A 72,089-nucleotide genomic window follows, 5' to 3' on the forward strand; every position below is an offset into this window, starting at 1 on the left:
CAAATGCAATATTATAATAAATAATAATTATAACTGACATTATTAATTTGTAGTATGTGCGAATGAGCTGAGAGAGGTGATGGTGTGGCGAAAAAAAATTGGTCACTGAATCCAGAACTCTGGGACACTGCTGCGCGCAATTGGCTGCTGCGCGTCGCCCACAGGTGTACAGTCAATTCACTTTACAGTGTGTTCTGTGAAGCGCTTTGGGACGTCCTCCCGACGTGAAAAGCGCTGTATCAAATGCAAGGATTATCAGTATCAATTATTATTATAAAAGGCGTCAGTAACAGCCGCCTAATAAGGGTCCTCAGCGCTTGGTTGACGTCATCCTGAAAGTGATCCTATCCCCGGTGAGGAGAGGAGTACGGGCGCGCCGCGGGCAGCTCGGTGAAGGAGGGTGGGGTCCTTGCTTCAGCGCACTGGGGCTCACGAGTTGGAGCTCGAGCGGCGGCCGTTATGGAGATGGAGACGACGACGACGGTGGTGGCGGCGGCGGCGGAGGAGGAGGCGGCGGCGGCGGAGGCGGCCTTAAGCCACGAGTTCATCGGCGTCAAGAGGAAGCGGCGCCGGGGTAAAAGGAAAGCGGACGAGACGCACATGGACACCGAGGCCCCGTCGGCCGGGAAGAGGCCGAACCTGCCCCCCATCTCCGGAGAGCTGCTGGCGGTGAGGGAGGGAGGGAGTGAGGGAGGGCGCAGGCCCTGGGCCCTGGGCATGGCAGCCCCCGGGGGGAGAGACACACACACACACACACACACACACAGCCTCTCTCCCTGACTGGGGGGGTTACTGGGGGGGAGGTACGGTTTTGACCCGCTTTTAATTTTCAGATGCGCGAACTTTAATCCCTCCAAAACCAAAAACAATAATTAAATTGGTCATTTTCAATCGACGACTGTTTGTGGGACATTGCTGTGCGCAATTGGCTGCCGCGTTCGCCCACAAATATACAGTCAACTCACTTTACAGTGTGTTCTGTGAAGCGCTTTGGGACGTCCTCCCGACGTGAAAAGCGCTATATCAAATGCAAGGATTATTATTATTATTATTATTATTATTTTCCTGAGTTTAGGATCCGTGCACATTGTTGTTAAAAGAGCGCGGAATTGTTGCGGGTATTTTTTTTTCGGGGAAAAACAAAATCTCAAAGGAGTTTTCCTCTCGGCGTTTTGGTTAATAATCCCTATAACATTCCCTCCCCACCACCACCACACCAAACCCCTCCCTCTCTCTCCCACACACGCACACACACCCTCCGTTGGCTGCTGCATTCACCAACAAACAGTTACTACACTTTACAGTAAATCCCCCCCCCCACCCAGAAAAAAAGTGCTTTGAGATGTTTCGGTGCTGCCCTATATCAAAATCAAGTGGTGTAAATAATAATCCTTGCATTTGATATTGTGCCTTTCATATCATATCAAAAGGCTCTCTCTCCGCGCGATTCACAGGACTCTGCTGTAAACTGCATATTGTCGCCAGATTTTTTTTGATTTCTTGATTTCTTATTTCCAGTCTTTGCCTTTACTTCCACTGACTACTTAGTTCGCCGCTGCTACTCGTGACAGGGTTGCCGGCATTCTGTATGCTGCATATGACGCTTGCGGGACACTGCTGCGTGCAATTGGCCGTCGCAGTTGGCCAAAATATACTGTCATTTAACCTTATAGTATATTCTGTGAAGTGCTTTGAGACACCTCAACGACATGACGAAGTGCTATATAATAATAAATAATCCTTACCTTTGATATAGCGCTTTTCACGTCGGGAGGACGTCCCAAAGCGCTTCACAGAACACACTGTAAAGTGAATTGACCGTATATTTGTGGGTGAACGCGGCAGCCAATTGCGCACAGCAATGTCCCACAAACAGTCGTAGATTGAAAATGACCAATTTATTATTGTTTTTGGTTTGGGAGGGATTATTATTAGGCTCTGTGTGGAGTAAGGAAACTTGCCCAAGGTTTCGCTCTCTGCCTGGAATTGAACTCAGGTCTCTCGCTTGCAAAGCGAGTGCTCTAACCACTGAGCTACAGGACTCCACTAAATTCAAGGAATATTGTTGTTATTCGCGGTGGACAAAATCTCAAGAAGGGGTCAAACACAAAATCTGTTTTGCTCTTTCAGAAAATGGTTGAAACTGTAGATTTTCCACCGTATTATTTCACTGCTGCAGCTGCCTTCCCTTCCACCTATATGCTCTGGAATCCTAGATTATATACTATTAATAATAATAATCCTTGCATTTGATATAGTGCCTTATCATGTCCTCAAGACATCTCAAAGATTGTGGTGTTTAAAATTATTACTCTTGTTCTCTATTTTGTTTAAATTTTACAAGTGGTAGAAGGGCACTATTGTCTCCTCTGGTGGCTTCATGGAGTCCTGTGGCTCAGTGATTAGAGCGCTCGCCTCGCAAGCAAGAGCCCTGGGTTTGATTCCGGGCAGGGCAAAAGTTGGCCAAGTTTTCTTATTCCACACGGCTCTGTTTACCTCACAGTAAGCAGGAACTTGGTTAGTCGTTTGGCGGATCGCTTTTCCGGGGGTAACAATTCCTACAAAAAAATAAATAAATTGGTCACTCAATCCACGACTATTTGTGGGACACTGCTGTGTGCAATTGGCTGCCGCTTTTCACCCACAAAATATACAGTCAATTCACTTTACAGTGATAAGTCGCTATATCAAAATGCAAGGGTTATTATTACTACACCACACAGAATAGTTGAAGGATCAAATCTCATTCTACGTTGAGTTATCTGGTCAGAGGTGCTACAATTGGCCTCAGAGCTACTGGATTAGGGAGGACAATATCAGCCAGAGACTGTTATCCAAAGACAGTGTTGAAGTTGGACAGGCCAGGGTCAGCTCTGATCCCCCGAACAGTTGATTAGCCACTCACTGTCAAGATTTTGTAATTAATAATAGACCCTTTGGACAAAGCACTGGGTGAAAGGTACTTGGTAGCGTAGAATTGTAACACAGTTATATGTCCAGAAGAAGAGGGAATAGGAAAGGTTGACAGTGACGATGGATATTTGACCTTGCAGCCCGGAGGGGGGAGTGGAGAAGTAGAGTTACGTTATAGTAATGTTGTGTTAACGATTCATTGATGTGTATAATTAAGATTGCTAAATGAGATGTTGTTTTCCTAAACTGTTCATAAAATAACAATTCGTATTCTGTTAAAAGTTTGACACAATATGTTAAACAATCAGCAAAATGACATTGTGTGAAAAAATACACAAGGGCATACTTCGAGGTGCAGTTGGTGTTGGAAAAGGCTTGCTATTCTACATCCGTTCTCACAGTCGAGGTAGAGTAACGAATCGGCTTAGGTAAAAATGCTTGAAAATTGTCATGTTTGTGCCTTTTTATTCTCCTGCAATTCAGAATTCTGCTTTCCTTACAAATCTTTCCTCAGAATTAGAATCAGCTTGCAGGGTAGAGCAATTTTGTTTGTCTGGTACTGGACTCTGTGTGAACATATATAGTCTTATAAAAGTGGATGTTACAAAACTAATCAGCAATAAGGCTGAAGGCAACAATATTTATTTACCAAATACCAAGATGTTTCTGAATAGAAGACAACTTTGCTCCCATCCATGTATTGTTTTTGCTTCTGCCTGTACTGCTTTGCTTGAAGGCCATTCTGGTAGCCTCTTGCATGCATGGGATATGTTACCTCTCTCCGATCTCCTAACCCCTTACCATCCTGTTCGCTCACTCCGCTCAGCGGGCTCCAGCCTGCTTCACATCCTCCGCCTTGCTCGCCCCACTATTGGCGGGCGGACCTTCCACCACTCTGGCCCCACCCTCTAGAATTGCGTCTTGCCCCATCCCTCGCCACCTTCAAGATCCACCTCAAGACCCTCCTCTTTGATCGTACTTTCGATCTCTCTGCTTTCCCCCCCACCCGCTTTCCATCGTCCCCCAGCTCGGGTCCGTAACTCTGTCTGTCGAGCAACTTGGGATGTCCTCCCGACGTGAAGGCGCTATACAAATGTAATTTTGTTGTTGTTGTTAAGCCATCATGAGCAGTGTTCTACATCAGAGTTGCTATCCAGTGGTCACAGTGATCTATTGATGCAGGTCACTCATGAGGAATGTTTAACTGTCAGCTGAACTGGAGCCTAAACCCTCCATTTAAACCCCCCCACACACACACAGAATCATGCTTCCAGTGATGTTGTGCTTTTAATTCTTTAGTTAGACTTATTTATTGCTTAAATGAGTTAAACAACAAAAAAAGACTTGTGTCTTACATTTGCCACCCAGTAAAGCCAAAAAACATAAATGCAATTATTGTGATATATTTAAAAATTTTAGAAATAAAGAGTCCATCATTACCAATTGGTAAAGTTGAAAATAAATTTGAGATGTCAAATTTCAACTAACAATAGCAAATCTTGGAGCGTCCAATACAGTTTACTTTGGCTCAGTTTGAATCCCACGGGCAGAAGACATCTTATTCATTATAATAATGGTACTGCCAGTTACCAGCATTTTTAAGCACTGGGAGAAAAAAAATCAAAGGAGTTGATTTTACTTCTCGATCTTACACCCCCCCGCCCCAACCCATCCTCATCTTTTTTTAAAAAATAAATATTTTAGTTTCCTTTCATTTATAATGTGGTCCTTTTTTCTTTTTTAGGATGACAAACATGAAATCCGCAAAATTCCTGTACCAGCACACAGATACACACCTCTAAAAGAAAACTGGTTGAAAATCTTTACTCCTATCGTTGAACACTTGCATTTGCAAGTGAGGTTCAACTTGAAAACGAGAAATGTTGAAGTCAAGGTACTTCTATTTTTAACTTCTGCGATATTGAAGAAAAAAAAGCACAAAGCGTGTTGAGGTATTATATTGAGGTATTGGTGTAAATGCTTGTGGCAAGTATTAATTCATTTCTTGTCAAGATAAGGTGTTTAGTTTAGTCACTTGCACCTGCTTTCAAGTGATACTTGACCGGTATATAAACTGTTTGGTGAAGACAAGCCATTTAATCCTAAAATAAATCTTCGCATTTGATATAGTGTCTATGTTTGAAATATAGTGGCTCATCCATAGAAGGACAGTTGTAATACAAATTCAAGGTTTCGTTGCAAAAACTCCCTAAGAAAACTAATTTGTTGCTGGTTTCAATTGTTGCAGTTGATGAGCTATTATTGTCAAAGGTGTGATATGATGTATATTTTCAGGCCAGCACTGATTTCAAGTGATCATTCGATACAAGTGCAAGTCTTATTCTGTAATTAATGTTTGATATGATCTGTAGGCTGGTAATACTAGTTTCAAGTTGTTCTTATATGCAGTCATGAGGGCTATTTGTTCTGCATTTGTCCTTCACCCCCCCCCCCCTTCCCATTCAGAGATTTTCTATACTTGTAAAAGGTGTGATTTGTGAAGATTTATGAAATTTTACTGCCATCTTCTAGACTTGTAAAGAAACGCAGGAGATCGCTTCACTGACAAAAGCTGCAGACTTTGTAAAGGCATTTATTCTTGGATTCCAGGTGGAGGTAAGTTAATGTAGCATAGTGTGTTGTTATAAACAAGGTCCGAATGATACAAAACTCTGCTGCTCGTGTCCTCGCTTACACCAGGCTCCACACCCCGACAGTCAAGTTCTTGCCCGGTTCCGCTAGCCCTCTGTTGCAGAACAGATCGTTTTCAAAATCCTCACTTTCAAATCGCTTCACGCCTGGCACCTCACTACCTCTCCAATCTGCGCACACTCGCCCAGCTGGCTCGGGTCTTCTGCATGCCCATCTCTGTTCCATTATTGGCACCAGTGCTTTCAACAACAACAAATATTACTTAGATATTGCCTTTCACATTAGGGGGCATCCAAGGCGCTGGACAATCGAGGGTTATTTGCACTTGAGCTGGGAGTTGGACTCAGGAGGGATGGGAGGCAAGTTGGGCTGAGGATGAGACGATGACTGAACGTGTAGTGAAGCCACTTTTAGACACTTAAGCCCTAAATCTCTGGAACTCCCTAACTCAATCCCTCCGTTTTATCTCCTCTTTGGCCATCTTCAAATCACACCTAAAGATTTGTAGATCAGGAAGAGGAGGGGGGGCCAAGGATGGCCAACATTCTTGAAGAGATAAAAGTGAAGGTGGTTTATGAAGTAGGACTCGAATCAGGCGAGTGCGATCCCACTAAGGTGGATGAGGGAGGAGAGCGGTGGATGAAGATGGCGTGGTCGACTGTGTCAAATCTTTGCAACTATGACTGCCACAACATATTATGGATTATGATTTGCCTTTAATTACATGGTGCAAGCTCTGCTGCTTTTAGCTCCTCAAAAGTCCAAGCAATCTGTATTTCTAAATTTTGAGCTTTGCACATTTGGCCAATACACATGCAAATTTATTGTTGCTTTTTAGTGTAAATTTACTTAATAGTGGATTTGCATTTCTTTGTAAATTCTTTTCGACTGATGAGAAGAAATAGTTTCCCTTATCTGTTCGTATAGTAATATTTCTGTAATCGTGATTGGAATGGGGTTTTTCCCACGCATGTTTAGAATAAAATTTATTGCTTTGTAATCCTCATTGAACTTGTTTTTTTGATATCCAGGATGCCTTAGCACTGATTCGATTGGACGACCTGTTCCTGGAAACATTTGATATTACAGATGGTGAGCCATTTATGCTTCAGTAATTCCTTCAGTTTTAAAGCCATGCTTGGCCTAGATAATGTTGTTGACGGTCATGTTTGTGCTGTATAAGAAATTACAGGAATTTGGTGCTGCTAATCCAAGTGCTCGACATTTTTTTATACAGATATATATATATATGTGTGTGTGTAACGATCTGAAAGGTAAACCAGTGTTTATGATCAGAACTGTTTCTAATCAGAATGTTTCCTTTCTCTAGTGAAACCATTAAAAGGTGATCATCTTTCTAGAGCAATAGGACGAATCGCTGGCAAAGGAGGAAAAACCAAATTTACAATAGAGAACGTAACCAGGACAAGAATAGTGCTTGCTGATTCGTAAGTAAAGGGAGTTTATCTGGATTCATTTTATCTTGTTTTTTTCTTCAAGCTGAGCTCAATCAGCACACTTTGAATATAGAATCGACATTAATATTATAGGATATTACAACATCCATTCCAGGATATATCTGTCTTTGGGACTCAATATAAATGATTGGTTACAATGTAAGACGTATTTATATTTATTAGACATATGATCTGCGTATACCATTTGTGGAAATTGCATAACTGACTAGTAATTTCACATAGTGCAGTGCACCTATAATGTGCTTTGTATTTGCTGGTGGATGATGTTATTTCCACGAATAGTGTGTTTTCAATAAAGGTAATAATCCTTGCATTTGGTACACTATCTTTTCAATCAGGAGGATGTCTCAAGCGCTTCAAGTGTAGCAATTGTAATTTTAGGCAAAAATAAATTGGAGTTAACATAAAATCATAGCGGGACTTCACTTCTAGCAGCTCTATTTTATATTCCCCTCTCTGCCAATGTTTTCTTTATGCTGCATGCACATAAACAGGGTGATGTTCTGTGGTGATTCAGAAGTCTTAAGAACTTCCTAAGGTTATATGTTAACTTCCTAACGCACAGAGACTGTTGAGCATGCGAGAAAAGCTGAGTGGTATCCGTAAATTGGCTGACATTTGTGACATCACACTTCTTTTAATGTGAATATTTCTTCCAGTGTTGCTTTTCTACATACTCAATACTGCTCAATACTCAATACCAATGCTGCAAATATAACTTGAATTTGAAATCAATCTCCTAGTAATTGAATGAAGGATTTCTGAAGCTAAATATGAACTGGGGTACTCAAGGGGTCATGAACTTGCACAATAACCTGAACTCTTTGTGGAGTCCTGTAGCTCAGTGGTTAAAACACTCGCCAAGCAAGCGAGAAACCTGGGTTCGATTCCCGGCAGTGCGAAATGTTGGGCAAGTTTTCTTGGGCCACACGCCTCTGTTTATCTAGCAGTAAGTAGGAACCCGGTTGTTAGTCGATTGACACTTTTGCGGGGTTAATAATTCCTTTTTTAAAAAGAATTTAAAAAATAGTCACTAAATCCACGACTGTTTGTCCACACTGCTGTGCGCAAGTGGCTGCCGAGATTCCCCCACGAAAAATATAGTCAATTCACTTTATATTCTGTGAAGTTCTTTGAGACATCTCAAGGACATGGTGAGGCGCTCTATCAAATACAGGATTATTATTTTTTCATGATTCAGAAGTTCTGCAGTAGTGACCTGACATCTTCGAAGTCACACCTCACAAAGAACATGGGGTCTATGGTATTTGGTGTGTTTGACCTGCTATAAGATATCTTTTACTGTAGTTAAGAATGTGAGAATGTGACCTATTATGTAGATGAGTTAGCGTATCGTACAGTGCAGTAACCCAATTCTCATATTCTCTTTTAACAGGAAGATTCATATCCTCGGCTCTTTTCAGAATATTAAGATGGCTCGAACAGCCATCTGCAATCTCATTCTGGGTATGTTAATGACAACCTTTGTTTCCATTCACCTATTGTCGATAGTTTCAAGAAAATCAATAACCCAAAAAGTGTATATTTAAAAAAGATTATGGCAGATTTTATAGAGGTTACCTATTTAAATTTAAGTAAACTAAAGGGTATCTGGGCTACATTCTAGTTGCTTTTATTCTGACTGAACTAGATTTCTTCATAAGTATAAAGGCAAAGTAAATTAGTTTTATACCAAAGGGGGAAAGAATGACTTTACCCTCTGTTTTGGTGCTAAACTCCATTGAGATACGAATACCCCACATCTTTTCGCCTTTTAATTGCCACGCCATAATTCTCTTTCTCAGGAGAGACAATATCCATTTTTTTCTCTTCTGAGATCAATTTGTCTGAATTCTAACCATACAAAAATCAAGCTGCTTGTTTTTGTTCTCTGCCATCCTGCTTATTTATCCTTTGTCACTGTTTTCATGATTCTATGTGGGGGGGAAAAGTCCTCATAGCAATATGTAAGGCATTCACAAATAGCAGCATAACCCTTTAGGAACATGTGTAATTGGCTTAAGAGCACAAGGTGTTAATCACTTTAGTGTTTCATATAATTAAGTACAGTGACTATGTGGAGGTGAACCCAGCAGCCAATTTTCACAGCAGTGTCCCATAGAGGGTTATTGGCCAGGCAATCAGGGTAACCTACCTTCCCTTTTCGTATAGTATCACGGGTTCTTTAATGTTAATAAAATGTGGCCAATAACTACGCATGCACTTCTCGGCAAACATTGGAATCATGTTGAATCGGGTGGGGTGGTGTTCTGCGCTTGCACTGATAGGTCAAGACTACGTTTCCCGAGATTCAATGTAGTCGGCCAGCAAGTGCGTTATGCTTTGACTAATGAGACATAATTGCCTGCGATTCAATGCAGCCAGTAAGTGCAGGATAGGGGAGCGGATTCTTTATAAAATACAACTAGTGCAAAAAATAATCTCAAGTGGGTTTGATAGGAAATTGAATGAGACTTGCGTGTATGTACAACACGGGCAACTATATGATTTATAAAGTAAGATGTATGTGAGTTTTACAGTACAAATAAAATGATGTACAAGATTTCACCTGCTAAGCATTTTTAAATAATTTTCTTACAGGGAGCCCACCATCTAAAGTTTATGGTAACATTCGAGCAGTGGCAAGCAGAGCAGCAGAACGTTTCTGACACCCAGGATTAATGAACTCAATGCATTGTGAATTTGCACAATTGATGGAGGTTATGTGGATGATATGGATTACACACCATTTAGTTCACTGGTGCAGTTGGAATTGAATGACAGCTCATTAGAATCCTGTAAATTTTGCAAGTTAATCTGTACATTTTAAGATTTATTCACTTTTTAATGTAAAACTGCTGATTGAATATTGTTTGACTTATTCCAAGAATAATATAACAAATAAAGTGTTCCAGATGCCCTAGTATATTTGTACATCTTGCAATTGTATGAGACAATAGCTGGTTTCTCTAAAAATTGCAGAATTCTTGGTGTCATGGAGTTTAGCATGAATTAGAAATATAAGCAACAACAGGCCATTATGGCTCTTTGAAAGAGCAATTCATTCAGTCCTGTTTACTTGCCTTTTCCCCATAATCCTTTTATATTTAATTCTCCATTGAAAGCTAATATGGTTCTCTTTCCTCCCTAATCTTTCCCTTGCTAATTCTTGTTGATGCCCTCTAGTGACCAGCCTGCACCATCTTTCACCCCATCAAAGCCCCTCGATTTTAAAGACCTATTGTGGCTTCCAGTGAAAATAGGCCCAAGTGCTCCAGGTTTCACTCATTGATCAAGCCAAGAGATCTTGGTATCCTAATAAATCTATGCACTCTATCGCCCAGCCATCCACCCTAAAGTGGGATGACTAAAACTGGGCAATATTATGAGCTCAAGTCTTAAAATGAGACTGGAACTTACTAAGAGTTAAGCTCACGCTAGTTTTACAGATGGATTCCATGGTGTAAATGAATTCAGGAATTATGCAAACTGATTATAAAATCCAGTTGCAGGTTACCATTTCTAAACTATCTAGAAACATTAACTTGATTTGTTCGGAGCTGAAGTCTTCAAAGTATTACTGCTACCAAACTTGTATATGCAGGTTTTTAAGAATATAAAATCAAGGTTAAATTGAACCAAAAGGAACTGGAAGAACAATTAATGGGAAATTATTTTCTATTGCTTGATTTTCCTGCAGTCACCTATTTTCCAAATGATTTCATATTCTTTAAGGAAGAAACATTTTTTTTTAAACTTTCTGAACTACCTTAATGACAAAACACAAAAGTTTCAAATATTTTATTCAATTTACTATTACAGTATGAAGGTTCCAATAGTCCCACAGCATATGATGCAGCATGCAGAGAAAAAACTAAACATTCAACATTGTTTTCCCACACAATCTAAATAAAAACTCATTCCTTGTAATAAGGAAAAGATGTTTGCACTATCTTGGATTGCAGTCAAATTATGCACGAGCAAAGGGAAAGAGCATTTCTACATGACTATAACAAATACTTATGTACAAGTAAATTCACAAAAAGACTAGATTCCCCTTGAAGCGTAGCACATGGCAGTTGACACTGGAGCAGATACAACTGGCTGTAGTTGCAAGCCATGCACCAATCCAGAGGAAGAAAGAATACATTTAGTGGAGTTATTTTTCTTCAACATTTACCAACATTTGGCAACTTTTATATGAACATTGCGATTTATGTAAACAGGAGGAATATTTCAATCTACATGCAAAAGTTTCTTGTCATGCAAGGACACCAAGCACCTGGATCTCTCACAGACAGAGCCCACCAGTGTGCAGCACTTAGCTGAAGGAACAGCTATGGCATAGGGGTGCTTGAGCAGTTTTACTAAGCACATAAAGCAGTCTGGCCTGCCCCTTCCCCCCCATTACACATCTTAATAAAATGAAGAGACTGGATTAAGGAGATTATAAACAAGTCCTGCTGTAAAGTTTAGTTGCCTCTATTAAAAACTTTGTTTCTTTCTTTACAACTTCATATCTTAGCAAAAAAAACAAAGCGATTATAAAAGGTTATTTGGGAGACAAGGTGGGGGGGCAAAGAAGAAGAAATTCAGCTCATTGCTCCCATGCTGCATGTACACAAACTCACAGGAGGTTGGAGACAAGTGAAGAGCAACTACAACATTTTAGGGAGAAAAACTAACTCCAGATTATGTGTGGCAAAAATAACCAGGAGGTATAACCACTCAAACTTTCAATGTGACTTATTTTTGAAGAAGAGTTCTTTTGTTAACTGGTGCTTTTCATTTTATAGTCCTTGAATTATTGCACACTTGAATGATGAAATGAACAATATTTTCAGATGGCCTTTAAAGACCAACTGAAAGTTGGTTTTCAACCATAGGATTCAAATGCAAAGCATCAACTTGCAGTTCTACCAATCCAATGTGATTGAAAACAGTAATTTTGTATTTTGGGGATCCCTTCAATCAGTAGTAATCCTCAGACTTTACCAAGACAGTATACAGAAAGATATGCTACATAATTAGTCTGCCATTTACAGTTGCACAAAGGGCAGGTTTCTTGGCATCTACATTATACTAAAGTAATTGATGAAAGACAGGCTGGTAGAAAGGGATACAATCCTCAAAAGAGGAACCCAAAACATTCAAAACAAATGTAAATTATTTTGTTTGAGTGACTGGAAACAAACGTGTTCTATCAAAACAGTCAATATATCAAAACAAGAACAGTACAAGTTAAACCCTGTTCACAGGAAAGACAGGAAATTTTAAACAGATTCCTTACAATCTGTCAGATGTGAAATACATATAAATGGGGAACCAAATAAAAACAATTTTATGACAAAGTATTTTAAAATGCTTTGTGTCATCCATGCTTGGCACTTTGTAGACTACTGTTTTTAAATCAAGCCTCTGCATCATGTTGATTATTAAAGCCCAACCAACTACTTTTACATTTACAAAGCTATAGATATACGTCCTTGTTATAAAAGATGAAAATGAAATAAATAAAAATCCAGCCCCTTCCCCTTCTCCATCACACTGAGATGCTCCTTTTCAGCTGTCTTTCAGATTTTAAAGTGCTACACTGGTTATTGAGAGAATTGAAGTTCAATAACACTTAGTTGGCTTCATGAGGCTCATGTTGGAAAAAGTGGCTTCACAGAGAAAATACTTCCATTAAATACACAGAAAGCATTGCTGGACAACTTGAGCAGATCTTCAGAGATGGAGAAGAAAGCAGAAGTGTTGGGTGGAGCCTTTAATGAGGTCACACATCAACGACCATCTTTTTGTGGATGTCTAGGCCTCCTACAACCTAGAAGAGTGATGGTGAAAGAAATTAGCACATCCTTCTCACATAGACAGTGCAAACTACCCCATTAATCAAGATGAAAAGCTCCAAAGAGCTTCATCTTAGTTTTTTTTAAATGTCAGGAAGGTAATAATCAGAGGAGCAAAAGATAATTTCCATTTCATCTCAAGTGAACTGAAGCTTCAGAGCATCTGTAACCTTTACCACCCAATCTCTACTGCTTCAAAACCTTAACTCATCTGAGTGTTGCCTTGAGCTGTAACCTAGCACACAATTCAATTAAAAGGTGATTTTTTGTATTAATTGATGCCCCATTTTGTTGAAATCTAAATACTCACTGCACAAAACTCTTCAAAGGATATTCTTCCATCTCCATCTTTGTCCGCATTTATTATGGTTTTGTCTACTATTTGCTGTAGTTGAGTGTCCTTTAGATTGTTCCCGACCATCATCTTCAGTACCTGGAAAAGCTCTCCATTGGAGATGTACCCATCCTTATCCATGTCATAGATACGGAAAGCAACTGAGGAATATAAAAAGTTGTATAAATTTAGCATTCATGATGCAATATATATGTATTTATTAAAACACGGAGTCATGACGCATTGGAGGTTTTAAAGCTTGGACATCAAACTCTAGTATTCAGTAGTAGTACTTGTTGACCAGGCTTTTAGCATCACAAAGGAGAATCTATTGAGAAGGTTGCAAAAGCTCAAGGAAGGCTGGACTTTGGAGTCTGACGGCTTTCATCCCAGGATTCTTTAAGCACTGACTAAGGTGATTGCAAGTGAGTCCCTTCATAAATATTTTTCAGCGATTTCACAATAATGATTTACATTTATTTAGCACCTTTCACATTGTGAGAATATCTCAAAACACTTCACACATTTTAGAAATGGTTCAGCCATGGCAATAAGATCTCATAGAGCTCCATTTCATGGGAAAGAATACAAATGGCTGCTTAGTAAAAAGCAACAGATAGCGGTTGGCTGAGAGCTCATCTTTAGTGATGCCAAAGGGGGCAATATTGTGACCACAATATACAATTTATACAAATAATTTGGAGATTAAATTTAAATACCTTTGACAGAATTCCAGAGGACAATAAATTGAATTTATGCACCTCGATTCTTATAATTTTCTACACCCAGAGGGATACGGAATAGCTGAATATGTGGGTATGCATACTCTACTCATAAATGTGGTTAGACCACATTTGTAAGTGCAATTCCAGTTGCTGTACTATAGGAAGGAGATAGTAGCTTTGGAAAGAATGCTACTGGAATGTACATTTACTAGGGTGTTACCAAAGAGTAGTTACAGCTACCAAAAACAGTTGGACAGGTTAGAGCTTTTGTTTCACTGGAGAAGACACAAAGGGGACCTGACAGATTTAAAGTTATGAAAGAATTTGATAAAGTGGACGTTAATATTGTTTCTAATTGTTGATCACTGTAAAACAAGGGAGCATTAATATAAGATAGCTAAATCATCGGAAAAAAAATCCCTTCACTTAATAATGCCTTGAGTTCTTTAACATCCACCTTGACAGGTAGACTGGAAGTTAGTTTAATTTCTCATCTGAAGCACAGAGCCTCCGACAATGCAGCATTCTGCCACCACTGCACTGGAGTGTCAGACTGGACTGAGGTTAAAGTGCTGACATGGGGCTTGAGCTCACAACCTTCTGACAAATGTGACCGTGCTACCTTCTGAACCAGGCTGACACATAATTCAGTTCTTACAAAGGAGTGTGATACAACAACTTGCATTTATATTGCGCACTTCATGCTGATTAGTATCCCGAGAGCGCTTCTCCGGAACATGATGGAGGGATATGAAATTTATGCACAACTTGGAGACATCTAGGTCTTGCCTAATTTGAAAGGAAGACAGAGGGAGGGAAATTTGAAGAGATTCAAAAAAAAAGATTGTTTTCCTGTTATATACAGAAACAAGATATCAAAGTAAATGCCAATAGGCAGAGCAGAATTGTAAATGATTGACAGGCATGCGGATCAAAGAACTAGAAAGAGTTTGAAAAAAGACGCGTCAAAAGGAATTTTTCAGGAATTTTGGATGGTTAAGCCATCCAGATAGATCAATGATTGGTCTACTTTTGCCTCAAACTGTTACAACATTACTAATAGGTAATTGAGCCTTTAAACTTTAAATGTACCAAAACTTGGATTAGGTACACATTTTTCACAATTTTAAAAACAGCTCAGAATGTTCATTCCCACATTTTGAAATATACTCTTAAGAAATGCAAACGTGTGTGCAAAACATTCAAAAAGTGCTCATTCTTCTGGATGGACAGGTGCTGAAAGTCTCTATTCTCAAAAGGACATCTGCCAGTCAACTGGAATACTGACCTTTCCCTAATTGGAGGAAGTGCAGAGAGTGCAAAGACATTCACTAATCTAATTTGTGTGATGGGATCATATAGGTCTTTGACACAATCAGCTACTCAACAACAAATCTGAAAGTTTGGAGCAGTCCCACATCATCTGACCCTGTCCTTCAACCCAAAACTCTGAATTTGGTGAAATAGGCAAGGTTCAACGGCAAGAAAGAGTGTCTATTTGGGTGAGATGCCTAATGGCACTTGTCCCCTTAGTGGAAGGAAAAATGAATCAAATACCTTCAGAGGAAGGGAGGGAAGAGAGAATGGGTGGAAGTAAATTTAGATTATTAAAATATCTATATATTGGGAAATTGACTTGAATCAAATCTTCACAACCTGAATAAGAATATACACCTAATAAGCCTCATTTTCATAAACTGATAAGAGATTTAAAAATATTGAACCAAATAGCTGTAGTCTAAGAACCTCAGAGAGTAGACCAATATTGCTTGAGATTACAGGCTTTTAAATTACACACACGTAATTTGAAGTCTATAAGGGAAAATTCTATTTGTTTAAATGTTTTATATTGTGTACATTGATAAACAGAATCTAATAACTCAAACCTCTATACATAACAATGATAGCAGTTCAACCAAATAAAAACATAAATAAACAAAAAACAAAAATAAGGAACACTGGAGCCAGATGACACTAAAATGTCAGGTCAATCTTTTCACCTAACAATGAAAGAGCACTCTAACCACACAACTGATATATTAAATGGGACCCCGTGATAGAATTACACTGCAATCAAGTCTTACTGCATTTATACACCATGTATAAGAAGCTGGTCAGTCAGTGTCAGGAGGAGGAAGAAACCATGGGTCCTCGGTGTTCCCATGTTTTATCTAAACCACATTATACTGAAGTGCTCTGCACTGAGTTCGAACTTACATAAAGTGCATACAGTCAGCAACAAGGGAAATCAAAGCTTGTCAGATACAAAGAAGCCATACTTACATCGCAGTTTCTGTTCCTTATCACCCTTCACACTAAACTGGGAGACACCTTCAATAAACTCTGAAAAACAACAATGTTGCAAAAGCAAATTATATAACATAACTAGATCCTTTGAACTGGTTGCTCTCTTAAAACTGGACTGCATTTATATATTACAACTCAATTGCAACATAGCACTCAATAAACCAATACTAAGAGTTCCATTAATACTTTTTTCACATCTAACCTTTGAGTGAAGAGGCTCACCAGCCAGCACTGTGCTTTTTTAAAAAAAAATTAAACTAAAGTTTAATATACCCGTTTCCTTTTCATCAACTTGTGGAAAATAAAAGTTCTAAACCAACCCAGAAGTGTTTAGAAATGCCATGGCAACATGACAAGATGGAACAGGTTCATAATTGTGAAGGGTAATTTTAGGACAAAAAAGACAAAAGTATTTCTTCACACGGGGAGCGATTAACAAATAGAAAAGAGGTAGTGCCCAGGACCACTGAATGCATTTAATAAATAGCTTGATGTTGGAATGGTACAGCAAGATGGACTTGTCACTCACTATAGTGTGACCAAATATTGTTGAACAATTCTTACCTTTTTACTAGTAGTCATCTCAAACCAATTTTTAGAAAAAACTTGTTGCAAGTACTGTATCTCCCAGGGTCATGGAAAGTACTGGTCTTTCCATAACCTTGGTCAGTAAGTAATAAAGCACCAATACAAGTCACACAGAAGATGGAGAGAGAAACAGAAAGAAAAATGCAAAAGAGACTTGATATCTGCACTATTTTAATACGCATACACAGTGAAGCCAGTCCCAATTAATGTGGATATTGGGCCTTCTACTGTATTATATTTCTTCAGGCATTAGCCAATTCCTTTTTAAATCTGGTTGTAGATTCAGCTTCAACAGCTATTTATTCTTTTAATGAGATGATACTCAATTTGTACCCTCAGTGATTCATCAATCAGTGCAAATTGGATCTCTCGGTTCAACTACTCAGAATTTTGAAAATCTGTATTAGAATCTCCTCCCATTCGTGTCTGCGTGCATCAGTGAGAAAGAAGAGTGCAGAAAACAGGAAAAAAAATAGGCAACAAGACATTTTGGGGGTTAAGAGATCTTGTTTGGTGATTAATGCATTGGGAGCTATATAAAAATGCAACACTCTGGGCTACACCATATGCAAGTCAAGGATGGAACTCTCACGCCCATCTCCCATTGCGAATATTGAAAGTTAATGGAAACTATTCTTGACACTTCAAAATTTCTTTTCCCTTAATTGCTAAAATGGAAAGCAAACATAAAGCTACACTGTTTCGGTATCTTTCATGAAATATGGACTAAGCTAGAATAATGGTATTTTAATTTCTACAGAAACGCCAAGCAGTAACATGATGGTATTTTTGGATTAGAACCATAGAAATCTACAACAAAGCCATAATAATACAATGCAGTATTTGCTCCTCCATTGATGCCCATCTAATGTGAATTCCATGCTCTTTCCTTGTAGACAATACTCTGTTTGTATGTGTCTATCTAAATCTCTTTCAAATGGCGCAATCAAGTCTGCCTCATCGGCGATCCCAAGCAATTTATTTCATACTGACAACCCTCTGAGGAAAAAAAATCTTTTTCCTAACTTTCCTCTTCACACACCTAATCTATATTTTTCAATTCATGTAATTTTGTCCACAACTCACTTAACTGCCAGACATTTATCCTCTCAAACCCAACAACAAATTACATTTGTGTAGAACCCTAGCTTATAATAAAAATATAATAATCCTTGTATTTGATATAGCGCTTTATCACTTCTTCAAGACGTCTCAAAGCAAATTGACTTTGTATGTTGTGGGTGAAACATAGCAGCCAATAGTCCTACAAACAACAACAAAATTACATTTGTATAGCACCTTTCACGTCAGGAGGACATCCCAGAGCGCTGGACAATCAGTGTTTCAGACCCGAGCTGGGGGTTGACAGTTTTTTTTGAAGGAATTATTACCCCTGGAAAAGCGATCCGCCAATCAACTAACAACCGGGTTCCTACTCATTGCCAGGTAAACAGAGGTGGGTGGAATAAAACAAACGTGCCCAACGTTTCACCCTGCCGTGAATCAAACCCAGGTCTCTCGCGTGCGAGGTGAGTGCTCTAATTACTGACCCACAGGATTGTTACACTTCTATATCACCCCTCAAGCTCTTTGCTCCAACGCAGAGTCGTATCTACTCCAACCTCTACTCATAATTATAGGCCCTCACCTCCAGTATTAACCTTGAGAATCTATGGTGTACCCTTCCCATAAGCACTATTGTTTCTAAGCTTCACAAAATCATCTAACTGGGCATAACCAATATTAGTTACAAAGATTTAGCTTTCTACCTTAAAATCATTTGTAATGAAAGTTGACCAAAAAACCCAATACTGATTAACAGATCTTAAACTAGATATGTTTCAACTTTAACTTCAAGAATAATTCCCAAATGAAACAGTAATGATTCCAATTAAAAACTAAACGCTTAAAGTTTGAGAGATACTAGAAGTTCTTACACCGCCTAAAAACAACCCCATTTTTTCTCTTTTCATTCAACACCAAAATTTAGGGCATCCTAATAAGTTGACACAAATCAAAAATCAATTGAAAATTTAGTTTCCAACAAATATTTGCAACCAACAGTATGCCACTTTTACTACATCTCAATCTCTCGTACGTTATTTTTACGTTAATGAGGAGGAGTTTCACATCACCTTCAACTGAATCCTATTCAAGGTCTTAGGGAATTACAGGAAGAGACTTCATAAGGCCAGATGGAGATGAAACCAGCTTAAGGTTGACGCAACTTGGCTGCAATTTGTATATTGGCATCTCAATTTATCATAAAAAAGTAACAAATACAAGCTGTTTATTTTTACTAGCTATTCTGGTCACGTACAATTAATTGGCATTCACGGAAAAAAACACTGCCTTTAAAAACATCAAGTCTTGCTTAAGACAATTACATCTAATTAGATAGGTAAATCCTTTATGTATCAATTGTGAACAAACCTTATGTTCATGTCTACATAGAACATACTGTTATGCAACTGACTAAATTGAAGTTATATTATTAAATCTAAGTAGTCATTGATTGTATGATTAGGAAAGGACTCCAAATTTTGCACTGAAGAAAATTAGAAACCAACCGAGATGAAAATAACTAGTTTAAAATAAATTACAATCCAGTTTCAAAACTAAGATAATCTACCTCATTCCAAATGTAGTTTTCAAATTCACAATTATTTGTTGAACATAGAGAAAACAAACTGTTGACATGAAATAAGATACTCCATTTCACGATAAATCCTGTGAAGCGCTCCAAGACGTCATCTGACGTGATGAGGCGCTAAATCAAATGCAAGGATTATTATTATTATTATTAAAAGACGGTTCAATAAAGCAAACAAAAATGACCAATGTTTGAAAAATAAATCAATTTGTGAATTAAACGTATCTTAATTATGGAATTTGTAATGTAGCCATGTATGCCTCCATTTGATACCTTATTTTTTTTGCAAAATAATTATATGCTCAACATTCAAGTTACTGTAATATTGCACATTAGGAATGCTAAACCCCATCTCCTGACTCCACATATCCTTAGATGAAATGTTGTTCAGAAGCCCATCCCCAGCTGCACCAGATGGGAGGTTGTGGCCTCTAGTATCATTTTACATCAAGCTTTTCTGAAAATCTGAAAGTTCAAATAATCTTTGTCTGCTGATTGCAAGTTAATTCAGAACAAAATTTGACCTACGTCAACTGCCCCAAAATGGCTTTTTGTTTTAGTACTATGTTTAATTTGCTTCCTTTTGAAAATATTTCTGTTTGAAGGTTTGTAACTACCATTAAATGCATCAGTTAACATTGAAACATTAAAGTAGCATTATTCTAAATCAGTATGATGATTTGGATATTTATAGGCCATTGAAGTTAATATGATTTATAAAGGGTTAACACCTAGAGATAACCTGCAGTGTGGCAACACAGGATATTGGAAACAATAGAGATTAAAGCAATATTAACAGAAGTTTAGTTTACTTCTTACATTTCATAAATTCTAAGCAGACAATGTGTAGGCATGTACGGAATATATCAATTATAAATCACCTGGAAGATTCACCCAAATTAACACGTCTATAAACCAGAACTGTCCCTTTCTCTTCTCCCTCCCCATCAATTAAAATTAGAGTTTTAAACTCCACATTATCTATAGTATAAACTAACCTGAAGAAAGCAATTTTATGCCAGCGCTGCTCACCTTGCCAAAAATATCAACCATAACAAATGTCTTCATGCAACACAAAAATAGCAAGAAAAAAAACGTAAGAGCTGATGATCATAATTACTGAACAATGCCCTAAATCCAAACAGTATATAATTTACATATTTAACTACACACAATATCAAATTCTAGGTAAAGTCCAGGTCAATCTTGGCTTTAAATAGCTCTTTACCAATCAGATTTTACATTTAACTGACACTACAAATTTAGTATTGTTTTCTTACCTTTGAAGTCAACTTCGCCATTTCCATCTGTGTCAAATATATCTATAACTCGCTGTACTAGCGGGTTTTGTTGTAACTCGGGCAGAGACATAAACTCTTCTACGCTCAGCGAACCAGAATTGTCCAAATCCAGTTTCTTAAACCGTTTTCCTAGTCGTTTAATCTCATCAGCATCAACTGAAAAAGAAAATAAATTGATGAATCAGTATTTTCATTTCATGATGCACAAAACTCGGAACCACTTACAAAAAACTCAAGAGGAGTTAGGCGATAAAAAACATAAGCTATCTTTCCAAACAACAGATGCACGATAAAAACTTTGTTACACAGTACGTCTCTCAAATTAAACTCAACCAAATCAAGCTATTCAACAATCAAATAGTCCTTTGAACTAGGTGCTCACCCAGCTTTTTGTCTGCTCTGGCCTTGGCCATCTCGATCAGATCTCTGCTAGTGCAATGCTGACAACAGACCAGAACAACACATTGGTTACGAACACTAAGCTCCAATGTGGTCACATGGCTCAGCCGACAGACAGACTAATCAATCCCTGTCCTGCCCAAGAGTTAGGGAGTCAGGGTTTAGTGCGTTTGAGCAGGCAAACACAAAGAGCCCACTAATCGTAACAGAGCATAATTTCACTCCTCAAACAAATGTGGGGGTGGAGAATGGGATACAGTTTAGTTTAATGATTGAATGGGTTTGCTGCTTTCACAGTAAACATGTCAAATGAATGACAACAGCTTATATTTCACACAAATACAGCTCTGAACAAGTAAGATCCAAAATCACCGACTAATCACAACATTATGCAGTACCATTCTTGCGATAAATTTTGATAGCTAAACCAAGTTTCAAACCAATGCTTAAAAAGGTGAGCCACATTGAAATGTTAAAATAGGATTTGTTGAGATACAGTAGATAAGAAATAGGTCAATGTAATTTCAATACACATCCAACCGGAACTACCCTGTTAATGGGAAATAAGATACTTTTAGGGAAGGAAACAAAGATTGATTTTGAACACTGAAGATGTATAAAATATTTCTAGCCCATTCATTAAAATTACCTCAGCTCTTAGAAAATCTATGGTTACACTGCTTGTTAGTTTTTTTTATTTTGAGTAAATTTAATGAAAACATAATTCAATAGACAGGAAACTCACAGGCAACCATTTTTCAAGTAGGAAAAGTAGTCAGTGGGGTCTCATAGTAACTAGTGGATTTCCATGAACACTCAGTCCTCAGACTATTTTTTTTGACAACCTACATAAATGACCCAGATGAGGAGATAATAAGCAGAATTTCTAAGCTTGCTGACAATACAAATGTGTGTGGGATGACAAAGCAGGTACTTGGAACCAATTATTCTAATGGTTCTAGAGAGGCTCAGCAGTCTGGTTAATGTAGGTGTGAACATGGATGTTCATTACAAGATTAACAGTTGTAACTTGACATGGAGACAAAACCTGGGAGTGGTTATGGACTTCACAAATAAAAGGCCCAACCTGGTAACAAATAATGCAAACAATGCTGGTCTAATTTTAAAAAAGAACGTAATGCGGAGTTCGAGTTATCACCAACTCCATTCATTTGGTAGTCACTGTGCCTCTAAAAGTTAAATGCACTTTGTGCAAAAAAAATCACATGAATAATTTACTTTATACAAATACAAAAATGAAGGCCGTTTTCCAGATTAAAACAATATTGGTTATATAATAATCCTTGCATTTAATATAGCACCTTTATATCATCAAGGTGCTTCACAGTGGTGTGACTGTGCCTAATTTGAGGGTGAATGCAACCGTAAATTTCCACACAGCAATGCCCCATAAACAACTGTGGAGTGAGTAACCAATTTTATTTGGGGGGTTAGTTGGCCAGAAACCCAGGAAAAACTTCTCCTTTCAGATAATGCTAAGGGCTATTTAACGTCCCCCTGGACAGGCAGACTGGGTCTAGGTTTAATGTCTCAACCAAAGGACAATACGTCGAAACAATGCAGCACACCCCCAGCACTGCAATGGAGCATCAGCTTAGAGTATGTGGTAGTTGAAGAACAAATTACATTTATAAAGAACCTTTCATGTTGGGAGGATATCCCAAAGCAATGGGCAGTTGAAAGTCTGTACCTGAGCTGGGAGCTGGTTTTCGGAAGGGTGAGGTACCCACAATCTTGATTTAAAGAGAAGAGTGCTGCTAACTGAGCCAGGCTAGCTGATTAAAGCAGGAGGCAAATTCTTTGAAAACATGAAGCTTTTCACATTCAAGAAACCTGATTTCAGAAATTTAAGAAGAATGAATAATTTATTTCCTGATTACTAAGTAGTCTGACTACAAGCACTTTGTTTTCTTTTGAAAGATTACAAAGAAAATTGGATAACAAAAAGTTGTTCCTCTTTTTGATAATGAAATGATTTAATTATTTAAAAGCTCAATTTCTTTTCCAACTTCTGTAGCCAGCAGAGTTGAACCCAATGGTATGTGGAAGATGTCGAAACAGGAAGAGATTCATAAAAGGTACAACTCAGAAACAGACCATTCTGCCCATCCAGCTGATGCTATCCCTAGAGATTACCTACTTTACAGTATTCCTCATTCTTCAAATGGTAGCAATCTTCCATACATTGCACTCCCACCTTGGGAGTCCCTGGGACATCTTGTCCCTTTTTAGTTGTTTTGATTTATCCAAAAAGAACGGATTTTCATTGCTATGGTACAGGCAACCAGAACACAGAACAGCACACATCACACAACTGATAAAACTAAAACTTAATTTTTGATTCCCCCCAAATATCCTGGGGCCTAATGGCATTTTAACCCAATGATATGAAGGATGCTGAATGAGGGTGAAATATTCCGAAAAAGGGGTGAGATTTAACCATGCTACATTTAATCTGCAACATATCAAAATGTAAGGATTTTATTACACTGAATGAATCAATGAATGGATCTATAGCAACAACTTACCAAGTTTCTGCATAGTTTATCAGAATCTATAATTGACATTAGAAAGCAATTGTTTCACACTAGCGTAATGTTCTCTTCTCAGACAGAGAGACACTATAGCTCTATAGTGAAATGAGTTTGGCTGATTTAGGTCACAAAACATCTCCTAATTTGGCACGGGCAATTTCAAAGGTCTTGAGGTGGCTTGTGAAAGGAACGCATCCTTATACCACCAAGACACAGATTTTAATACAAAATAATCCTGGCATATGAAATAGCACCTTAGCAACTCATCGAAAACTCTCAATGCAAGTCTCAGTATTTCCCTGTGAAGTGTAGGGAACAGTTGTAGGCAAATGCGGCAGCCACTTTGCACACAGCAATATCCCACAAACAGCATGAAGTCAATCACTAATTGTATCTGGAGGATTATTGGCTGGGAAACAGGACATACTTTTCAAAGTGTCATGAAATCTAACATTCACCTAGACAGGCAGATGGGACCTCAGTTTAGCATCTCATCTGAAGGATGGCACCCTCTGACAATGCAGTGCTGCCTGGCACTCTATTCACCCAACCATTCATTCATTTCACTTAACCCACAACCTTCTGACACTTAAGCAAGTGTATTAAATGAACTGCTACCAGAGCAAATCAGTTTAGCAATGCCAATTGCTCTGGTTTCAATTGCAGTAAAACAAATCAAGGTATAAGTAGTTGATGCTGCTCTATTTTCAGCAAAGAGCATTCGAATTCCAAAAACTACCTCCCAATGGCCTAATGAGTAAAGTACCATCTGGTGAGCACCAGGCCATAAAAAACAGGTTTGAATCACAGTCTGTTTGATTCAAGCCAGCAGTTAAGGCACTACAATTGGTCTCAGTGCCCTTCTGCTAGGAAAAGAAGAGAAAATGTTGGTCAGGGTCCCACTCCTAATTACCACCAAGAGATTTCTGCTACAATTTGTTCATGTGCATGCATTTTGGGGCAAGAACAGGAATGTACTTAGCTGTGATACCCTCCCACAACCGCCAATACTCAACACCAAGTCTCACACATGAACAACCACTTGGATGTGGGAATGCTACTATTGTTGAATGTTGATAAATGCGACCAGTATCCGTGGAACCACACCACTGTAAAATGGAAAGAAGTCAAACCTTCCAGTTGAGGAAAGAAGAGGTGCAAAGTTGGTAAAATGAAAAAGAACTGGAAAACATTTGATACAAAAGGTTGCAATCTGATGTGATTTTGTAATCTGGAAGGTTGAAGCCAAAAAAAATCAGCTGTCCATACTGTTTACACCACAGGGGTGGTTTAAATTTAGTGCAACACAAAACAGTCACAATGTGGAATACTTCATATGATGTTAAGGTACAAGCTGCCAGACTCTATGGAGCATGCATTTTTAAACAGATTTTGCCCCCTTTATTGCCTCCTGTTAGAACTTCTATTTCTTTCCTTCACTTTATAGTTGCTATAGAGAAAAGCTAAAATATACTGTAAAGTTTTTTTTAAACTTCTCATCCATTTTACGTAAAAAATATGTTGAGGATCAATGGAAGAAGGAAGCCAGCTTGCCCATCAAGCAAGTCCCTCGAGCATTTCTGGGGGGAGGGAGGGAGGAAAGGAGAGGGAAAGAGACCCAGCTGAGTTGCAGACAGTCTCTTCCAATTGTGCTACCAGCATCAGACCCTAGACTTGAAAGTAACTTCACTAACTGTGGTATTGCGGCAAAATGCCACAATCAGGATTGTGACACTGATTTTAGAAGTTAGAATGTATATTTGTGCAAGGAGTCCAGTAATGTTGATTATATTGGAAGATACTCTTAACCATCTCAATCAAATAAAATGACAAAGCACCTGTGTGTACTTACTTCAGATTCATCTCATCAGCCTACATTAATCCTTCGGAAATCTTTTTCTAATTGAATTTACCGGTGTCTTGTGAATTGAGATTATGTATTTAACCATAAAACATTGCATAAATGTTTGGACAAAGAAGCTAAGGATCCCTGTCCTGATTGCTACCAGTGATCCCAAACAGAAACTGCACATGTGAACAGCGGAATCAGGATTTGTTGCCTAATTCTCTTCCCCCTCCCCCCCCACCTCCCTAAAAAAAACCCGTCAAATAATCTGTCAACACTCATCCTGGACAAGCTAAGAATTTGCATCTCAACACAAGTAACTACCTTCAGAAAAGAAGGCGGTAAGACTGGTGGTGGGTGGTGGGTGGGGGAAGAGAGGGAGGGAGAACATGAGAAGTACAACAAAAGGTGCTGAAGTCAAGGTATTTTTGTGAGGATCATAATTAATAAAACTGTGGTTGTCAGAATCGAAATCTATTCTGTTACATTCCATTAATAACTGCCATACTGATGTAAATATTCTACATTAAACTACAACTAATTTAAAAACACTATACAAATTCACTGCATTAAGTAGACATCTGATGGGTTTTAGATGTGGGAATTAATGGAAGAAAAATAAGTCAGATCCTTGTATTACTGTTTTGCAATCTTTTATAAATAAAAAAAGTTTTAAAGTCATTTAAGTATCTGAGCGAAAATCTTGTCCTACCTCTAGGAAACAGATCGCACAGCCCTACTGGCCAGGCTTCCATTTTGAAATGCCAATGTGGCTAATGACCTGTGCCAAGAGGAAAATTAGCTCCACTTTTCCCGTAGAATCCGCTACAAACCCCCTTCTCCAATACAATCACCCCCTCCGCTACATAGCTGTACACACAGTGTGTTAGGCCCCAGGCCTCGCGTGTTGTTTGCTCGACGCTGCAACTGTTGGTGGAGCGGCTCTGGTCGCTGGGCGAAGCCAGTCTCCCGCTTGTTCTGCGGGAAGCAGCGAGTGCAGGAAACCAGCTTCACCCAGCTCCCAGTCTAAACTGAGCTCCTGTGACCATGGTAAATGCTGTACTATTCAAATTAACATTTTTAGTACTTTAAATAGAACTACACATTCAGGAAATGTATGCCTATAGTTTTAATCTGAGTTGTTTCACAAAATGCGTGTCTCAACAGCACCAACTGCCCCACAATTTTCTACAGAATTTAGCAAACGCCTCCGCAATTCCTGCAATACGGGCAAATGTCCCGCAATTTTTGGCAAACATTTCCGCATTTTTCTATTGGCCCAGCTAATGACCTAGTTATACACAAAGCAATCGGCCTCCATCACAATTCCCTCGCAGGAATTGTACTGCTACTGCCACCTGTCTGAAAATGCGATTAAAATCATTGCAATACCTAAGAGGTCAGAAATAATAATCCTTTAATAATTCTTGCATTCAATATAGTACTGTATCATGTTGACAATCTCAAAGAGCTTTACAGGCTTTTCTGCAGAGTGCAATGAGTATTTTGTAGGGAAAATGCAGCAGCCAATTTTGCACACAGAAATGTTACACAAACAGCCAATTTTATCGGAGAGATTGTTGGACAGGACATGAGCAGAAATTTCCTTATCTTAGAATTGTCCCACGGGATTTTAAACTTCCACAGGAACACAGAGACTGGACCTCAGTGGTAAAACATTTGAATAATAATCCTTGCATGATATATTGCCTTATCACGTTGTTGAGACGTCTCAAAGCACTTCACAGGATATAATAATAATAATAATAATCCTTGCATTTGATATAGCGCTTTTCACGTCGGGAGGACATCCCAAAGCGCTTCACAGAACACACTGTAAAGTGAATTGACTTTTTGTGGGCGAACGCGGCAGCCAATTGCACACAACAATGTCCCACAAACAGCCATAGAGTGAGTGAATTTTAATTGAGGGATTGTTGACAAGGAAACCGGGAGAAATTCTTTTCTCTTTTCAAATAGTGCGATGGGATCTTTAACCTCGGTTCAACATCGCCTCCGAAGGTCGACACCTCCGACAATGCAACATATCCCTAGTACTGCTTTGGAGTATCAACTAAGGTTATGTGATTTCAAGTCCCGACATGGGGCTTGAACCCACAACTTTCTGACTCAGATGCGAGAGTGTTACCATTGCACCAGGTAATCGAAACACACAGCCATATCTAAACAGACACCAAACTCAAAGATATGTAACACACGCAAATCAATCAAAGCACTTTTTAAAAAAATATTTGTTCCATTTTGTTACAATGCCAGTTGCTATTTACAAATACAGGTAAAAACCTATTTTCGACATTAATTGAAATAAGCCTAATTGTAAATGTGAAAATGTCAGGTCATCCTGCAAAATATTATGTAGCGTACTAACTTATACCAAGAATTTATACATCACTATAGTGCCACAGTTCTTCCCCAAATTACTCCTGTGATGCCAGCCAGTCAGTCTTCCAAATCCCTCAATACTTCGAGCTCTTTCCTCTCCACCACAGGTAAATACACAAAGATTTTTTGTATGTAATTGTATGTACCATTTTGCAGAAATTATTTCACAATAGTTACCCAGTTTGTGGATATGGGGTGTTGAACTGTAGGCACCATGAAATTAATTCACCCATCTACCTGAACAGAGGATCATAGAATTACAAAATTCATGTTTTGATACAACTACATTTCTAAAATTGCAAATTCTAAGTGGCCAAAGCAACCCCACAGCCTACAATTCGAATACAACCACCTACACTGTGCTGGAAAGATTTCAACTATAAACTCACTACACAGAGTAGCAGTCACAGTAAATTTTAATACTCCCACCAGAACAATTCTTCTAGTTCTATAATTTACCAAATTGAGGAATATAAGACAAACTGTTTATCACTTTGTTTGCACCAAGAAGGCTACTGGAAGACAATAGGTGGTAACATCTGTGCTTTCATACATAATCTCAGCAATGAGAGGTCCAATTGGCAATCTGTGTGTTTTAAAAATTCGCCACAGAGAATTTTTTTTAGAAACATACTAGATTCTCATCTTGTAATATCCTTTCGAAGTTTATTACAAGTTCTTAAAGCATGTCAAGTTCCCCCATAAAATATACAATCCATTCTCTGTACAGCATCTTCTGTGAAGCTCTTTGAGACGCCTTGTTGACCCGATAAGGCGTTATATCAGATGCAAGGATTATTATGTTACTAATGTGGCAAGCAATTATCAATATCCAAGACACCTAAGGTACTCACTTGTATTAATATCACATGGGTATCAAACTTAGACAAAACAAATAGTATGATGACTCAAATTCACAAAAATACATATGGTCTGGAACCAATACCTGAAATACTTGTGCACTGCAGAGTAACAATTCAATCAGTGAGGTAAGAGGTTAAATGCTGTAAAGAGATCCTCTCAAAGAGAGACCCACAGCAAGTGAAACAAAAAAAAAGTCCAAAATCTCTGGTGTAAAATCACTCTGGGACTGACAGTTGGAGTAAACACAGAGGTACTTAATCACCCGGGAAGCTTTTTAATTATGCAACAGTTTAGCATTACATGTAATACCTACTATCGTGTTCTAAACATCCATCGGTCAAGTTCTAATTTTAAAAAAAATGAGTTGCCAGTCGGGACAGTTGTAGGTATAACAGCTGCTTATACAATTGCATATTTGAACAGAGAAACGTTTTCACTAATCGTATACAATTCTAACTACCAATATAGGAACAAAATGTTATATTCATCTAACATTGTTTCATTTAAACATATTAAAAGTTTTCTAAAGTACAGCATTGCTGCATTACATTTTAGATATGCCACTAACTCTCCCACCAAAGATGAAATCTGGGTTTCTGCTTTTTAGAAACTAGGTTAACTCTTGTAAACTTTTATTCTGCAGAGTAATCAGGTTTCTCCAGAAAGCCCCATCTGTTAAAAATAATCACCTTCAAGAAAAAGTATGCAGCTCTCTCTGCCCTCTTGAGGGCCTCTACAATCTTGTTCAGAACCTCCTCTAACAACTCCATTGAATCAGGATTATATTAGGTTTCTGCCTGCAGAGCAGCAATGCAGAAGGCAAGTCCAAACCAGTTCTTCGATACAATGGAAATGTTATGTTATCTCTCTACACAACAACAAAATGACATTTGTATAGCGCCTTTCATGTCAGGAGGACGTCCTTCAAAACACCTTTGTACCTCGATATGTAATACATGTAGGAAACTAATATGTAGGGTGATTCTTTATAAAGCTTTAGCATAGATTTGTTTATAATGTGGATGTCCTGTGGACCTGTAGTTACTAGCACGATGGTACACAATGGTTTTCAATGCAGATGGGCGAGCTATCTGCGCGCAGAAGCAACATCAACCTGACAACCCAAAGGAGGACCAGCAGCACTTTTTTGCAGGCTAGTTAGAATGCAGTGCTAATTTTATAAATCCAAAGCTATTTTATAAACAAGTTCAGCTTGTAGTGTGATAGGATATAATAGGAAGAGAACAAGATAATCAGTGTGCATAAAGACCTTTGAACAATCAGTGTGAAGATGGTATCAAAATCTGCAGAATGGGGAATTTAAGGGGAATTTAACTCCACCCCTTCACTCTGGCACCTTATGTTATTTCAATGAACAATTATAAGAGTAATCTCAGCCTTACTTAGCAGGATGTTAGCGTGCAGTAAAAAATCTTCAGTACTTGCTTGTGCTATTCAATCTTAAGATTAACAAAGAATTGAAAGTGGAATGCAATAGGTCAGAGAAGGTTTGGGAAAGGTATGCAATATATAAGATGTAATGATCCCACTATATGTAGAGTGTGGACAGAACAGAGGTTTTTGAAGACATGGAATGCTCTGCTCCAGAAATCTTTATAGGTGGAATCAATAGGAATGTTTGTAAGATAGATCGATACCTGAGTAGGCTATTTGGATGAGACGTTAAACCGAGGTTCCAGCTGCCTGTTCATGTGGACATTCAAAAGAAGGGAGTTTCTCATTGTGTCCTGGCCAACAGTCTCCCATGTAAACTTGGTCATTCACTTATTATTTATGGTTATTTGTGAGTCATTGGCGTGCGAGTCAGCTGCCATATTTGCCTACGAAGTGCATAGCCACTATACTTTATAGTAAAATCCCATCTAACAGGGCATCCTCCTGATCTGAAAGGTCCTATGTCAAAGGCAAGGATCATTTAAAGGATGAAGCACCTGGGATTAAGGTTCTAATAAATTGGTGTATCAAGCTTGATGGTTGGAATGGCTTCCCCCATTCCTTTTTTCCTATGCTTCTATGAGCAGCTGCAATCTTTATATATATATAAAATCCTTTAGAGAGTATCCCAATTCTATCCCTGTAATTTGATAAAAAGCACACTCTTTTAAAAGAAATGTTGACCTTAGTTAATTAGAATTGCAAACCAAGCATTGAATAAGTTCTGAAGATAAATTAAAGCTACTGTATATTATAATTGCATTTTAGTTTGTGGATAATGTTGAGCTAAAGCGGCTTACATTTTTCTTAAATCTTAGCAGGATTACTTTTGGAAATACTGATATCAGAAATTAAGGTTTCATGTATAGGAATCAATTGGAGAAGTCAAGTTTTGCAAAGTACAGTACCTAATCTCACCACTGCCGAAAAATGTTACGATTTTTTAAAACGGCTAATTTCTATCTAAAAGAAACCGCTCAACTCCGCAATAATTTGTGATTTAGATTGAATTCAATTTTGTACCCAAATAAATCCTCATCATCCACAATGGGGCTTGTAACAATTAGTGCAGATATAGAGGTCTCCACTATATCTTAAAAAACATCTTCATACCATTAGAAGGACAAAAGAGTTTGAAAAACAACTGTTTGCAACCCAAAGGTTTATAAAATGGCTCAAATTGGATCTACTGAACATCCATTTCCACCTGCTTCGGAACTGTTGGGTAAACAGTTATAGCAAACTGCTTGCCAATTTCTACACTCTGCTCTACAGTTCAATACTCATGCTATAAAATTTCATTGACTGGAAAATGATGTAGCCTTAAACTGCTAAACCAAATGGATTTTATAGTAACATACTGGGCCATTTGCTACCAGTAAATAAGAAAGCTTTGAATTGGTCACTAAGCATGTGAGTGGATCTTTTACGGAAACCAATGTGTGATGGGAATGCAAGCCTTACTGATGAATTTAGGATACAAGAGAATGCTTTAGAAACATTAACGTAACAAATGATTAGAAGGGAATTAATTTCGTAACAGGATGAGGTCAGGTATTTTAAGTAATCCCAAATCCAGTCCTCAGGAAGGATTTAATTTTTTCAGGCGTAACGTTAGGATTAGGATGCAAGCAACCAGAGGGGCTGACAACTGCTTATTCTGCAAACTCTACCACTACAGAAATGTAAATCTCAAAACTTTAAAATCTGGAAATATTTACCACCAGAATATTTAATGGGATAGGCTTTAATGGGTAAGTTTATAATGCAATGGGAAACCCACCTAAATTGGGGCCTTTGGTCACCTTCCTCCCCCTCCTCCTGGCTCGGCCCCAGGATCCATTACCGTGAAGCGCTCTGAGACCCCGTCGGGCGTGGAGGCACTAATATAAATCCAAGTTGTTGTTGTTATATTTAACACAGATACAAGATCCTTGGATGTGATCCACCTATAAAGAAGATCTAATGAGCTACCACAAGTGGATTAAAACTAGTAAGTAAATTTCCTATTTAAAAAAGTGTTAGAATATTGCAATTACTGGATATTTCTCCAAGAATGTTAAACTAATTTCTAAATTTTACAAGCTGTTTGGTTAGCAATTTAATCATTTAATAAAAAGTCAATACACATCCTCTTTGCCACTGTTACTTCATAGCGTATTTAGAAAACAAGTCATTTTTTGCTCACAAAATATAATTAATCCTCTTTACAATATATTGTGGGAACCTCTTTAAGACGTCTCAACGACATGATAAGGCACTATATCAAATGCAATGATTATTATGTGTGAAACAGCACACACATCATATACAAGTTTACTTAAATAGGAGAAATTGTAATACTTTGAGTATTATTTAATTATTACCTTCAGGTCCTTTTTAGTAAACATACCCTGAATAAAACGGTCCAATTAAAATGTGTCCACTGTATTCCTGATCAAGTTATTTTCAGGCTTTTATCCATTTCATTAAACTGGAGCAACAAAGCTAATTAACATGAACCATTATTTTCTCTCTCCATAGTTTCAGACACAATCACAAAACTTAGGAGATGAATATTTTAGATTACAGCAAAAACATTTAAATCAAGCCCTTACAACACACTTTTTGTTTTCCTCCATACATCCTTAATTGAGTACCTCCAGGACTCTCAACTGTATTAACAATAATAATCCTTGCATTAATCCTGAAATGTAAAGACAAATTAAAATAGTACTGTTAAATTGAAGTCTATTAAGATTGAATAAGTCAGCCCCAATCATTTTCAATTTAGTCCTTACTAAACACCTGTATTCAAGTATAATTTTTTAAACATCCTTCAGGCAGAACCCATGGTAACTAACTTTCACAATAACACACCTATGTTAAGATCAATTATTCAGATTTAGTATTACTCTCAGTATTCAGACTCAGAAACCTTTAAAATCATTAAGGAAAAGGGAAGAAGCTTATACCAAATACAGCCAATTTAATTTAAGATCATTTAGGGGGAATTTCTGCATTATTGCACTTGTAAGCAGCATATCGAAAATTGGGTAATTAATTCTGGCTAGACCCGGCATTCCTGATCTAAAGTAGATTTCTAGACGTCACCATAGAGGCAGGAAAAGTGAATTACGATGGAAGGCTTTCTGCTCAAGAGCTTAGTGGATGATGCATGCATCACAGTGAGAGGAAGTGTACATCAAGAAATTTCAAATATTATTTTGTCATCCATTTAATTTACTGTCTTTAAATTTTGATGTATATCATGTCATATCATGAGTGTGAGTTCCTCATACACCATGCACTGTTTCTTATGGGATGATCTGAAGCTTCTCATAATGCCACGATAAGCAGCTGTTATGCTGGAACAGTTTTCTCACCAAAGAGTTCTTGATCAAATGTTTGAACAGTTGTACCTCAGCCCTGAGATGATATTTCACTTTGTATTTTTCTAGATTGGCTTTTCAATGGACAACATAGGTTTTTTTTTGTGTGATAAAAAAAGTTTCATTTACTTTTACTCTACAAGTTTGTCTCCAGGGGCAGGTTTTCCCAAGCTACAACTTTAGCTCAGTTTAATTCAGTTCAGGTTGAATAGCTCACTCCGATGGGAATCGTGTGTTCCCTCCTTTGGATGACTCGTTAAGTCAAAGTCGCGTCAGCCTATTCAGGTAATTTAAAGACGCCTCGGGCGTATTCAAAAAAAGGGAGTTTCCCCTGTGTCTTGGGCAACACCCCACCCAAATAAAATTGGTCATTCATTTCTTGGATGCCTGTGCAACATTGCTGTGTGCAGAGGCTGCTGCATTCACATAATCGTTATATGTTAAAAGCACTCGCAGATGTCGACAATGTTATAATGCAAGAAACTGTATCAAATGCTAGAACTATTAATTAAGAGATCAGTCTCGTTCGTCCGGTTTCTTAAAAAATTAGATAGGTTGAGTGAGCAAATCCCAGCAGCATATTGTGGATGCAGATGTCTCAACATCATCATGCAAGCATCACAATGACAGACCTTCAAAAATTCACAATAACCACTGGGATAATTTTTATGATAGCCAAGCAATGGCAACACTAAAAAGGAAGCAGTTGTCTGATGGTTAGGTTCATCTCCCAGCCTCTGCTATAGTTGTTTGAGTAGCAGAGTTCACACAAAAGTATTGGCAGTTCACACGTAGATGAAAGCTTGATATTATTTAAATCAAACTTCAGTTTAATAAATTTGTATTTGATTACATTGGCTATAACTTGCATCAGCAAAATATGACTGAAGAAACTGCATTACTAAAAGCTTATGCATTAATGCAGGTACATTAGATTCTCATTACTCATGACTACTGAGACACCAGACGGGATATACTTCCAAGTTTCTTTAATGTGAATTGTCGATCCATCAACTTAAATAGTTCTTCAAAAGCATTTACTAATTGGAACTAATTAAAGGCAAAAGAACAAATTCATAATGCCTTGCTGTACGTATCATGAGTACGTAATTAATTACTGTTCATCAGTAATCTGAAGGACTGTTGTGCATTCTACACTTAAGCTTTTTTTGTAAAGTCAGTTTTCACCTGCACAGATTAAATCTTTTCTAAAGAGCTCCTTCATAGCTAAGAACCATTCAGTGGTTTAATACTGATTAACATCCATTCTTTTTACCCCAATGAAAATATCAGTAAAGATATTTCATCAAAGGATAATCAATCCCCTCATATCGAGGCAGGGTGATCCATTGGTCAACATACAACTTTACTTGGCCAGTGTGCACACCAATTTTTAATTAAGAACCTGTTCTCCTGCTGTTGCTATAATAATTGCTACCATCTTCTGATTAAGCAGACTCCGTGAAAGATTAGAATTCCCTTCCCAAAGTCAGAAGAGGCTAGGTACATTAGTAAAATATTGAACAGAATTTCAAGAGATTCTTTATGCAGATAATAATTTTATTTTAGTTAAAGCTACTAAACAAAGTATTTTACATTGCATAGTTTCCTTTTTTTAAAGGAGAGAAGAGCCACCATATAACATGGTTGGACTGTATACATAGAAAGAAAAATGGAAACTCCCGAGAATTTTAAAACTAAAGGATGTAATGCACTAAATCACCAGTCAAATGTCTCCCCACTTTAGCTCATAGCATCACAAAAGTTGCAAAAACGCATACAGCGATCAAGAAAGATCAGAAAGGTTAGAGGGTTCTCGTTGGAGGTAAGATAATTCAGAGGGGACCTGATAAAAGTGGTTGATATTATGAAAGGATTCAATAAGGTGGACATTAATATTCAACTTGTTGGCGAGCCCAAAAATGTAAGATAGCCAACAGCACATTTTGAAAGAGCTTAAGAGGAACTGCGTTACTCAAATGGTGGATAAGAATGTGGAACTCACTGACAGTAGGTACAGTTATTCATTACTTCAGTATGTAACTTAAACACTCCATTGGTTGCATCACTCATTTTTGGCAATGAATGTCTTGGTGGAAATTAAGTTCTCATTCATCATATCAACTTAATTAAACACAAGCAATCCCAACTAATTAAACTAAATAGGAAATCAAAATGCCAGAAAATGTATTGCATAGTTAAATGTTACCAGTTACAATTAAAATAATTAAAATAGTAAACTTACAGTGCGAGCACATTTCCAGAGGATAGCTTGATTCATTGCCCTGAAATTAAGCGGGAAAAGAAAATTATAATTCATGTAACTGAAAAAAAGTACAATTGTAAAAGGTCAGAGAAAATGTAGACATCTTAACTAATCCCTAATTCAAAAAAATAAAAAGTAAACATTACATTAAGTTACAGTATTTTAAGTATTGAACAGCGATCATATGAAGCACTCCAATTACTAGCACACCAGTTTCAACCAACATTTTAGGGTTCACAACTATATAATCATGTAAAAGTACAGTAACAAAGAGAATCTGTTTTGGTATGTTGTACCTTTGAGGAAGTCCTTCTTGCTTTTACAATAATTCAGTTGTAACACATGATCCTTTCTTCACATCCCATATTACATAAGACGCAATTTGTTTAATCATGCTGCTCCACTCATTAGATACCGGCTAATATGGAGTGGTTACACAGAGCAGACAAGAGTGAAAACATGCTAATTCACTAGAAGCGATCCCTTAAAAAGCTCTCTACCCCCACCCCACCATGTACTTTACAATATCTCATTCTGAATTATGCAGAGTACTTTTGACTAGTGGTGGCTATACAGATTCAATGCAACAATGAGCTATTTGTGCAACTTCAGCTCGTAACTTTTAAAAGCCTGTTTTTTCCCCTCCACATAATAATCCTTGCATTTGATATAGCACCTTATCACTTCTTCGAGACATCTCCAAGTGCTTCATGCAATAAAGTGAATTGACCATATTTGGGGGGGGCAAAACACAGTAGCCAATTGCGCATAGCAGTGTCCCACAAACAGTCGGGGGATTAAGTGACAAAATTATTATTTTTTTAAAGGAATTATTATCTCCGGAAAAACAATCCACCAATCGACTAACAAACGGTTCCTACTTACTGCTAGGTAAACAGAGGCATGGGGTAACGAAACACGTCCAACATTTTGCCCTTCTGGGAATCGAACCCTGGTTCTCTCGCTTGCGAGGTGAGTACTCACCACACATGTGATGCACTCGTTTTCCTCATTGACAGCTATCTAAGTAACAGTAATGTTGACCAAGGAGATGCCTGAACATCAGACACCTGTGCTGCCAGGCTATCCCCAACTTCTACAACCTCCACTTACATAGTGGCTAATGAGGAAAACAAATGACAGATTCTTAGTGCACATGTATAAAGCAATAATGCCTGTATCTGTACAACTCTATTAAGTCACGAGTTTCTGAGCAGCCAAGAAATCTTGCAATAATCAAGACATAATTGAATAATTGGAAGTAGATGCATATTTATCCTGTAAGCCAAAGAACGAACAATTAAGGCAGTTCTAATTAAACAAATGCTGTGGCTGCTATGATCAGCTGGATCAAGGCAGCAAAACCATATAGTTTAGGTAGTGTTCTTATAGATAATCTTCAAAGGTAATCCTCCATGTTGTGTCAAAGAGTAACTTTCTGAACAATTAAATTGGACTTGTAGAGTAGGACCCCCAGTAGATTCAAATTCATAATTATAGCTGGCACTAAGTACTTGAGGGAGTCTTGCAATATCAGCAATGCTTTCCTTTTGATGGACATTAAATGGACGGCTGCCCGTTCTGTTAGTTTAAGTCAATATTAAAACTCCCATGAATAAACTCCAGCCATAACCAATGCATACATTACGGACCCTGAACCTGGGTACTTGCCAGCCTTTGCCTAACTTCTCCCGGGAATAGGCAAGCAAGCTGCATCCCTCCAGGGAGTGTGCATTCCATTCCAAATTACAGGTACAGGTGGGATACATGGAGTTCACTTTGGTTTGGATATTCCCCTTCAGTCTATAGCTTAACACTGTTTAAATGGCAGCACCCAGTACATACTTATAGTTTCAAACAGTAGTCAACCTGCTGTGCTGAGCATTCCAACATGGAAAACATCGTTGAAAGCGATGGTTTAATAGTTTAAATACCGTGCTAGGATAGTGCTTTTCCATAAATACGTTTAATGCTCAATTTAGTGTTCCAAAAAGACTGGTATACGAGTTTGCTGTATCCCAACATCCTTCAGGAATGTTGAAAAATCTAAACTCACAGCTAGATTACAACATCAACGGTTGATCTCATTATTATCAGAGTTCACTAAAAATACCTGAAACCTATACACATATCTACACAACATTCCTCTTTTTAAATGTAGACCTAACTTTGTATGCATGTACTTATTATTAAGTGCACTATCAAGTCTTTCAAGAGGATCCTCCTTCAAACCTTTTCATTGCAAATATAATACAATGTACACTTCATGCCCCCATACTCAGAATGACAGTACATCATCACAAAAATAGAGCATCTACAACTTTAATTAAAAAGTGCTTATTTAAGGTCATTGCTCCCTTTTGCACAATAGCACAATTTCCAAAGTTAGATCTGTTTAAGCATAAGAACCACAGTATTTCTGATAATTAAAAGAGGTCAAAACACTAATTATAGCAATATTTGTACAGTAACAAAAGTAGTATCATGGAATGAAAATCTAGATGTATTCTGGAAAGAGTAAGGGAAATTTAACCAATTTACCTATTACAAAAATGTGACTACACATCTAACTATTTCACTCCATAAGAATGATTGGCAATTCCACTAATAATATTAGCGAGGATTCCAACCTGTGAAACAAACACACCTGAAAAGGGATAAATTAACAAGTTAAATACTGTGCTGGGATAGCACAGCTTTAAACTGCACGTTTCCAAGAGTTTGCTTGATGTTCTGGAGTGTCTTATAAGTCTGCTCGTCTATCCACGAATTACATTAAACGATCATACTGCAAAAGGGGATAGAAATGCATAAAAGATCCACTTACTGCTGCAATTTCAGGTAAGCAATCTTGAAGTGCACTCTGGAAAAACTGAAAAGCACTGTAATGGCAAAAGTACCACAATTTCTTGAATTTATTGAACGATAGGATGTTTTTAGTAAAATACAGAATTTTTAAAACCACTCAAGTCAGCAGGCTAACCTTCCAGATATTTACTCATTCCAACTGAAATGCCTTAATGCTCAAAGGCCAGAACCTGATCATGAAAAAGACACCTCATGCAATCTATCTCTCAATTTGTGACTTGCCTATAAACCTATTTTCCACTAAGAGTAAATAGGAACCATCAATAATCGAATCTCACACTCACAACCACATTAATTTTCTCTCCAATAAGTATTCACAAGTGTCTCGCTCAAATATTGCCAACCTGGTGTGAACACTGCATTTGTGTTACAACATTAAGACACAATTGTGGACACAAAATAGCACTAGTTTCTTGATTTAAACAATTAAACCTGCCGTTTAACAGTAGAAAAAAAACATTGGAAGCAGACTAACTGAAGTTAACCTGCAGCAGATTGTTCTCAATTCTAGAAGTTAAAGCACAGATCACATTTGGATTCATAAAGTGATAGAATAGAATAACATAGATCTATGCCATTTGGGCCATCAAGTCTGCTAAAGTGCTTTTCTCCACAAGAGCTCCTTATCAAATCTCGACTTCCTACCATTAATATTTCCCTTTTTCAAGAACCAATTCCAGTTTTTAAAAAATTACAATAATACTTATATTTGATGTAGCGCCTTATCACGTCTTTAAGACATCTCAAAGTGCTTCACAGAATATACTGTAAAGTGATTTGACTGTATATTTTGTGGGTGAAACGCAGCGCAAAGCAGTGTCCTGTAAACAGCTGTGGATTTAGTGAACTAATTATTATTTTGTTATTTTTTGAAGGAATTATTACCCCCGGAAAACCGATCCTCCAATCGACCAACAACCGGGTTCCTACTTACTGCTAGGTAAACAAAGGCGTGGTGGGGAAGGAAACTTGTGCAGTTTCAACTTTTTTCAAAAAAAAAGTACTTTTAGAAACTACAGGAAGTTATTTCTATTTCAACTTTGAGACAAATTTGCAACCAACAGCTGTAAAATACTTCTTACTCAAAATAGCTCCACAATTATCTCTTTCCTGTCTTCGTACAAGTGCATGTATTTTAAAAATATTCTATTTTCTTCATCAGAAAAGAAAACATTTACAAATTGGACTCTTTTGCACCTTTAGTGTTTCTGTGTTATATCCAAACCCGCAATGTACTGAACAATATCCTTGCATTTGGTGGACCCGTACATCCTTGCAGGTTGCAGAAAATGAGAGCTAATGTTACTTACAAGCATCAATATTACTGACCAAATAATTATGTTCTCAAAGAAACTATTACCATTTTCTACTGCAACATCAATGTTTAATTCACAACTAAAACCAGGCAAAAAAGGCTAAATTTAACTTGAAGATTTAATTTGAAGATTTGGTTGGAACTAAGTCACAACCGAAAGCATAAGCAAATCAGTCAATTCACAAATATTAATTTTAGAGGCACCTGAGAAATCAAACTTAATATTGGCTCAGCATTGGTGAATAATTTAATTCAGTTTTCAGTAATATAAAGTCAATCTTAATTGGTTTTCAGATTAAGATCTCCCTTTCACTAAATGTTCTCTTTTCATATTGATCAGTGTTTTTTTTTAAAAAGTGATAATAATCCTTGCAAATTTATGCAGCATCTTACCATACAAACACCTCAAAGCGCTTCACAGGATTTACTATAAAATGTAGAGACTCTGCATTGGAGTTTCACAATTGGAGCAGAATTTTTGCTGCATTTCTAATGTATACAACATATATCCTTTACTACTTTTAAGTGATATTAATAATAATCGTTGAATTTGATGTAGTGCTTTTCACATCTTCCAGACATCTCAAAGCGCTTCACAGAATATACTGTAAATTGAATTGACTGCATTTTTGTGGGCGAAACGCGGCAGCCAATTGCGCACAGCAGTGTCCCACAAACAATCGTGGATTGAAATGACCAAATTATTATTGGTTTTTTTCTTGAGGGATTATTATCAGGCATGTGGAGCAAAGAAACTTGCCCAAGGTTTCGCCCTGCCTGGAACCAAAGCCAGGCAAAGTTTACATTTTTACTATTTAGAAAATTTTGAATTTTTTTTTAGAACAAATGCCTTAGGAGGAGGCCAAATGATAAGGGTTTATTCTAGTCAATATTCTAACATTTAAACAAGCAATGTAACACTCTTGTCTGACAGCGATTTTAAATATGCCAGGCAGAAATGAATGAAGCTATATTTTCCTTTACTTTCTGCAGCTTCATACCCTTCATTGTAGAGGCCATCCATGAATCAATAAAATGTTATTGCAGCTCTGGGGAATTGGGAACAACTGAATTAAAGGTACACAGAGGCATTTGAAGCACTTAAGTAAATCATCTTTGTTGAGATAAGCAACAATGTTATGTTGTGGTTTTTGAGATTACACAAGTATTTTTAAACTTAAAATGTAGTTAAATTGTCAGTACACTCTACTCAAGCAAACTGATGCAGTGTTTGCATAATATTTGCCTTCATCTGCAGTAGTGCTGAAAGTACTGCTGTTGCCTCCAGAGGCAATGTAAGGAATAGCAAGATAATACATCATGTATAGCACCTTTCAAAAAGGAGGATGTCTCAATGCGCTTCACAAGATATAAAGTACAGTGACTGTTTCCTGGGCAAACGCAGCAGCCAAAAACATGCACAGTAATGTTGCATAAACACCCATTAAATGAATTAGCAATTTTATTTGGTGGATTGTTAAGTAGCCATACTGTCAATATCCTGTTTGCTTCCCATCCGCAATGTTAATAAGGGATTCTGCTTTACTTGACCCTCTGCTTAATACGTTACTAGTTGCATTCTACAAATTTACTTTGGATAACTCATCCTATAAGTTGGTATCTTGAATCACAGACACGTTCTGCCCTATCCTGCGACTAGTGCAGGCGCTCAGAGGAGGTTGGACACGGATGTTTGGACACATCGTTCAATTTGTGGTCTGCACCATGGCCTCCCACCCTATTCTGTCACAAGATAGGGCGGGAAGCTATGGCCCAGTGCTTACTGGAAGAGAGGCGAGCAACCCTCCAAGTCACTGACCAGAGGCATGATGGATGAGGCATGGAACTCTTCCCTCCGATGAATTTGACGAAGGACGTCTGACTCGAGAGGGCCTGGACGGGTTCTCTCCTGTTAGAGGTCTCTTGTCTATTGGAGGGCTGCGCAATGGCCTCCTGCTCTATCCTGTGACAGATCACTTTCCCTTGGAGCAAGCGATCTGGAGTTTACTGTATTTCAAATAAACATTTGGGTTCATACCAACCAGGAAGCTCTTTAAAAAAATTCAAATCAGTCACTTTATTAAATATTCTACTGAACTTCAGAGAGTGGAATTAAGCGAGAGTGCGTTAATGGACATGTGGGGTTTGATGTGGGTGAAGGTGCAGATTCCGGAGTTTTGGATGAGTTGCAGCTTGTGAATGGTGGAGCTGGGGGAACTAGCGAGTAATGTTGGAAGCCACGTGTAACAAAAGTGCAAATGAGCGCTTCAGCGGCATTGGTTGTGAAGTAGAGGCAGAGGCAGGGAATATAGCAGATGTGAAGATAGGTGGTCTTGGTGAGGGTGACAGGAAAACTGGGAACCAGATGCAAGATTGTGTTCTGGTTCAAAGTGTTTGAGAGAGGCCGGGGAGCTGAGGTCAGAGCAGAAGAAAGCAGACTCTTTGGTAGGAGCCAAGGAGGATGGTTTCCGACTATCCAAATTACGTTGGAATTGGCTCTTCATTAATACAATAAACTTAAGTGTAATAACAATAGTTTTGTATTTGATGCAATATACTGTTCATTAGCATTTTGTACACCTGCCAGTATCAGAATTTGCGTAAATTTCTATAAATTATTCTATGAACTTGAAGGCTTACAACATTATAGGAGGAGATGCTGGCAAAATCACACTGAATTATGTTGTTCACTGAAATTTGCTAACATTAAATTCCACTTTTGAGGGAAAAAAAGAGCAACTGAAGAAAGAGAAATCATCTTGAAAAATATACAATATTTTCTACCACTGATATTTCAATATCCAAAGGCACACACAAGAAACATTCCTTCTTTATAGTCCTCAATTCCAGAAAACCACAATCCAACAATGGTCATTACAAGAAACCTTTTAAGGTTACAATAATTATGTGAGACACAGACTTTATTGCCTGCATCTACATCACATTTACCAACTTGAACTCTTCCTTTCTACCTTTACCCATTTACACGTCAACAATGTTGTCTTGTCTCCCTTCACCAACACCAGCTTACAATTCAGTATCCATTAACATAGTAACACAAGCAATCCATAAGGGAGTATTAACCTAAAGTGCATGGCAACCAAATGGCAATCAGCAGCAAATAAATAATGTTTAATTTAGCTTTGCCAGATGGGCCACTAGAAAAAAAAGATCATTAGGAGAACAAGACAAAGGAATAAAGTACTCAAAAAGACTCCAATAATTTGTGTAATTTTTTAAAAATCAACAAATGTAATCAAATAAAAAAATAACTATAATTGTATTAGTCACAACAAACATTACAGGGACATTAGTAGTTAAACCAAATACAAGTCAACTATTAGTTAATGGATCTAAGCATTGTAGATAATAAATATAGGCAAAGAAGATTGCAATATTTAAGATTACAGACCCTAAAAACTGCAGCATCTCTTTTCTTGTTGCATATCATTTAAAAAATCTGAAATAACACTACAACACTGCTTCTGCTAGTTTTCAGTTAGCCAGTTTCCTAATTAAAGTACAAGCTTACAGCAGGAGAAAAAACACCGCAGAAAGGAACTCAGAGTACCTTTATTCCAAAGAATGAGTCAGTTTCATAAATTCAACAATAGGAAAAGTTCCAAATGTTCTTGACAAATAAAAGTAATGCAACTGAAATATCTCCCCCTAAACAAAACCTACAATTTGTTGGTATTTTCATGTATTTCTTCTGATCAAATAGTACTGGATACAGTTGATTTTGTATGTCATCTTAACGCAATGGCAGACTCTCAGTGCCCTTTTCTCTGATGAAAACAGAGTGTTAATTTACAAAATAGCAATAAAAGTAAATGCACATTGCAATTGATGTGGCTAGAAAAAGGAACTGTATTTTTAAAAAGGAAAGATGCCGACTAAGCCTCCATATTTAACATCAAAGTCACCGGGTGGGTCTATTTAACTAATCAACAGATATTCCTGGAAGAAAAAGAATCCTGCAACCAATGAGATTTCTCTTCCAAGATATCTGCACAGGCCAGAAGTGAGCAAAAAAAGTCAGAAAACCCATCCCTAAAGGAAATGCACACCACTGTGTCATTTTGTTTTCACATGGAATAATGTGTATGTAAATTTACAACATAGACACCTTTATTCTCAAAACAGTTGCAGTAATTAGTTTTACAGCTACATGCTGCAGTGTGCTCTTGTATTAATCAAAACAACTCTCCGAGTGCTTAGAGATTATAACTGCCCCACTTAAGATTATTTGAATCATAGATTCATTTGAAATGGAGAATATAGATTAGGTGTATTTGCCTAAAGTTTTTAATATTTCTCAACAAAAGGAGTATTTGACTAGAATATCAGGAAAGTCAGCAAGTGTGAACGTGTGCACATAATGTGTTTTAAACTGCATGTATATTTATACTACCACTGTATTGTGGAATATTAAAGACACAGGAACATAAAAAGGAGGGGGGAGGAGGCTGTGCACCTACAACCAAACAGGAAAAACAAAATTCATGACACGTGTAACTATAAAAAGTGCATGTACCAGAAGTAAATGTACCCTTTTTTAAAACTAACTTACGAGTAAAAAAATATGCAATATCCTAGTGTACACCCATTCGTTGAGTTTTAGTAATCTTCAGTTCTAAAATCGGCCTTTAGTTTTAAAATGCCAAAGCTTTAACTGTAGCTCACACATTTTTAATTTGATAAAATAATCCTTGAATTTATGAACGCTTTAGCATTTAATAAAATAATCCTTGCATTCGAAAATACAAGCCCCTATTTCTACCAAAATGAATCCCTGCATTTCAAAAATGATAACATGCTGCTGTGAACATATTTTCCCTCCATTTTATTTCTTGTCAATTTCACTCCCAACCCATTGAAAGGTTTACATACATTAATGTGACCTCCAGTTTTGCTCATTTCCAACTGAAACGGGAATTTACATACAACGTGCAAAACACAGCTCACTCTGAAGAGAGAGAGAGGGGGGGAGTCTCAAAACTCTTCTGACAAATGCAAAATTGAGTGGGGGATAGGAAGAGAAGCTACTGTGTGTGTGTGTGTAAAAAAATAAAATGTACACCCATGTGCCTGACTGCCTTGTTATCACGACTTGCCTCCCAATAGCTGACAGATGATTTTCCTCCCAGTAACAGCCCCTCCTCCGCCATAAATAAAAAAAAACCATGAAACTCGTGAAAAACTGCGTCAAATGTGCTATCTGGAGTAATAAAACAGGGAGGGAGGGAAGGGGGAGGGGGGAAGGAGGGAAGAAAATGCAGAGGCACTGACTGCACTCACTGCCCGAGCAAACTACCGCACAGCGACCCCAATCTCCATTTTAGAGCAACTGGAGGAGGAAAGGAGGGGAAGGAGAGAGAGTGAGTGAGAGAGAGAGAGAGAGAGAAAAAAGGAGAGAAGCAGAAAGGCAGAGCAGGAGGGGGTTGTGTGGGGTGGGGAAGCCTGTGCATTTTATCACCGTGTAATGGGAAGGCAAAGGGCTCTGCCAAAAGACTGGTTGCTTTTGGCAGAGGAAAGGCCTCCCTCTCCTCCCTCCCTCCCTCCCTCTCTCTCTCTCTCTCTCCCTCCCCACACACACACACACACTGCGGCGGGTGCGTTCATTTTCATGATGGCCGCGAAACCTCTCGGGTTTTGCATCGGGGGGAGGGGGGAGGGTGGACAGAGAAAGAAGCGGAGGAGGGGAGGGAGGGAGGGAAGGAAGGAGGAATAAAAGCGGGGGGGGGGGGAGAGAAAGAAAACAGAGAAGAAAGGGGGAAGAGAGAGAGAGAGAGAGAGCGATAAAGGAAGCAACAGCAGGAGGAGGAGGAGGAGGGAGAGAGGAGGAGGAGGAGCAGCACAGGCCACGCACTCCCACCGCTTCAAAACACAGCACTTCTTCTTCTTATTATTATTATTATTATAATGATTATTATTATTTCAATCGAGCGGCCGTTATCCACAGATACATTCTTTTTTATATCCCAACCCAAATAAAAAAAAACACAACACGCGGGCGGGAGGGAGGGAGGAAGGTGTTTTTTTTTAAAAAAAGAAGAAGGTGGTGGAGTGTGTGTGTGTGTGGGAGGGGGGGATAGAGAGAAAACGCCGAGGGGGGAGAGAGAGAGAAAAAAAAATCGTCTAGAAATTTCTGCGGGGTTTGGCCCCGGGGGGCGCAGAGCCGAGACCCCCCCCCTACCCACCCCCGGGCTCTTGTTTGACAGGAGATTTTACATTAAACATCACATACACACACACACACACACACATATATATATATATATATCCATATAAAAAAATGACATGAAATAACCAAACCGCTGTCTTACTCACCATCCTGACTGACTGTCTGTCTGTCTGTCTGTCTGTCTGTATCGAAGGTTAAGTCTTCCGAGGAGGAGGAGGGAGAGGGAGGGAGAGGGTGAGGAGGAGGAGGAGGAGGGGGGGAGGGGGGACTCGATTTAAAACAGGAACCCGGCGGGCGGGCGGGCGGACGACTCGCTCTCTCTCTCTCTTTCTTTCTTTTTTTCTCTCTCACTTCTTTCCTATTTCCTTCAACCCGTTTTCTCTCGTCAATTTTTTTTAAAAAAAATCTTTCCGCTCCTCCCTCCCCTGTGTGTGTCTTCTCTCTCTCTCTCTCCTTTTCTCTCCAACGCACAGTCAACTGCGACGCCCGCCGCCCGCCCCCCCCCCTCTCTCTCTCTCTCTCTCTCCCTCCCTCTTCTCTCTCTCTCTCGTTAGCTCCCGTCGCCTCTCCTCGGGTGCGAACCGTGTGTGGAGCTGTTGAGTGCGGTTGGTTGGTTGGTAGTTAGTGAGGGAGGGAGGGGTGGGTAGTGGTGGTGGTGAACGACACAGCCGGGATATCACGCTCCGACGTGACGTGACGTGAGCGGCGGCGGCGGTTGACGGCTCCGAGCGCGCGGCGCGGCCGTTAGTTGCGGGGGGGGAGGCGGGAGAGAAGGAGGAGAGGAGCACGTGACTGCTAACTGCGGACCAACGAGAGAGAGGTGGGGGGGAGAACCGCTCGACTCGACTCAAGTCTCGTGTCAGTTGTGGTCAGCCATTTAATATGACTTATCGTAATATTTATAGATAATAGGATATTCAACGGGTCCTGAGGCCACGTGTCAAACCGAGTCCTCCGCCCCGCCCCGTGTCCTGCCCGACTGCCTGGCCCGGGGTGGGACTTTTTTTAAAAAAGAGAACTGGTGGGTAAAACGTGTGGCGGGTTCGAGGCAGGTCGGGGGCCATCCCAAAGCAGCGAGTGCGCCTTATGGTGTGGGTGTGTGTGTGTGTGGGGGGGTGTGGGTGTTGAGGTGTGTGGGGGGGTGTGTTTCAGGGGGAGTATTGGGGGTGTGTGTGTGGGGGGGGTGTTTGGGTGTTGAGGTGTGTGGGTGTTGAGGTGTGGGGGGGGTGTTGGGTGTGTGTGTGTGTGGGGTATGTGTGGGGGTGGGTGTTGAGGTGTGTGGGGGGGCGGTATGTGTGTGTGGGTGTTGAGGTGTGTGGGGGGTGTGTGTGTGGGGGGGTGTTGAGGTGTGTGGGGTATATGTGTGTGTGTGTGGGGGGGTGTTGAGATGTGGGGGGTGTGTGTGTAGGCCCGGACATGGACGTAGTGCACACCCGAGCGATTCTCGACTGCCCTAAAAGGAGCGACCCCCCCCACCCCCCAAAAAAAATATGTATGCGCAACCTGTGCGCTGTGAACCTGTCCACACTCCCCACTGAGAGAGGGTGGGGTGTGGGGATAGGGAGGGGTGGGGTACAAGACCCCCCCCCCATCTGTAACTGCGCCTCGCAAAGGGCGGTAGGACCCCCAAGGCGGGGAAGCCGCCGTCCCTTCACCAAACTGGAGGGCGCAGAGGCGAGCCCTCCGCCCCACCCCCAGCCACAACGGTCCGGGTCTGCTGCTCCCTGTAGCGGGATAATAACGTGGCGCCTTCTTTTCTGTTAACGGGTCTGAGACGAGCGGAAATATATCAACAAATAAATATATATATATTTAGTTTCAAAAAAACTACCCAAAAAAGCGGTATAATAATGAACCGAATATTTTTAAAAAAGCAATGAGAAAATATTTTGGTTAGAAATGCTCGTTCGACCACAGTTGGGGAGTATTGAGTTCAGTTTTTGGCAGAAGGCATATCGCAATCATGAACAGCACAATACTCCAGCACAGATTTACTGGGATGATACAAGGGATCAAGGATACAGTTATATGATAATAATCCTTGCATTTGAGATAGCACCTTATCACGTCTTCGAGACATCTCAAAGTGCTTCACAGAATATACCGTAAAGTGAATTGACCGTATATTTTGTGGGCAAAACCCGCACAAACAGTCTTGGATTGAGTGACCAATTATAATTTTTTTTGAAGGAATTATTACCCCCAGAAAAGTGATCCGCCAATCGCCTAACAACCGGGTCCTACTTACTGCTAAGTAAACAGAGACGTGTGGAGTAAGGAAACTTGCCCACCGTTTTGCCCTGCCGGGAATCGAACCCAGGTCTCTCGCTTGCAAGTTGAGTGCGTTAATGACTGAGCTACCTTACATGTAGATGTGAATCGTTGTCATTGTCTGCAACAGGGAAGATTAAGAGGCTACTTTTAATCAGATGAATAGAAAAATATTTCTTTTTCTTGCACTGAAAGTTATTGTGACTCATCTGGTGAAAAAAAAGTTTCAACTGCTCCAATAAGCAATTTTCATTCTACCTATGTTCATTTTTATTATTAATTTTAAAGCATAAATCAATTAAGAGACCATAATGAGGGATTTGGTATGTCCTCTGAAATTAGTGACACATGATAGGGTAAAACTCCACTGATGTCTCGCTCACGTGATCAAGTGAAACAAGACAGTGAGTGTCAGCAAGCTATGTGACTGTGGATATGACACTGGAACCTATTCCTGATTGCACAAGATGTTCAGTACATGCAAACTTTTCAGCACGGATCACTCTTTAATGACGAGGAACAGATATTGTGTTATATTTTCTTTCCCTAGTCAGAAGCACAAAATCCAATTGTGCCTCCCTGCTGTCCTGTGATCGGGGTCCCTCTGCCTCCTTGTCGCCTCGACCTCTCTGCCTCCTTTGACACTGTTGACCACTCCATCCTCATACACCGCCTCTCTGCCTTACTTAATCTTCGCAGATCTGCCCTTGCCTGGTTCGATTCCTATCTCTCACCGTCTCCACTTTGTTGCCGCTAATGGTTTCTCCTCCAGCCCCCACACTGTCACGTCTGGCGTCCCCCAGGGCTCTGTCCTTGGCCCTCTGCTCTTTAATATCTATATGTTGTTGACCTTGGTGACATCATCCGCCGACATGGGGTCAACTTCCATATGTATGCGGATGACACCCAATTCTTATCTTTCTGCCTCCACCCTCAACTCCAGGACCACTGCTGTCCTGACAGACTGCTGTCAGACATCAAGTCCTGGATGAGGGCAAACTTCCTTCAGTTGAATGTGAACAAGACTGAGGCCCTCCTGATTGGCTCGCGCCAACGCCTCAGCACCTCAGGCTCTGGCAGCATCAACCTCCATGGTTGCACACCTCAACTCACCAAACCAACCAGGAACCCAGGTGTCTTGTTCGATCCTCAACTGTCTTTTCTTCCCCACATCCAAGCCATGACCCGCTCTGCCTTCCCTCACCTCTGTAACATTGCCCGACTCTGCCACTACCTCACCTCTCAGGCCGCTGAAACTCTTGTTCATGCCTTCATCACCTCCAGGCTCGACTATGCAAACGCCCTACTTGTCGGCCTTCCCAACTCCCTCCACAGGCTGCAGATAATCCAGAACTCTGCAGCCCGTGTCCTCTCCCGCACCAAACTCCATGACCCCATCTCCCCCACTCTCACCCGACTCCATTGGTTCCCTATCCTTCAGAGGATCCAGTTCAAGATCCTGATCCTCACCTACAAAGCCCTCCATGGCCTTGCCTCACCCTACCTCTGCGACCTCCTAACCCCCTACCAAACTGCCTGTTCCCTCCGGTCTGCTCCACGTCACCCGACCCACCCACCCCACCATTGGCGGGAGAGCCTTCAGCCACTCTGCCCCCAACCTCTGGAACTCCATCCCCCAATCACTCTGCCTCGCCCCCTCCTGAGCCGCCTTCAAGTCCCACCTCAAAACCCTCGTCGACTATGCCATTGGTCACCCCCCACCCTCTCCCCCCTGACCCCAGCTCGGGTCTGAAATCCTGTACACTGCCCAGGACCTTGGGATGTCCTCCCGACATGAAAGGCGCTATACAAATATAATCTTGTTTTTGTCCCATCTGAGATCAGCGAACTTAGCAAAGGCCACGATTCAAGCCTGGTACCTCTAGTTTGTTAGGATCAGACAAATTTAAATTAATTCTGAGACAATGGGAAAGTAGATTGTACCACTGATTATTATAAATTGCCGAATGCAATTTGCAGTTTAAATTGCTTTCAGAAGCAAGATTCTGGGGTGGGGATGGGGAAGGAGAAAGAAGATATAAATATTTTCTTTCCAGACAGTACACTCACCCTCATTCATATACCCTTCCTCATTCTGATCGGGATATATAATCTCCCATAATATTATATAATATATAATAATAATTATATAATAATAATCATCTTTGTATTTAGTATAGCATCTTTCACATTGATAAGTTGTCTCAAATAGCTTCACAAGATTTACTGCAAAGTATAGTGACTACTTTGTATGCAATCGCAGCAGTCAATTTGTGCACAGCAATGATCCACAAACAGTCATCTTGCGAATAAAATTTTTATCTGGGGCATTGTTGGGCAGCACACCAGGAAATTAAGTACTGTATTCAGTAAAGTAGGTGATTGAAACTCTAAACCAATAACATTGTAGTTCTTTGGTCTCAACCTCAGTGCACTGACCAAAATTGATCTAACCTGTGAATAATGCCTCATTGTTCTAAGATGATGATGGCCAGAAAAATCCATCCACCGAATATTACTTTGAACAGTCAACCTGTTATTCTGTAATGTACAGTTGCAGGCCATTAGAGCATTCATGTCAAAATACATTGCTGAATCTCATGATATTGTACAGATGCATGAGCATTTGCATAAATTTGGCTATATACACACAATATTACAGGCTATAAATAGCATAGATCATGATGTGAGATTCAGTAACAAACATGCGCATTATCAGTTATCAATGAAAAGTGCAGTGGTCAGTGTACAGTTAGCCTCATATGCAGACATAAATTTGAACCTCAGGCAAATATACTGGAGCTCCAAATGTATATACAGGTACTACTGAATTGATTGACATAATAAAGAATACTGGGGAAAGCAGTGTTCATCCATGTTTTCCTTGCGTTGGACCCTCAGAGCACCATTCCTTTACATACTCTGTTTCCTCAATAAGATCTAATGAACAAAACTGATTTTCCACATTCTGTTTTGGTTACGGTGATTGCACAAATGTGGCCTCTAACATACACATAGGCCCATTTATCTTAGCAATACGAGACTACCCTGACAAGTACCCATTTGATTTACGGCTTGAGTCTAAAGGTTTTAAAGTGGGGCTCTTGAAAGAAATTATCTCAGCTAAGCCTAACTTGAAATTGCATTCCATCTGCTCATACCTCCCTCAGACCCATTATATATGATATTGACCTTGTACAAGCCTCTTTCGGTTTGTACTTGTTTAACTGTGAGTTGTTAAACAGGATGGTTTGCAAAGGAAACCTCAACACCACGGACACATTTCACGTCCCAAGCGTAGTTTGAGAAAAATGTACCTCTTTTTCAGTTATAAGAATATAAGAGATAATAAAAACTATGCAAAAGATAGAAAGAAAATAGTTTTTATCTGCAAAACCCCTTTAAATTTAATTTGTATTTTCCATTTTCAGCAGCCTTCTGTTTGGACTGCATTTAAAACACTTTCTGTTTTGTCTGAAAACGTATCTTGTGACGATATTGCGTGCTTGGCAAGCTACAAAGAAAAAATATATATATATTTGCTTGCAGTGCAAAGCAGACTATTCTGGAGACAGAGCAGGCCAATGCCAGTCAAAATGTGGTAAAAACATAGCCTTGCCTATCATTGGAATCCAATATATGGCAAGTATTCTTTAACAGGCAATCGGTTACACCCATGAGAACTTCGCTCTGATGTGAATTACTTTGGACCATGAGTCACTGCTAGCAACTACTTTCATAATCCCATTATCTCCCAAAAAGCACACAGACCCTCATGGATTTATTGCCTTGCAAATCTGCTATAACGCTACAAATTGTGGGTGGCTTTTTTCATTTTTTATTTATGCTCAGAACATCAATTTTCTCGAGTAACATCAGTAGTTCTTGTTTTGGCAAGACAAGAGTTAAATCTGTATACACAGTAAAAACAGAACCCATGTCATGAGTTTGTACAGGACTTTCGTTTGACTGCACAATAATGTCTGACCCCACACTAGTTGCAGGCAGACACAGCTGTGCAAGCACACTGGATACCCAGTGCAAAAAGTGGGGTAAGAGCCATTATTCGTTATGGAGGGTAAAAAAAATCAAAAATGTTATGACAGCTTTGAATGGAATTGGAGCATGGAATCGGTATGCAGAGAGAAGATTGTTAATTGGTTGGGAAGAAGGGAATGAATACTTCAGCAATAAGGCAGTAAGAGGAAAATTTACATAGAAAAAAGTAAGGAAATAATTTGGTGTTGATACACATACGACAAACTTCATTGTTTTCTTTTTAATACAGCAACAAAATTACATTTGTTTAGCACCTTTCACGTCAGGAGGACGTCCCAAGCTGCTGGACAGTCAGTGTTTCAGACCCTGAAAATTCACTTATCTTGTTTTTATACATGTAAATTTACAGCATGGATACTTGGCCGTGCAGTTTATATGCTCAAAATCCAGACAAGTGATATATTAGTTCCACTGCTCAGCATGCCAGACAGCTCTCTACAGTAAATACACTTTCTAACCCTTACCTATGCTTTTGAATGTAAAATCAACCAGCTGATGGTTAATACCTAATGTTTATTTGGTTCAGCCTTTATGCTCTGGCAATTGTAAGGTTAAGGTAATTAATTACTGAGACCATAAAGCTTTGTTGTAAAAGTAACCTCTACAATGCTGCAAGTTTGTAACTGAAAGCTCCAGTTATTAGATCACTTCTCTTATATAGTATTATTTCAGAGGTGAATTTTCAGAGATGATGCATAGTATCAAATGAATCTTGTAAAACGTGAGTCATCCTGTCGCAATCTAATAATTATCAGGCTACAGTTTGGCCTGTATTTTATTCATCTTTTTACCTTAATCTGAGCTATTTAACCTCTAGCTGTGTAATATTAACTGCAGTGGATCTCCTTTTCCAGAATAAATCATTCTTGATTTATAAGTAGGACCTTTAAAGTTGGTTTTCAATCCAGATTAAAAAAAATGTTTTTTTTTTATCAAGTTCTATTTTTGGAAGTCAAAAAACAAACCGTGTATTTCCGCATGTGTCAGACACCCAGCTTGCCAAAAAAAAATGGAATGCCCCGATTCTCACTTACTAAAGAAAAACATGTTGGCGTCATTAAAGCTCCAGTGGTGCTGGTCTGGGAAAGGATGGGGTGATGTTGCTTGTCAAATGTCTTACTAAGGAGAAATTTTAATGTCGCATTTACCGAACCTCTTATTAAGGACAGGTTTTAAGCGCACGTTTAATCACACTTTCTATCTTGTAACGGTTATCACACTCTACTGCCCTTCCCCATTCAGTCATTTTGCTCTTATCGCTTCTAGTAAGAATCAATTGACCTCTTCTGCATCCCACAGAGTTAGTTATTTTAAATAAAAGCCTTTCACCGGCCCAGAATAAGCCTCTTCTAAAGAGCTCCTTCACAGCCCTGCCACCTAATATTTCATCAAAAGAGAAGTAATCCATTGATGTTCAGGCGGGGTTCAGATATTCTGTGTGCACCGAGTCAAACCTTTTCAATTTTCACCCTGTCAATACATTGTCTGATCAGCTTCTGATTTTGTAGGACTCGGTACGTTTAATAGACGATTATTTGGGGCAGGTCTAAACAAAAATGTTTTATTTTAACTAAGGCTGTGGAACATATAAATGGGCCATATCTTCAAATTGTTTGTATTTTCTCAAAAATATATCACATCTCAATCAGCTAGTTAATGTTATGCTATTTTTGTAAACAAAAGTATTATCCGGGTAGATCCGCAAGATCTCACAAATAGCCATGAAGTGAATGAACTGTTAATATTGAGAATTGTTGGCGAGCAGAATCTCTCATCCTTTATCAAATACACAGTCATGTGATCTTTAGCAACCACCTGAACAGGCAGAGAAGACGTTAATTTGAATTGACATCTAACCTGAAAGTTGGCTCCTCTGTCAATGCAGCAAACCCCCAGTGGAGCACGAAAAAGACAACCTAGGCAACCAAGTCCCAATGTGGGGTTTGAAGCCACCACCTATGATTCTATGATGCAGAATCAATCATGCTACCAACTGAGCCAAACTTACCCTTTAAATTTACACTAAGTAGCATTTTGTCTTTTCGTCTCTTAAGGTCTGGTTTTAGATTATTCTTGGCTCTACGCATGAAGCTATTTACTTTTACTACTTAGTATAAATTGGCATTAAACTATCAATTTCAATCAGGGTGCATCAAGATGTCTGGGAGGAAAACTGGAAAAATTTACATTAGGGCAAATCTCCGAAGTCAGAGTTAAAATATATTGTTAGAGTTCAATGAAGACAACTTTACATCTAGTCTGCTATACCTGCCCTGGGAGGACTCAATATTGACAGTGAATGCCTGAAATGGAAAAGCATTCTTTTTGTTAGTACAGTACTTATATCTGTCCCTGTGAATCTAACTAACCTGTTTTCAAATTATGCATGGTACTTTGTGTAATCTGTAGCTGAAAGGATTCTATGTAGGGAACAGTTAATTATATAGTAGAAATATACAATATCAATCAGATGACAGTGTGTTATCATTGTTTCCTTAAAAGGCCCAGAACATATAAACATAACGGTTTATGTGAAAAATAAGTGTGATGTTCCATTGAATCTGCTGAGCGTTGTTACAGTCATGTTAAAAAAAAACATTCTAGGCAGCTTTGTGTGGTGATTTAAATGCATTTATTATTATTTTATGAATTATATCACCATTGGGGTATCACTGTCAGTTTTTCAGTTTTCCTTGAAAGCTTTTAAATGGGCTTCAGAGTACAATGATCACAATTTTACTTGTATCCTTAGATTTAAATTAGATTAAAAAAACTGAATCTTTATGCTTTATTCGCACTACGTTATGAAATATTTTAACTCTCCCTCTGGTCTGTAATAATATACACACAAGAAAACACATTATCAATTTAACTCCTGTACAACGATGACCTGAAAAGAAATGGTCTATGTTGCATGCAGACAATTCTACAGCCAGCCAAGTTTTATTAATGGCAGACCTACAGTGCCAAAAGTGAAGGATTTCTCTCTAGATGCAACATGCCATTGTGGGCTAAAATACCGATGAATTATTAATATTCAAGTCAATTGCTTCCTTTTAAAGATTCTAAAATTCCTCGCATGTTTCCTTATGGATTTGTTACCAGGAATATATGGAATGAAATAAAAATAATTGCAATAATAATTTTAAATGTGTACAATATGGTTACTATATTCACCTGAGGGATTCAGATGCATTAAGTAAACAATTTCTCTGATTCTGGGTTTTATAAAGTGTATAGGTCCATTGTATATAGAAGCTAGGAAGAACAGTAATGTTAATTTTATGCATGATACTGCTTACATTGCAGATGGGTTTACTCTACAACAATAACAAGAACAAGATTAATTTGTATAGCGCCTTTCACGTCGGGAGGATGTCCCAAGGCGCTGGACAGTGTACAGCATTTCAGCCCCGAGCTGGGGTTAGGGGGGTAAGGGAGGGGAGGGGAGGGGAAGGAGGGTGACCGATGCCATGATTGAAGAGGAGGGTTTTGAGGCGAAACTTGAAGGAGGCTAAGGAGCGGGTGAGGTGGAGTGACTGGGGGATGGAATTCCAGAGGTTGGGGGCAGAGTGGCTGAAGGTTCTCCCGCCAATGGTGGAGCGGGTGGGTCAGGGGATGTGGAGCAGGCTGGAGCCGGCTGAGCGGAGGGAGCGGACGGTTCGGTAGGGGGTTAGGAGGTCGAAGAGGTAGGGAGGGCTTTGTAGGTGAGGTCCAGGATCTTGAACTGGATCCTCTGAAGGATCCAGCTCAATAACATGCATTCAGTAATAATAATAATATAATCCTTCCATTTAAAATAGCCCCTTACCACATCATTAAGATGTTTCAAAGTACTTCACAGGATTTTATTCTCAGTGGTCCATTATGGAAAGAACATCAAAGTCATGGAAAGGTTGCACCACAGGTTCCTACTGCTGCCATTTGGTTGAGGGGTTATTGTTATCAGGATTGGCTCAAAATGTTTTCTTTTTGTTATTTATTGAAACAGAAAGATTAAGTGGGTTTTGAAATTCTGAAAAGTTTTTGAGGAAGGAAGAATGAAAGATGGGATAAAATTTGCACTATTATTTAAAAATATCCTTGAATTATGGCCGATGTTAATTTAAGGAATGACGAAGATATACATCACTCTCTTCTCCCCCATTATAAAGAAGCTTCAAATGAACATTTTCATGAAAAGAAATGACCAATAAGGTTGAGCCCATAACAATATTTGTGGAGTCCTGTAGGATATTGGTTAGAGCATTCGCCAAGCAACCGAGAACCTGGGTTCGATTCTGGGCAGGGCGAAACCTTAGGCAAGTTTCTTTACTCCAGGTGCCTCTGTTTACCTAGCAGTAAGTAGGAATCCGTTGTTAGTCGATTGGCGGATCGCTTTTCCGGGAGTAATAATCTCTTCAAATTTGTTTTTTAAAATAATAATTTGGTCACTCAATCCACGACTGTTTGTAGGACACATGGCTGCCGCATTTTGCCCACAAAATATAGTCAATTCACTTTACAGTATTTCCTGTGAAGCGCTTTGAGTCGTCTGGAAGACGTGATAAGGCTAGGAATAATATTATTTAACAAGGAATTGGATAATAATAATAATCCTTACATTTGATGTAGTGCCTTTCACATGAGGAGGATGTTTCAAACCGCTTCAAAGGATATTGTGCCCAGCAATGATCTACAAGCAGCCATGAACTGAATGACCAAATTTATTGGGGGATTGTTGGCCTGAAGACTGGGAGAAACTCCCTTCCCTTTTTGAATAGTGCCACGAGATCTTTAACGTCCACCTGAACATGCAGTCGGAATCTCATTTTAATGTCTCACCTGAAGGACGGCACTTCCAACTAGTTCCCCAGCATTGCCTAAACTATGTGAGTCCTGATACTTGAATGAACATTTGCAAACGTTGAATACAAAAGAGTTCATGGAAAGAGCAAGGATTCGAAATTCAGATAGCTATGAAGTTCCATTGTGTAATTGTTAGCAACTCGCCTCGCAAGCAAGAGAACCCAGGTTTGCTTCCCAGGCAGGGAAAAACCTTAGGCAAGTTTCCTTACTACACACACCTCTGGTTATCTAGCAGTAAGAAGGAAATCGATTGGCAGAAAATAATTGGTAATAATCCCTCCAAATAAATAAATAAATTTGGTCACTCAATCCAGGACACTGCTGCCGCTTTTTGTCCACAAAATACCCAGTGAATTCATTTTACAGTATATTAGAAAATCGTTAAATGCGCCTTTCTCAAATACAAGGATTATTATTATTACAGTTAGTGGGTGAGCTAGCACCATTTTATTAACCTCATAGACTGCTCCTATACAGCGATTTCAATGATTCTCTTCTATGAAGAGTATGAGGAGTATGAGGGTATGAGGGTAAGCTAGCTAGGAACATTTAGTCTGATTGTAAAAGTTTTTACAAATATATTAAGAGGAATAGGCGAGTGAGGGTAAATGTAGGTCCACTTCAGTTAGAGACGGGAGAAGTTGTAATGGGGGATAAGGACATGGCAGAGTTCCTAAATGGGTACTTTGCATCTGTCTTCACCCTAGAAGACACACAAGTCTGCCAACGATAGAGATGCACCAAGGGGATAGGGACAGGGAGCAACTTAGGGAAATTTTCATTAGTAGAGAATTGATGCTAGGGAAACTGTTAGCACTAAAAAGTGACAAATCTCCTGGTCCGGATGGCTTGCATCCCAGGGTTTTAAAAGAGGTAGCTTATGAGATAGTGGAGACTTTATGTCTGATCTTCCAAAATTCCTTGGATTCTGGAACAGTCCCCATCGATTGGAAGATTGCAAATGTCACACCACTATTTAAAAAATGTGGAAAGGAAAAGATGGGGAACTATAAGCCTGTTAGTCTCACATCAGTGAGAGGAAAAATTTTAGAACCATTGATTAAGGATGTGGTAGTGCGGTATTTAGGGGAGCACAATATAATTAGGCCAAGTCAACATGGCTTTATGAAAGGGAAGTCATGTTTGACAAATCTCAGAGTTTTTTGAGGATATTTCCAGTAAACTAGATAAGGGTGAATCAGTGGATGTGGTCTATTTGGACTTCCAGAAGGAATTCGATAAGGTGCCGCATAAAAGGTTAGTCCAAAAGATAAGGGCCCATGGAATTGGGGGGAACATATTAACATGGATTGGGGAATGGTTAACGGGTAGGAAACAAAGAGTAGGGATAAACGGGTCCTTTTCAGATTGGCGGGATGTGACTAGTGGAGTGACACAAGGATCAGTCCTTGGGCCTCAGCTATTTACCATCTGCATCAACGATCTAGATGAGGACATCAAAGTTAATATATCTAAATTTGCGGATGACACAAAACTAGGAGGTAGTGTCAACACAGAGGATGACATTAAAAAAATGCAGCGAGACATAGACAGGTTAGGTGATTGGGTAGATAGGTGGCAGATGAAGTATAATGTAGGGAAGTCCGAAGTCATCCACCTAGGTGACAAAAACAGTAGAGCGGGTTATTTTTTAGAAAGGGAGAGATTGAAATGTGTTAGCGTCCAGAGGGACTTGGGTGTCCTTGTACACCAATCACAGAAAGTTAGTCTGTAGGTGCAGCAGCAATTAGGAAGGCGAACGGTATGTTAGCATTCATTATGACAGGATTAGAGTATAAGAGTAGGGAAGTCTTGCTGCAACTGTATAGGGCCCTAGTGAGACCACACCTGGAATAATGTGTACAGTTTTGGTCTCCTTATTTAAGGAATGGTGTACTTGGCTTGGAGGGGGCGCAGCGTAGATTTACTAGGTTAGTACCAGGGATGAAGGGGATGAGTTATGAGGATAGATTGACCAATTTGGGCCTATATTCTCCAGAATATAGAACAATTAGAGGGGATCTTATAGAAATCTATAAGATCATCAAAGGGCATGATAGAGTAGATAGTGGGAGATTGTTTCCCCTGGTTGGAAAAACTAAAACCAGGGGTCACAACCTTAAAATCAGAGGCCAGCCCTTTCGCACTGAGTTGAGGAAGAACTTCTTCACTCAAACGGTGGTGAATGTATGGAACTCACTACCCCAAAGGGCTGTTGACGCTCAGTCCTTGAACATATTCAAGACTGAGATAGATAGATTTCTTATCGCAAAAGGGATTAAGGGATATGGGGATAAGGCAGGGTCAGGTTATTAGCTGGAGTTAGATTAGAAGATCAGCCATGATTGAATGGCGGGGCAGGCTCGAAGGGCTGAATAGCCTACTCCTGCTCCTACATGTTATGCTATGTTATGATTTTCAGGTGATGATTTGAGAAAATCATGAAAAAATGTTTGGGAAAAAGTACTCTCTGCTCTGACCTGAGATTGCATTGGAGCATACAAGATATACATTGGTTTCAGGAAAACTTGCAAAGTCGTTTTTTTTCTTTGGTGGTAAGCCATCAGTAACACTGCTTTCCTCAGCTTTGCTTGCTCAGCAACCACCTCTCCAAGTCTGCATTCTCTTAGCAATCAACATGACTGCATTTTAAGCCATCTGTCTCTGTTATGCTTGTCAGGAGACTGCATCTTGTTGTTATCCCACCTGATATACAAAAGAAAAACAGCCTAAGGCTGCAAACTAAAACCATGAAAAACACATGTAACACACCTGCAAGGAATAAATACCTTTAACATGTTTCAAATAAATAAAATATATGCTACAATTAAAATTCTGTTTCACTTGACTACATTAAAATTTCTTCTGATTTCTCTTTTCAGTAAAGCTAATTAAGTCAATGCACTGTAACTCAATATATCAAGAGCAGCTTTGTCTTGTGGATTGGCTACCACAACATGCATTATGTGCTTTTGTATGCCGTGGGCTTCAATCTTCAACGCTGGTATATTCAGCAGTATGAAGTACCATTTTGTGTCTCTGAATAAATATGCATAATCTCATTATCTCTCAATTTCTGGTGTGTTTTCAGATCGATATCCCAGAATTGTATCAGGTCATCAGAGAGGAAACGGCCTCGCAGTCTCATGTGACAGAGTAAAAATAACCACTTCCTCCTTGATATAGTGAAGGAAAAAAGTTAGGGGAAAATCCTCCCACTGGGGTAAACTCCAAACCATTGCAAATGTGAGAGCAAGGTGTCTTTTAACTGTTTTGTAGCTATATGCCTCTTATGCACAACTCTGAAGCGGTGTAATTTGTTTTGCAAATATTATGAGTGACATTATGTGATTAATCTAGAATGATATATTGGTGTTCCTTCTAGTGATGCAATACAGGCTCTTCACCCTTTCTTAATGATATTGTGACAAATGGCCTCTGCTCTGACCTGAGATTTCCTCAGAAATAATCAGGGATTCGGTACACTGTACTGCGCTCCGAGAAACTACCCTACGTGAAGGGTGCTATATAAATGTATGTTGTTGCCAATATGTTGTGGAGTTCTGTAGCTCAGTGGTTAAAGCTTTTGCCTCGCAAGACCTGGGATCGATTCCCGGCAGGGCAAAACCTTAGGCAAGTTTCCTTACTCCACATGCCTCTGTTTACCTAGCAGTAAGTTGGAACCCAATTGTTAGTTGATTGGCAGATTGCTATCCGGGGTAATAATTCCTTCAAAATAACTAATAATAATAAATTGGTCACTTCAATCCACGAGCGTTTGTGGGACACTGCTATTCGCAATTGGCTACAGTATTTTGTCCACAAAATATACAGTCAATTCACTTTACAGTCTATTCTGTGAAGCGCTTTGAGTGTGATAAGACGTTATATCAAATCCAAGGATTATTATTGTTATTAATATGCTACATACATTATGCTACAATATATTAATTTTGCCCACAAAATATACAATCAATTCACTTTATATTCTGTAAGATGTCTCGAAGGTGTGATAAGATGCTATATCAAATGCTTCTTCTCAAGTGCCTATCTTTTCTGGATACCATGTGGAAGTATGGTGTCCTGATTGGTAGAATATTAGAAAATCGTTAAAAGAATCAGCATCGATGGACAGGTTTGCTCTGTGTACAGTGTGTCTAGTCAATATTGGAAGAGGCCAATGGTGCCCACCTCAGTGATACAATTCAGCACTGTACACACCCAAAGGGTTAATGACATGACACATTTCTGTTCAGTGTCTCTGGCTTTTTAGTGCAGATTTATATTGTTTTCCAGCAGCTGTAACCCAGAACAGAGTAAACAGTTAAGCCTTTGTAACAGAAACTGCTGGCCTTACAAAAGATCTGTCACTATGGTAATGTCAACTCTGTAGTAATCATGGCAAGCTGTATGTTTATTCTACAAAAAATCTACACAAAATAAATGATTTGAGCAACCAGAATTCTCTCACTAGAATTAACCTACATGAGGTTTTGAAAATTCTTGAAATTTTTTAAAATTTATATCTGAGTTCTGTATTTATTTGTTAGCGTGATTCTTACAATTTCACACCAATGAGACACTTCACAGCAAAACTCAGGAAGCATGAAATGGGTGCAATTATATAAGTGATTCTAATTATTTTAATATTTAGTGGTATTTGAATTTCAAATCTTTTGGTTCCCCTATGTGGTGTTTCTGATCAGTTGTAGATTGCTGGGGGAGGTTAGAGTCATACCAGTGTCTATAAAGTCCTATTACCCCCTGTGTTCTGGGACATTACCCTGCGTGAGGGGCACTATATTAATGCAAGTTATTGTTGTTTTTCTCACAATTAGTTTGTATTTTCTATTGCAGATGAGTGTAACAATGTCTGATACCAGTAACTACACCATCGAGGATTGTGTTGTGGTCAATATCTGGATCCATGAATGTTCAAGGACCGAAAAGACAATGGAAAATGTATGTAGTGATTTTAAGGAACGGTTCCATAAAGTGTCTCCCCCCAAAATGTTAAAATCTTGTACTGAATACAATTAAGTACTTCTAAATACAATAGCAATAGCCTCGGTATCTTTATTATGGACAATAGTGGTGGTCCATTGGAGTATTATCGCTTATTATGAGCTTTAAGTGCTGAGATAAGACTTGAACCCACACCTACTGACTCAGAATCGGTACCAACTGGGTGGTACCAACTGAGTCAGGCTGGCAATCTAAACTAAGTATCCATTTTCCCATGTGAAAGTTAAAAGAGAGTATGTGATGAAAGGTTATTTGGTTCATTATTCCCTCTCCAGATTATTTGTAGCTTGTTCCGTCATGGATTCTACTAAAACTCACTTAAAACTCCTGAAGAAATTAATTAGGAATAAAGCTTGAAAATTTTTCTTTGATCCTTGAAGACAATTGAGCAACATTCTAGGATGTCAACCCCAATTTTACAACTCACTTGTTCACCTCTGATCAGTGCAATTTGAAGATTGCACATTATTGATCGCAGCCATGCTACGTAGCATATTTGTTTATCTACTTCTGTAATTATCTTTGGATCAATTTCTTAAACAAACATTTATCAAGCTTTAAATGTAAGTAGCTAATCAATATGTTGGCATTAACCAGCTTTTTCTGGGAATTGGTAGCTAATATTCCAACAACTAAAATTTGCATTTATATAGTACCCAATCTGCAGGATAGCATCTCGGTGCACTTAATGTGTAATCCATAATTCCTTAATCAAGGAAATAAAATTCTCACAGGAAAAAAATATAACCTGTTTATATCTATATTATTATTGATTCAGGTGAAATGTTGGGCATGATTCCTTACTCCACACGCCTCTGTTTACCTAGCAGTAAGTAGAAATCTGGTTGTTAGTCGATTGGCAAATTGCTTTTCCAGGGGTAATAATTCCTTCAAAGAAAAAAAATTGGTCACTCAATCCATGACTTTTTATGGGGCACTGTTGTGCGCAATTGACTGCCGCGTTTCATCCACAAGATATACAGTCAATTCACTTTACAGTATATTCTGTGAAGCACTTTGAGACATCTCGAAGACATGATAAGGCGCTAGATCAAATGCAAGGATTACTATTATTATCAATCACAGCGTTTTGAAAAAAATTGGTTCATACTCCTTTTCTCCAGTTGAACCAGGCTAAATTTGTGAGTCTTTGCATAGTTTCTCCCACAGTATACACAGTCAATCCACTTTACAATATATATTCTGTAAACCACTTTGAGACGTCTCAACAATGTGATAAGGCACAATATCAAATACAAGGATTATTATATTATGATTTGGATGTCAGATGCTGGAATTAATCCTTGTTGATCTCTGAACCCTCTTCATTGCACCCACTGAAGCTACCTTTCGAAGGTGAAGTACCTAAAATTACATCCAATGGAATTCCCTCTCTCTATCATACTGTCTTGCCTTCTCTCTTTCTGTCTGTACGTCCCACCTCAAATCCTACCTTTTCGAACACACCTATGGTTACCTGCCCCTCCACTGCTCCTTTCTCTCCCTTGTTGGCGGTCCAACACCGATCCTGTAAAGCGCTTTGAGATGTTACCCTACGTGATGAGTGCTATATTGATGTAAGTTGTTGCTGTTGTTGTAAACATAGCAACAGTAATTTGGGAAAAGAAACTCTTCTTGGCCTCTGAAGCTCATTCATTCCATAGACTATTCATCACCAAACTAGTTGTGGATTTCACCCCACCTATGCTATACTCTGCTGGAAATGTACTATGCAGGTAATTCCTAAACCCAATAGTGTGAAATCTACCAATTGCACTGATCAGAGATGAACAGGTGAGTTGTAAAATGGTGTCCACATCCTGGAATTTTTCTCAATTCTCTTCAAGGATCGGGGAAAATTTTCTGACATCTATTCCTCTATGGGTGATGACTTTAAGTGAGTTTTAGTAAAATCATGATGGAACAACCTACACATAATCTGGAGAGGGAATTAATTCATCCAGAATTTTTTTTTCATTTACGTTATACAAACCTGGCATTCTACAAACAACAAACTGCCCTTCTTGGTCTACCCTAACCCTGGTAAAACATTGGACTAAAGCTTCCCCCCACAATCTGCAACTTATGAATAATGGTAGTGCCCAAATGCAGATGAAAAGGCTTCTTGGATCATCCTCAACAAATGGGAGGGAAGTATAATTTTTCATGCCATTAAAACGGCTGAGTCTAACAGTGGAATATGTTTAAGAATTTTACCCAAGTCATCATCTTCATTCACTAATCCAGCCAGTTCATCAGGTTTGACATCAAGGCATGCGCTTTAGTCAGTTCTGCAACCCTTGAGACACATATATATTTAAATAGAGCAAGTGCAAGCAATCATTCAGAGGCCGTGACAGTACCTCGTAAATGGAGAATATCGTGCCGGTTTTATAAGCCTTTAGTGCTTCTTATAAGCCGTGCCAAGAAGGAGTAGTCACTGAATGCCAATGAACCTTTCACGAACAGTTATTAATCTTTGGATTTTCATTCTCCATAGAATATGATTAAAGGCTTGACATTAGGTTTCTGATTGACACTCCCCTGGCTCATACCATCCACAGGAATGTAAAATGCAGAGAAAAAAACCCTATACAAAGGGTTGATCTAAAATGGAGTGTAAAATGATCTAGCGTAGTGGTTAGCGCACTCCCCTCGCAATCGAGAGGACCCATGTTTGATTCCTGGGTGAGTCGAAACCTTAGGCAAGTTTCATTACTCCACACGCCTCTGTTTACCTAGCAGTAAGTAGGAACCCAGTTGTTAGTCGATTAGCGGATCACTCAATCCACGACTATTTGTGGGACACTGCTGTGTGCAATTGGCTACTGGGTTTTGCCCACAAAATATATAGTCGACTCACTTTACAGTATACTCTGTGAAGTGCTTTGAGACACCTCAACGATGTGATAAGGCCCCATATCAAATGCAAGGATTATTATTATAAAATATCAATTGTATTTCTCTTCAGAAAAAAAATTCTGAAATTTTTGGTGCCTTCATGGTTAACCAGATGAACTGCGAAACAGTACAGTACCTACAAAGCTTATTTTATTTCACAGCATCAAATGAGTGAAAGTGAAATACTGTAAATAAGAATGTTCTGCATGCTTTCTGCTCAGCAACTCGGTGTTTCATCTGAATTCTTTAGATAACGGCTTCACAAGGCACATTGAAGAAAGCATGACCACTTTGTCCTTAGGAAATTGGAAAAGTTGAATAAAAGGATTTTAAAAATTGGTTTGCAGGCATTCTATGTAAAAATTCTTACTTGAAAAAAAATAGTTTTATTGTAATGGCTGAGTTGTGTGTCCCAAGAGTTGTGACTGGTACGGCCTGCAAAATTGATCAACATTTTGTGGCTGCTTCAGACCATACATTATTGATGCTATCACCATCCCTGCCATAGCAACACACTGCACACGTCATGTGCTGCTTCTGATGAGCAAGTGAAAGTATGGAAAGGATTTTTTCTGTGAACCTTACAATTTTGTTCAATCCCCCCTGCCCCCGCAAATGTGTACCGCATGCAACTGTTCACTTGTATAAATGCCACTCAGTCCTGCTACTGTGACTTGTACATTTAAAACGTATATAACCCTTACATTTAACATAATAATAATCCTTGCATTTGATGTTGCATATTATCACGTTGTTGAGACATCTCAGTAAAGTGAATATACTGTAAAGTGACTCTGTATTTTGTGGGTGAAAGAAAAGAGAACAAGGCAGCCTGGTGATCTACTAACACGATGCTCACAAGATCAGTTTGGACAAAGGCGCCTATTTGATATCATTCTTCCAGAAAAAACACCACACTGTCCTCCCATCTCAGCCTAGAGCTATGTTTTTTGAATGAGTCTCCTTCTATGCTGTAAAATTCTATAATTCTATGTGTCTTGGTCCTGGCCTTAACCACCCTTCCTCATAACCCGTTCCAGTAGATAACCCCTTAGCTGAAGAAATACTTCCTGGTATCTGCTCTAAAATAGCCCTTTGCAATTCTAAAGCAATTCTCTTGTTCTACTACCTTGGTGCACCCTAAAATATTATTCTTTGTTTACTTTTTCAATCCCGTTTTAAATTTTTATACCTCTATAAGGTCCCCTCTGAGCTGCCTTCTTTCAAGACTCAAGAACCCTAGCTTATACTAATAATATAATAATCCTTATATTTGATATAGCGCCTTATCACGTCATTGAGACAAAGCACTTCACAGAATACGACTGTATTTTGGGGGCAAAATCTTATCAGCTCATTCGCAGCTCACTGCTCTAAAACTGGGGATCATCCTCAGCGTTGCCTCAGACTTGGTAGCCTTCTTAGGTGTTCAAAGTCTAAGCAGCTCTGGGATGAGGGGTGCTCTATAAATGCAAGTTGTTATTGGCTTCCTAATTTCAGTTGCACTATTGTAGGGAGGCAAGAACCGGTGAGGAAACTCGGAGTAACAGTAATTTGCCTTTCACGTAAAAACATCTCCACACACTTGAGAAGAGAAAGACTGACAAGGGAAATGAGGGATGTAAACATGTTATAATAATAATAATGATAATAATCCTTGCATTTGATATAGTGCTTTTCACGTCTGGAGGACGTCCCAAAGCACTTCATAGAACACACTGTAAAGTGAATTGACTGTATATTTGTGGGCGAACTCGGCAGCCAATTGCACACAGCAATGTCCCATAAACAGTCTTAGATTGAAAATGACCAATTTTATTATTATTTTTGGGTTTTGGAGGGATTATTATTAGGCGTGTGGAGTCAGGAAACTGAGCTACAGGACTCCATGATCACTAAAAGGATGGTCATAGAAATACGATTTTAGGAGGGCGTTGATAAAGGCTTGTCCACGAATGGTGGAGCAAAAGTATCGAGAGAGTGAGTAAATTACAAAGAATGTACAGCACAGGCCACTCAGCCCATCCAATCTGTGCCAGTGTTTATCCTCTAAACGAGGCTCCACCTATTTCCAAGTAAATCTCTTATGTAACAACTTTCGTTTATAAAGTGCTTACCATTTAGGATAATATCAAGGAGTGCTTATCAATGACGGGTTGAAGATTTGGAAGAGCAGAGGTTATGAGCTGTAAATGATTAATTAGGTAGGAATGGAGCAAGACCGTGGAAGAATTTGATCACATTTAATTCTCTGAGGTAGTGGGAGAGATTAGGACTTGGAGGTAATGGGTGTGAAGAGCCTTGGCCAGGAGAGAACTAATAAAGATAATAATAATCCTTGGATTTGATATAATAATAATAATTCTTCCATTTGATATAGCGCGTTATCACATCTTCAAGACGTCTCAAAGAGCTTCATACAATATACTATGAAGTGAACTGACTATATTTGTGGGCGAAATGTGGCAGCCAATTGCACACAGTAATGTCCCACAAACAGTCACGGAGTGAGTGACCAAATTATTACCTCCAGAAAGTGATCCGCCAATCGACGCCTAACAACCGGGTTCCTACTTAGTGCTAGGTAAACAGAAGTGTATGGAGTAATTAAACTCGCCTAAGGTTTCGCCCTGACTAGGGTTTCACCCCGCCCGAGAATCAAACCAGTCCTCTCGCTTGTGAGGCGAGCGCGCTAACCACGAGTAACTCCATATTCGGGCCAGACTAGTTCGTTGGGTAGAGCTTTCGATTCTGGGTCAGAAGATTGTGAGGTCAAGCCCCATTTTGAGACTTCTTCACCTGAGCCTCTCTTATGATCTTGTGAGGAGCCCACCATTTTGACAACTGGTGACCCCTAAGACTCATCTTCCAATACTATAGGTCAGTACAACAACAGGACTGTTGTGTTGCACCGAACCACTACCAACGTGAAAAAATAAATAAAATGTTGGAAATCTGAGAGAAACAGCTTCATTGGTGCCGCTGTGTGGTAAATTGCTGAATTACACCCATGACTTGGCTTCACAGTGAAACGCTGCTATTTTTAACTTTTTTTTCCCTCTCATTGCTGACTGACACTATTTTCTTATGTGTGAGAGCAGTCAGCCTACAAGTGAGAACATTGCTAGAGTGATCAAGATTAGTCTGAATAAAGAAGGCCCTTTGGCCCATTCAATCTCATCCCTGTCGTACCCTCATCACCGCATCAAACTGCTTTTTAAATGATTTTCAACTCCCTGACCTCTACCACCTTTCCTGGCAACCCTGTTCCAGTCATTGATTACTCACTACGTAAAGAAAAACTTTCTGGTGTCTTTCCTGAAATTGCCCTTTACAACTCTAAATTTATGTCAGTTTGTTCTAATGTCTTGATACATGCTAAAGTATTAATCTAGGTTCACTTTTTCAATCTCTTTTACAATTTTGTACACCTCTATGTGGTCCCCTCCGAAGTCATCTTTTCTCAAGACTGGAAGATAATTTCTTCAATTTCCTTGCGTTATGTCAAGCAGTTTTTGGCCTCCGCTAACTGCCTCAACTTGATAGCCTGACCTGTATAAGCACTCCTAAATAGCAAGACTCGCCCAATTCAAGCCAGGCAATTTAATAATAATGATATTGATCAGCACTACAGAGTCCCATAGCATGGTGAGAGGACCCGGGTTCACTTATCAGGTGGAGTTAAACCTTGGTCAAGTTTCCTTACTCCACGGGTTTGCCTAGTAGTAACTAAGAACACGGTTGTTAGTCAATTGGTAGTTTGCTTTCCAGTTATAATAATCCCTCAAAAAAAATGGTCATTCAATCCATGATTGTTCGTGGGATACTGCTGTGTGGAAATGCCTGCCGCGATTTGCCCACAAAATAAAAGGATTGTGTTTGTCTGAAGAGCATCTAGTTTTTCAGATAATAGAAGCCCAGATTCCAATGACTGATCATTATATCGCATTATATGATTATATCACAAAGTGCTGTGAAGCGCTTTGAGACATTTCTACGATGTGGTAAGGCGCTGTGTCAAATGGAAGGATTATTGTAATATGCTGCACCATTGTAAATGCAGTCGAATAAATCTTTGCACTGAAGACTATGAAAACACTTGAAGCTTCAGCCCCTTGGGACATTCTCCCGACATGTAAGGTGCTATATAACATAATACAACATGTAGGAGTAGGCCATTCGGCCCTCCGAGCCTGCCCCGCCATTCAATCATGGCTGATCTTCTAATCTAACTCCAGCTAATAACCTAACCCTGCCTTATCCCCATATCCCTTAATCCCTTTTACAATAAGAAATCTATCTATCTCAGTCTGCAATTTGTTGTTGTCGTTGTTGTTGAAAGTTTTGAGCTCTAAGGTTCAGCTTTCTTGCCCAGGTGTTGTTTTGTTGCTTAGACATCCAACCAGTGCACTTGTTGACATCACTCTGTTCTGTGCTCTGTGTTTGACATATTCTTGGTGCACCTGCGATATAATCATCACAGTCATTGGAATCTGGGCTTCTATTATCTGAAAAACTAGATGCTCTTCAGACAAACACAATCCTTTTATTGTAGTTTATGGTCAATATTGAGAATAATGTTTGAAGTTTCAGTGAGCTTTTATTGCTGCATCATTATTATTTTGTCTAAAATGCAGGTTGCATTAATTGCCCATGTCAAACAGGCAAAACAGACAGCCCTTAATTAAGTAATAAACCAATGATAATGATTCTGTATTACTTATGGGCTATTAGCCCAACCTGAAATTTATTTCCCTGTTGTTTTCAACATTATTGTGAAAATGTACCAAATTGCTTGACCCAGAAGTGGATATGGATAAGATCAATTGGACATCACATAACTCGGTACAGACCAGAGATTGAATATCAGTTACTCAGTGAACCTTCCATTGTCCCTTTAACCAATACTATACATTTTAAAACATGTTTTGCCCACAAAATACGGATATCACAGTGTTGGGATTAATCTGACCAGTTTCTGTTCACAGATGATACTTCCTGATATTACCTGTTGTAGAGGAGCCTATTCTACGGAATGCATCATCAATGTGGATACTTGCAGGCTTTAGCATTCTCACATCTGGATCAGAAAGTTGTGGGTTCAAGCCCCACGTCAGAACTTTGAGCTTATAGTCTAGGCTGACACTGCAGTGTAGTGCTGGGGGTATACTGCGTTGTCAGAGATGCTGTCCTTCGGATAAGATGTTAAACTGAGGTCTTTGACAATGCAGAGCATCCCCAGCACCTCACGGGAGTGTCTGTAAGATTTCCCAGTAAATCACGCAGGTCAGAAATGTAAGTTCGAGCCAAAGATCTCATTGGAGATGAAGGCCCACGCATCTGTGTAATATCTAGGGAATTCAGCGCAGATAGTTCTGGCCTTGCTGGTGAGCATGCTGTAGTTATGGGGTAATATTGCACATACTCCCAAATTTTCCCCATTTTCAGTGCACATTGGAAAATTACAGCAAGTGGCTGTTTGTGGGACGTTGCTCTATGCAAATTGGCTGCCGCGTTTCACCCAGAAAATACACAGTTGATCCACGTACAATATATCCTGTGAAATGCTTTGAACACGTCGTGACAACTTGATAAGGCGCAATATCAAATGCAAGGATTATTATTAATATTACTGTAGTACTGTAGATCCCATACCTGTGTTGTGTTCTGACCACACCCAGACTGCAGTTCTGCTCACATAGAGTCTGCCACCAGAGGGATCTACTCTCAAATTGCACCACTCCCCAACAGGTTGTTCTGCTGAAGCTGTCTCTCGGCTATTCTGTGTACTTTTCTTCATCAATAAAACAGGATTAAAATTACATTTTCCTTTCTACAGAAAAATATTTCTTTTTAAAGATTTAGTGGTACATACTACTGTGGGAATGCACAACACAACTGGAGGGTTTTTTGACCAATTACTATTAATGTCAGTGTTTGCTCTTTCAATAAAGCCATATTTTGGAATTGCAATTCCATTGCCATCTTCCCCATCACTCTTTATTATATTGGTGAGTGACGTTAGGTCCTGCTCACCCACATTAACCATTAATGAATAGGTTCCACTAGGGAATGAGGATTGTCCCCGTAAACAAGCCCCAATCCCCCCCAAAAGGGCACTGTTTTTGTTGATTATACGTTCTCCCCAACAACAACTTGCATTTATATAGCACCCCTCATGCAGGGTAGTGTCTCAGAGGGCTTAACAGTGGCACAGCTTGACGGGCAGGAGACCATAGGCATGGTTGCAGAGGAAGGTCTTCAGGTGTGGTACAGGAAAATAGGGGGCAAGGCGGAGGGATTGAGTTGAGAGTTCTGGGACATATTGTCTGAAAGCATGGCTGCCGATTGGAAATCAGACAGGATGAGTGATGTATAGAAGGCCCGAGCCAGCTGAGAACCGGGCGGGTAAAGGAGTGAGGTGTAAAGCAGGCGAGATAGGGAGGGTCTAGGGCATGATGTGACATGTTGGTGAGTATGAGGGACTTGAAATCAATCTGTTCTGCTACAGGAAGCCAATGGAGCCTAACAAGGACTGGGGTGATCGAGATATGGAGTTTGGTACGGGTGAGGATATGGGTGGTGGAGTTTTGAATAAATTGGATTTGATTTTATGAGTGGTGGAGCAGGGGAGACCGGCATGGAGGGCATTGGAA

The 72,089-nt window shown here is 39.2% G+C and overlaps 2 protein-coding genes across 2 annotated transcripts; one reads left to right on the plus strand and one right to left on the minus strand.

Annotated features, from left to right (window-relative positions):
* The first annotated feature begins 356 nt into the window (after window positions 1–356).
* On the plus strand, window positions 357–9,967 carry pno1 (partner of NOB1 homolog). Its single transcript, XM_007892274.2, has 7 exons — window positions 357–669; window positions 4,658–4,807; window positions 5,446–5,529; window positions 6,597–6,657; window positions 6,896–7,013; window positions 8,440–8,510; window positions 9,645–9,967. Exons 1-7 carry the CDS (start codon window positions 460–462, stop codon window positions 9,710–9,712), a joined length of 762 nt encoding a protein of 253 aa, XP_007890465.2. The 5' UTR covers window positions 357–459; the 3' UTR covers window positions 9,713–9,967.
* Window positions 9,968–10,829: 862 nt separating this feature from the next.
* Window positions 10,830–46,485, minus strand: ppp3r1a (protein phosphatase 3, regulatory subunit B, alpha a). The gene is made up of 6 exons (XM_042333068.1): window positions 46,476–46,485; window positions 35,939–35,978; window positions 20,780–20,956; window positions 16,235–16,294; window positions 13,203–13,387; window positions 10,830–12,867 (listed from the first exon to the last, which is right to left on the minus strand). Exons 1-6 carry the CDS (start codon window positions 46,476–46,478, stop codon window positions 12,820–12,822), a joined length of 513 nt encoding a protein of 170 aa, XP_042189002.1. The 5' UTR covers window positions 46,479–46,485; the 3' UTR covers window positions 10,830–12,819.
* Between the last annotated feature and the right edge of the window lie 25,604 nt (window positions 46,486–72,089).

This window comes from Callorhinchus milii, unplaced genomic scaffold (assembly GCF_018977255.1).
Source record: "Callorhinchus milii isolate IMCB2004 unplaced genomic scaffold, IMCB_Cmil_1.0 Scaffold3, whole genome shotgun sequence".
NCBI classification, from domain to species: domain Eukaryota; kingdom Metazoa; phylum Chordata; class Chondrichthyes; order Chimaeriformes; family Callorhinchidae; genus Callorhinchus; species Callorhinchus milii.

Bases quoted from the DNA above. Each gene is read 5' to 3' on its own strand.
- pno1 (XM_007892274.2), top strand. From the start codon at position 460: ATGGAGATGGAGACGACGACGACGGTGGTGGCGGCGGCGGCGGAGGAG. The intron at 4,808-5,445 runs GTACTTCTATTT...GCCATCTTCTAG, and splicing joins CGAGAAATGTTGAAGTCAAG to ACTTGTAAAGAAACGCAGGA. The intron at 5,530-6,596 runs GTAAGTTAATGT...TTTGATATCCAG, and splicing joins TTCTTGGATTCCAGGTGGAG to GATGCCTTAGCACTGATTCG.
- ppp3r1a (XM_042333068.1), bottom strand. The intron at 20,957-35,938 runs GTAAGTTTACTA...TTTCTTTTTCAG, and splicing joins TCTGGAAATGTGCTCGCACT to TTGATGCTGATGAGATTAAA. The intron at 16,295-20,779 runs GTAAGAAAACAA...GTTGTTTTTCAG, and splicing joins TGGCGAAGTTGACTTCAAAG to AGTTTATTGAAGGTGTCTCC.